This window comes from Mobula birostris, chromosome 5, assembly GCF_030028105.1.
Source record: "Mobula birostris isolate sMobBir1 chromosome 5, sMobBir1.hap1, whole genome shotgun sequence".
NCBI classification, from domain to species: domain Eukaryota; kingdom Metazoa; phylum Chordata; class Chondrichthyes; order Myliobatiformes; family Myliobatidae; genus Mobula; species Mobula birostris.
This window is the reverse complement of record NC_092374.1, coordinates 52,456,772-52,528,860: the sequence shown is the minus strand read 5'-3', so window position 1 is coordinate 52,528,860 and position 72,089 is coordinate 52,456,772.

Below are 72,089 nucleotides of genomic sequence, written 5' to 3'. Positions count from 1 at the left end.
CGGCTCAAGTCGACTGTATTCTTTTCCATAGATACAGAGTTCCTCCAGCATTTTGTGTGTGTTGCTTGGATTTCCAGCATTTGCATATTTTCTCTTGTATGAAGGTAGTTAAGTCTTATAGAGCAGGTGGACTACAACTGAGGATTCTAAAAGATTCTGAAGAGATTGTGGAGGCATTAACAGTGAGAAGGGAAGGAAGAAAAAGACAGGAAATTATAGGCCAGTTAGCCATGTTTGACAAGATATCCGCAAAGGTCAACTTGCAAGTTGACTTGGTATTGAGGAAAGCAATTGCAATATTGGTATTTGTTTCGAGAGGATTAGAATATAAAAGCAAGGATGTAATGCTGAGATTTCATAAGGCATTGCTTAGAACACATTTAAAGTATTGTGAACAGTGCTGGGCCCTTTACTGAAGGAAGGATGTGCCGATATTAAAGAGGATCATGTGAATGATCGCAGGAATGAAGTTGTTAATGCATGAGGAATGTATGATGGCTCTGGAGATCTGTGCTCACTGGAGTTCAGAGGAATGAGGAGGGATCTTATTGAAACCTTCTGAATATTGAAAGACCTAGACAGAGTATACATGGAGAGAATGTTTCCAATAGTGAGAGAGTCTAGGGCCAGAGGGCACAGGCTCAGGATAGAAGCACGTTCTCTTATCAAAGAGATGAGGGGGAATTTCTTTCACAGTGGGCCATGTACCTGAAGAATTTATTGTCACAGATGGCTGTGGAGGTCATCATTCAATTCTTGATTGGAAAGGACATTAAAGACTATGAGGAGAAGACAGAAGAATGGAGCAAAGATGAAGAATAAATCAGCCATGAACAAATGACAGAACAAAAATGGCTATGGTTTGCATGGCCTAATTCTGTTCCTTTGTCTTAAGGTTTTATGTTCTTGTGGTCTAATGGGAGTACAACATTTAGTGACACCATCTCCATTGAGAGAAGAAAGGCTATGGGACCGGTAGCGTGAGCAAAGGAGGATTAGGCATTGGGAAAGCATTACTGTTCCCTCTATGTCTTCCAATGTTTACAGCCTCATTGAATCTCCAGAAGATGAGGGTTACTGTACACAATCTTCTCCAGCTATTTTCACTCTCTGATGTTTTACATCACTTTCTCTTGTAAGAAAACTGTCACTGAATATCTGGCAATGTGTTTGAGTGACTTGGCTGCCAAATTTCAATGGCTGCCAATGTGTGCAAGCTGTGAGTTATAGATTGGAGGCTCACAACAGTGTTGCATGAGAGAAACCAAATAAACTGAATGGAACTGATCGATATGCATTGTTGTAGATGAATGACAAAAGAACAGAGAATTGATTGGAGAATGAGATTATTGAGGGTGAATTTACTTACTTTGACAACTCATTTCAGATTGTCTGATTGGGTGATAGAAATAGGTAATCTCACAACATTTCAGAAGTTTGAGCCAAACATTTGATCTGCCAAGGCATCAAAAACTACAAAACACGTGCTAGTAAATAGGATAGGTATAGATTGTGAATGGATAATTAATAAGGAAGTGCTGGGCCATATACTTGTTTCTGTGCTGTATAATTCTAAGTTCAAATTAATTCTTAATTTTTCTTGGAGCAACATTCTGTTTCCTGAAGACAAACCTGGAGGGTCTCATGTTTCTATGTACTGTCTGGGTGCCCCTTTGTTTTTCTTTCTGTCAGCTCCACAAAACTTCAAGTGTCTGAAAATAGTGGTGGTTGGTGGCTTGTTTATACAAAGACTCTTTAAGGTATCACAATTTGGACCGGCTTTGTAGATCTGCTACCATTTCCTGCAGTCACATTTTCCCTATCAAAAGGTATGGACAAAGGTTAGATACTTCTAGCCATCCACAAAGTCATGCAAGGCTTCTGTATGCTTAGCTTGCACACAGCAATCATTTAAAAGATAAGCCAGTACTAATCTAATTTGCACTGTGTGTTAATTGATCCCAAGCACTTTTTCAAGGTTTTAGTCAATTTTTCCACAGTGTCTGATTATTGCCTTCCTTTTGTAATCTACTTTCAGCCCTATTTGACTTTGTGTTGATAAAATTTTACTTTTATTGATGCATTGTCTCACACTTTACCATTCTGAATTATTTTTACCTCATTTCTGCTGACTAGATATTTTCCTACATATGCTATTTTATTTAATGTATTTTTTTAAACCTTAAAGAAAAAGGTACATTTTTTAATAAGAATAGTTCCAAGTGAGACCCGGGAAACCTGATGCCGAGAACACACCAGAATATTTTCCAAATTTGATTTTGTCATGTGTTTGATGAATTATACATCTTGCCTTTGTGAATCTGCAGTGTCATTGTTCTTCGTATTTCATAATCTATGCTTGCCTGTCCCATTCTGTTGAAGTGCTGATAAACAAGTATCACAATTGTCATCTGCGTCTGCCCTACAGTGATTGCTGAGTGGGTCATTGAGTTTGGATTGCATTTATTGTTTTGAATTCTTGTGGATGATGAAACAGTATACAAAAAAATCACATTGTTTGTACATCTAAAGTTTGCAGACTTTCCAAATACAGTCACAGCATGCGAAACATCCTTCCACGGAAAACAAGTGAAACACTGTCCTTCGATTGCAGTTCGTTATTATTTTCTAAACACAGACTAAAATATGAAAACTGTTGATGTGAAGGCAGCAATTGATTGTACAGATCTAAATATGTTCAAACTATGTTTGGAGTTTTCCTTTACTTCAGAATTTCAAGGTTTCCTCTGTGATTCCATTGAGAATATTATAAGTGTTATAGAAAGAATTCCTCAAGTCGCAGTAGGGAAAGCTTTAATCCTGCCTGCTATGCAGATAGTCATCTCAAATTCTTCACTGAATTCACCAATGACCATGTTTCACAACGAGAGGGGCGAACGCATTGGACCTTGTTTACACAAACATTCCCAACGCGTACCAGGCGGAGCCCCGCCCCCACCTCAGTTACTCAGACCACATCTCTGTTATGCTAATCCCAACATATAGACCGCTCGTCAGACGCTCAAGACCAGTTCTGAAGCAGGTGAAAACCTGGCCAGCAGGAGCCATCTCTACTCTTCAAGTCTGCTTTGAGCACACTGACTGGCACATGTTCAGGGAGGCTGCAACCAATGGCGACTCTACCAACTTAGAGGAGTACACGGCATCAGTGACTAGCTACATCAGCAAGTGCATCAATGATGTCACTGTGTTCCAGACCATCACTACACGCTCTAACCAGAAGCCATGAATGACCGCAGAGGTGCGTGCACTGCTGAGGACCCGTGACTCCGCCTTCAGAGCAGGCAACAAGGCAGCCCTAACAACAGCGAGAGCCAATCTGTCCTGGGCCATCAGAGAGGCAAAGCGTGCACATGTCCAGCGAATCCACAGCCACTTCCAGGACAGCGGCAACATGCGGTGCATGTGGAAGAGCATTCAGGACATCACCAACTACAGGACAACATCACCTGCCTGTGCGGGTGCTGCCTCCCTCCCAGGTGCGCTGAACAACTTCTACGCTCGTTTTGAGAGGGAAAATGATGTGGCAGCAAGGAAGACAACCCGTCTTCCAAATGTTGTGTCTTACCGTGGCTGATGTGAGGAGAACCCTGTGCAGGGTCAACCCACGGAAGGCTGCTGGACCAGACAATATTCCTAACAGAGTGCTTAGAGAACGTGCAAACCAGCTAGCAGATATTCTCACTGACATCTTCAACATCTCCCTGAGCAGCGCTGTCATTCCTACGTGCTTCAAGTCCGCCACCATCGTCCCGGTGCCAAAGAAGTCTTCAGTGTCCTGCCTCAACGACTACCATCCCGTTGCACTTACATCCATCAACATGAGGTTTTTCGACAGGCTAATCATGAGGCACATCAAGCCCCTGCTGCCCCCTTCAATGGCCCCCTGCAGTTCGCGTACCATCCCAACCATTCAACAGACGATGCCATCGCCATCACCCTCCCCCTGGCCCTAACCCACCTGGACAAAAAGACACATATGTTCAAATGCTGTTCATATACTTCAGTTCAGCATTCAACACAATCATTCCTCAGAAACTGATTGGAAAGCTGAGCCTACTGGGCCTGGACACCTCCCTCTGCAACAGGATCCTAGACCTCCTGACGGGGAGACCTCAGTCAGTCCGGATCAGAAGCAGCATCTCCAACACCATCATACTGAGCTGTGTGCTCAGTCCATGGCAGTTCACTCTGCTGACCTATGACTGTGCTGCAACACACAGCTCGAACCACATCATCAAGTTCGCTGATGACACAACCGTGGTGGGTCTCATCAGCAAGAACAACGAGTCAGCATACAGAGAGGAGGTGCAGTGGCTAACGGACTGGTGCAGAGCAAACAACCTGTCTCTGAACGTGAACAAAACAAAAGAGATGGTTGTTGACTTCAGGAGGACATGGAGCGACCACTCTCCGCTGAACATCGACGACTCCTCCGTTAAGATCGTTAAGAGCACCAAATTTCTTGGTGTTCACCTGGCAGAGAATCTCACCTAGTCCCTCAACACCAGCTCCATAGCAAAGAAAGCCCAGCCGCATCTCTACTTTCTGCGAAGGCTGAGAAAAGTCCATCTCCCACCCCCCCATCCTCACCACATTCTACAGAGGTTGTATTGAGAGCATCCCGAGCAGCTGCATCACTGCCTGGTTCGGAAATTGCACCATCTCGGATCGCAAGACCCTACAGCGGATAGTGAGGTCAGCTGAGAAGGTCTTCGGTGTCTCTCTTCCCGCCATTACAGACATTTACACCACACGCTACATCCACAAAGCAAACAACATTATGAAGGACCCCACGCACCCCTCATACAAACGTTTCTCCCTCCTGCCATCTGGCAAAAGGCACCAAAGTATTCAGGCTGTCACGACCAGACTATGTAGCAGTTTCTTCCCCCAAGCCATCCTACTCCTCAATACCCAGGGCCTGGATTGACACCAACCTACTGCCCTCTACTGTGCCTATTGTCTTGTTTATTACGTCTGCACTGTTTTGTACACTTTATGCAGTCCTGAGTAGATCTGTAGTCTAGTGTAGTTTTTGTGTTGTTTTACGTAGCTCAGTGTAGTTTTTGTATTGTTTCATGTAGCACCATGGTCCTGAAAAACGTTGTCTCATTTTTACTGTGTACTGTACCAGCAGTTATGGTCAAAATGACAATAAAAAGTGACCTGACACTGTCAGGGAAGTTTTCCTGAGGCTAGAAGGGTCATTCTCCATATATACATATTAAAGCTCGATACAACTTTGGTCCATACACAGCAAAGTTTTAGAAGGCTATGAGTGAAATGTGAGTAAGTGGGATTGGCTTGGATGGGCATCTTGGTCAGCAGGGGCCAGTTGAGCTGAAGGACTAGCTTCCATGCTATGTGACTCTAAGACTTCATGTCTAATGATATCAACTATTTGCCAGAGGAAACTGAAGAGATTTTTTTAAAAAGTCTATGGTCCTCAAACAGTTGGTGGTCATCATTAGAAAAGCTAAACGTAACACTGAGTATAAATGTACTATACCCACTCTGATCCAATAAGATTGTTCCTGATTCATCAAGCTTTATTTCCATTGGGGCTAAGGTCAGTCTTGGAGCTGTCGCAATATAGGATTTACTAAAGGTATATGGACAATGAATCAATGCAGCGCTTGCTTCAATTTATAACAAATGAGGTGAGCACCAACCCTCATACAGGGAAATAACATGAAAGCTATTTTGACTTTTTTTATATTCCTGATATCAAGTACAGCTTTATTTCAGGTAACATCTTTTGCTCACAAGTGTAGTTATTTTCCTGCTGGATCCTTTCAATGAAACTAAAATATTTGCAGAACTCTTTTTGCCTAAATACATCTAGGCTAAGTGCTGACCTCTTCTTCACTTATGATGGTGAATAACACATCAGAAATGAAAGCAGCTTGTCAAAGCACACAAGCAAGGTCATTCTGCAGTTCAGACAGACTACAAAATGGAAGGAAGAACAATATCTATGGTGGATATAATCCAAAAAGATACATCATTAGATTTCATCTTAATTAAATTGTTTCTTTTGGTATTTATGTTGCAAGATTGCTTTAGTCTAATGCATATGTTTGCTCCCCATAATTTAGTACATTTTGCTACTTATTACTGATACTACAAATGATACCTCCAAATATTGCAAACAACAGGAATTCTGCAGATGCTGGAAATTCAAGCAACACACATCAAAGTTGCTGGTGAACGCGGCAGCAACTTTGATGCGTGTTCCTCCAAATATTGACTGGCTCCAAAATATCTCATTTTCTTCATCCCTTACTTATCAATGACACATACCTACTTACCTCAGGCAGGTGGAACTCGCCCGCCTTGGATGGCAGATTGCTTAGGAGAAGGAAAACTCTGATTTTAAACCTCCAGAGTCTTTGAGGCAATATCCACCCATGGGAAAGGCTTTGGGAGTAAACCCCAAGGAAGAAATCTGGAGCCGGGGTCCCTAAGGCAGTTTGATGCTGTTTACAACTTCACTCTAGCAACTTCTGTGATGATACTGGTGCCAGTCTGTATTGGTGCTTGCCCTTCCCTTGGACGACATCAGTGACATGGAGAGAGGGATCCTGCTGCATGGGCAACAGCTGGTTCTTCAAATCTTTCTGCCCAGGCTTGCGCCTGAGAGAGGGCACAGTCCACCAGAGATGCAAACCCATGATCCCCTGGGATTGACAGCTGGTTGCTACCTACAATACAAGACTGTCAAAGTTATTGGCTTGTCGAAGTATGTTGGCAGCTTGGTTTAACATATCCAGCTTAATCATTAAGCTTCTTTAGCTCTTTGCCACAGAAACCGTGGAATTTGCTCAAGGCAGGGGTTTACAAAAGGTATCACCTTTAACCCATGTGCTCCAGTTGTAATCTTACCCAACCTCAGTGGAAAAAGCTGCTTTCATTTACCCTATCTATACCCCTCATAATTTTATATAGCTCTGTCAAAACTCCCCTCAATCTTTCTACCTTCCAAGGAATAAAGTCATGACCTATTCAATCTTCCCTTACAACTCAGGTCCTCCAGTCCTGGTAACCTCCTTGCAAATTTTCTCTGTACTCTTTCAACCTGTTTACATCTTTCCTGTACTTAAGTGAACAAAACTGCACACAATACTCCAAGTAAGGCCTTAACAACATCTTCTGAAACTTCAACATAACATTCTATCTCCTGTACTCAATACTTTGATTTATGAAAGCTAATGTGCTAAAGGCTTTCTTTATGACCCTATCTAACTGTGACATCACTTTCAATGAATGATGGGACTGTATTCCTAGATTCCTTTGTTCTACAGCACTCTTCAGTGCCCTACAGTTCACTGTGTAATACTTACCCTACCAATGTGCACCAACTCGCACTTGTCTGCATTAAATTCCATCTGCTATTTTTCCAGCCCATTTTTTTCAGCTGCTCAAACTTTGTTGGTCTTCCTCGCTGTCAACTGACTCCCAAATCTTGGTGTCATCCACAAATCTGCTGATCCAGTTAGCCTCAATTTCAACTAGATCATTGATATAGATGAGAAACAACAATAGACCCACTGCCGAGTCATATAGCATTCCACTGGTCTCAGACCTCCAGTCAGAGAGGCAACCATCTACTACCAATCTCTGGCTTCTCCCATAAAGCCATTGTTTAATCCAATTTACAACCCTATCTTGAATGCCAAGTGACTGAACAATCTTGACCAACCTCCCATGTGGGACCTTTTCAAATGCCTTGCTGAAATCCATGTGCAAAACATCCACTTTTCTGGTGACCTCCTTGAAAAACACTATAAGATTAGTTAGGCACAACCTACCACACCCAAAGCCATGTTGACTCTCCATAATCAGTCCATTTCTATCTAAATGCTCATATATCTGGTCCCTCAGAAAACCTTCCAATAATATTCCCACTATTGATGTCAGGCTCATTGGCCTATAATTTCCTAGTTTATTTTTAGAGCCTTTCTTCACAGTGGACAACGTTAGCTATCCTCCAATCCTCTGGTACCTCAGCTATCACTAAGGGTGATTTAAATACCTCTGCTAGGGCTCCTGCAATTTCTGCACTTGCACCCCATAGGGTCTGAGGAGATTTGTCAGGACCTGGGGGGTTTACCCACCCACATTTGCCTCAAGACAGCAAACACTTCCTCCTCTGTGATCTGTATAGGGTCCATAAAGTTGATGCTCCTTTGCCTCACCTCTGTTTTATGTCTATCTCCTGAGTAAATACAGATGCAAAAAAATCCATTTAATATCTTCCCCATCTTCCCCATCTCTTTTAACAATGTTGTGCTGAACCAGCTGAAAAAGCAAATCAAAAACACCTAACAGTGATCCTTCCTACCTAAACCATGTCCATATCCCCCCATCTTCCTAACATCCACGTGCCTATCCAAATGTCTCTTGAAAGCCTCTAATGTATTTGCCTCTACCATCACACGAGACAGTACATTCTAGGCACCTACAACACTCTGAGTAAAAAACTTACTCCTCACAACCCCCTTGAATCTACCTACTCTCGTCTTCAATGCATGCCCTCTGGTATTAGACATTTTAACCCTAGGAAACAGATACACTCTGTCCACTCTATCTGTGCCTCTCATGATCTTGTAAACCTCTATCAGATCTCCCCTCAGCCTCTGACACTTCAGAGAAAGCAACCCATGTTTATCCAGTTTTCCATGATAGCACATGCCCTCTAAACCAGGCAGCATCCTGATAAACATGCTCTGCACCCTCTCCAAAGCTTCTACATCATAATGATAGTGGTGTGACCAGAACTGCACGTAATACTCTAGATGAGGCACAACCAGAGTTTTATAAAATTGCAAGATAACTTACTGACTTTTGAACTCAGTGCCTCAACTGATAAAAGGAAGCATTCCATAAGTCTTCTTAACCACCTTATTTACTTGTGTAGCCACTCTCAAGAAGATGTGAATATGGTTTGAAAGATCTCTCTGCTCAACAACAATGTTAAAGACTTTGTCCTCAACAGTGTATTGTCTCCTTGCATTTGCCCTACCAAGGTGCAACACCTCACATTTATCTGGGTTAAGCTCCATCTGCCAACTCTTCTCCCATATCTGCAATAGATCTATAGCACACTGCATTCTTTGCCAGTTTTCTACACTATCCACAACTTCACCAATCTTGGTATCATCAGCAAACTTACTAATCCACCCAACTATATTTTCACCTAGGACATTTATATACGTCACAAACAGCAGAGGTCCCAGCACAGATCCCCGCAGAACACCATTAATTACAAACCTGTAGCTTGAATAAGTCACTTCAACTATTACCATCTGTCTTCTATGCACAAGCCAGTTCTGGATCCAAACAGCTAATTCACCATGGATTCCATGCATCTTAATCTTCTGGATTAACCACCCATAAAAGACTTTGTCAAATGTATTACTAAAATCCATGTAAACAACATCCACTTCCCAACCCTCATCAAGCTCTCTTGTCACCTTGTCAAAAATCTCAACTAAGTTGATAATGCATGACCTGTCATGCACAAAACCATGTTGGCTCTCCCTAATTAGACCATGAGTTTCCAAGTGCTCTTACCTCTAAGAATTTTCTCCAGCAATTTTCCTACGACTGACGTGAGACTCACCAGCCTATTTTAAGCATCTGTTAGTCTCATGATTTGCGCCTTGGAAGGTTTCCAGAGTGCAGGCCTGGGCAAGGCTGTATGGAAAACCAGCAGTTGCCCATGCTGCAAGTCTCCCCTCTCCGTGCCACCGATGTTGTCCAAGGGAAGGGCACAAGAGTCGATACAGCTTGCCACTGGTACCATCGCAGAGCGATGTGTGGTTAAGTACCTTGCTCAAGGACACACAGCCAAGGCTCGAACTTGCGACCTTCAAATCACTAGACGTACGCCTTAACCTTTTGGCCATGCACCAACACCAGCCTATAGTTCCAGGATTTTCCATTGTTCCCTTCTTAAGTAGAGGTACGACATTAGCCACTTGCTAGTCCTCTGGGACCTCACCTGTGATTAGAGAGGATACAAAGATACTGGTCAAGAGCCTGGAAATCTTGTCCCTTGTCTCCTTCAGTAACCTGGAGTAAATTCCATCAGGCCCTGGGGACTTATCTACCTTAATACTCTTCAGAAACCTAACACCTCCTCTTCCTTTAGTTCTAAATACCTTAATATATTTATACATTCAGCACTGGTCCTCCACATCCTTTTCTTTGGTAAATACTGAAGAAAAGTACTCAGAAAATACCTCACGCATATTCTCTACATCTAAGCAAATGCTTCCCCCCCTTTAACCTTGAGTAGTTCCACCCTCTCATGAATTATCCTTTTACTCTTGATGTATGTATAGAATGCCTTGGGATTCACCTTAATCCTATTTGCCAAGGACTTTTCATGGCTCCTTTTGGCTTTCCTAATTCCCTACTTTAGATCTTTTCTGACTTCTTTATACTTCTCATGGGCTTCATTTGACCCTGACTTCCAAAGCAAAGCTTTCTCCAATTAACACTTCTTAGTTCCTCATCTATAGCTATCCTGAAAGTAAAGGAATTGTGGTCACTGTTCCCTAACTGCTCACCCACTGAAAAGTCAGTCACCTGGCCAGGCTCATTACCCAACACCAGCTCCAGTATGACCCCTCCCATCATTGGATTGGCCACATATTGATTTAAGAAACCTTTCTGGATGCACTGAACAAATTCATTCCCATCTAAGCCCCTTTCACTGAGAAGGTCCATTTTTATATTCAGGAAGTTTAATTTCCCGTTGAAAACAACACAATTATATTTGCACATTTCCTTAATAGCCTGGTGGCTGTTAGAGGTCTGTAGTACAATCTCAATAGTGTAATTGCACCCTTCCTGTTCTTGAGTTCCACCCAAATGGACTCAGTGTCTGACCCCTCCTTTAGCAGCTGTGACAGTATCCCTGATTGGTAGTGCAACTCCACCCTGTCTTTTATCTCCCGCTCTATCTTTTCTAAAACTTCGAAAATTGGTATTTTAATCAACCATTCTTGCCCCTCTCTCAACCAAGTATCAGTATTGGCTACAACATCATAGTTCATTACTGATTCATGTTGAAGTTCATCAACCTTACCCATAATATCCAAACATGAAAATATAAACACTTCACACTATCCAATCCAATGCACCTGTTATTTCAATTCTGTCTTTCAGTACTTGCTCTGATATCGACCTTCTGGTCCGATCCTTCCCTTACTGACCTGGGGCTCTGGTCCCCAGCCCCCTGCAAAACTAGTTTAAACTCTCCAGAGTAGCATCAGCAAACGTCCCAACTAGAATATTCAGGTGTAACCCATCCCTCTTGCACAGGTCAGCCCTTCACCAGACAAAGTTTCAGTGATCCAAGAACTTGAAACCCTGTCCCCAACACCATCTCCTCAGCCAGTCATTCATCCATGCTATCACCTCATTCCTACTTGCACTAGCCCGTGGCACAGGGAGTAGTCCTGAGATTACAACCTTGAAGGTCCTTCTCTTCATCTTCTTTCCTCACTCTATATACTCACTGCATAGGAACTCTTCACCCCCTTTTGCCTATGTTTGGTGTCAATACGCACCACAACCTCCGGCTGTTTCCCCTCCCCCTTGAGAATATTCTGCAGCTGCTTTGATACATCATGGACCCTAGCACCCAGGAAGCAACACATAATCCTTGTGTCTCTTTTGCAGCCACAGAATCTCCTTTCTGTCCCCCTAACTATCGAGTCCCCTCTAACTACCACACTGCTTGACCTTACCCTTCCCTGTCGAGCCTCAGACCTGGTCACAGTGCCACCAGCCTGGCGGCTGCAGCTGTGATCTGATGGGTCATTCCCCCCAGCAGTATCCAAAGGGGTATATTTGTTGCTGAGGGGAATGGTCACAGTGGAAACCTGCACTGACTTCTTAATCCCTTTACCTCTCCTGGTGGTCACCCATCTACTCTCCTAAGCCTGTACTCTGGGTGTGACCGTCCCTTCAATGTCTTGTCTATGTTATCTTTACCTTCCCAAATGATCGTGAGTACTTCTAACTCCAGTTCCAACTCCTTAACTTGGTCAGTCAGATGCTGATGTTGGGTGCACTTCCCGTAGGTGTAGTCATCAGGGAAACCATCAGCTATCCTGATTTCCTACATCTGACAGGAGGAACATCCCATCCTGATTATTCTATACCAAAAAAGAAAAAAGGCTTCCCTCTCTTTGACTCTGCTTTCACCTGTTCATGCCTAAGACTATTAAGCCAAATGCTTCACACTCTAACACTGGTTCATGCAAACAATGGCCACTACAACAGTGGCCATTCTGCTTGAGCCTACCCTTTTTTTTCTGCATCTGAGGTCAGGCATCAAACACTTCCCATGCCTGCACAGCCCAAAAAGGCTGGTTTCGCTGAATCTGCTCCTTTTATCCTCCCTCTCCCAACTTCTGTTGGGGTCTGACACCAACATACATGCCTCTTGCCTGATCCATCGATAAAAGACCAGCCTTACCCAAGTCTACTCTTTTTATACTCACACTCCTAACTTCCATAGGCCTCTGACACCAACAAGTTTCATGCCTGCACAGCCCACCAAGACTGGCCTTGTCCAAATCTACTCCTTTTATTCTCTCTCTCCCAACTTCGGTAGGGCACTGACACCAGCTCACACTCGTCTCGCCAGAGCTACCATAAAGCTAATGTCTCCAAATCCCCACTCTAACATTGTCCACTCCAGTGAAGGACACACCGCTTTCCTGCCTTATTTTAATTTGTCCTTGTCAATCCCAAACACTGATTGGCCGCTGCTCAGAACACTAAACTGCTGCAAGTCAATGCCCTATGTACTCAATTGGCAAACCTGAGTGATGTACGTCTTCTCACGTTTCAGATCTCCGATTGGCCACTGCTGATATAGACAAGATCAGGATGCAAGCAAGAGATTCTCGAGTGACACTTACTATTTGTCAGTTACTTTACTAATTATGAAGTATTATCGACCTTTACTGTGAAGATTCTGTTGGCTATTAATACTTGTATTACTGTAGCATGATCATACAACTAAGGAAATTGAACATAAAGCATATAAGGCTACCAGTTGGTCTGTATTTGTATTTAACATCAATTCTGTATAAAAATGGCATGTCTTTGTTCAAATTTCAGAACAGTATGCTAAAAGGGGCCATGCTGTTCTCCTTGTGCACAAGTAAATAACGTGTGATTGAGAAACAAGAGTGATTTTTTCAGATCTAGTTAATCAGTAATAACAATACCAATATGACCAGCTCAAGAATTCCCCAATATGAAATACGTTTTGGGAAAAATAGACAAGGAAGAATGGCAGGAGGGAAATAAAAAAAGGGAGAATGCATTAACACAGTCAAAAACATGTGATTAACACTTCCACATTCTCAAAGTTGTAAACCAAATATAATTACATATGTTCTTATTTTTCTTCTGGGTCTGGTCACATCAAATCTGATCATGTTGCCATCCACATCAGTATTAGTTGAAATGTCCTTATTTATCTTGGGGCATAGCAGTCTGCTTGATAGAAACTCCATCCACAACCATTCACTTTCTCTATGAACAATGCACAGTAGTAGTAGTTAATGCCATCTACAGGATGCATTGTAACAACTCACTGAGACTCAATAGGCACATCTTCCAAATCCTGCATCTCTTCCAGCTAGAAAAAAAAGTACAACAAAAGCTTAGGAACTCCACTACCTGGAAGTTGCCCTCCAAGCCACACATCAATCTTACTTGAAAAAATATCATCATTCCTTTACCATCTCTGTCAGAACCTGCAGAGAGTGGTATGAATTGCCTATCCCATCACAAGGATGTCACTTCCTTCCATCCAATCCACCTTTATGATGAGTTGCCTCAGGAAGACTATTGGTATCATCAGGGATATTTGCAAACTTGGCTATTCCTTTTTTTCTCTTCTACCTTCTGAGGGAAGTTACAGGAGATTGAAAGGCTAGATTTCCAGACTTCAGAACATTTTCTTCCCCACTGCTACAACTCTGAACAAATCACCTCTTTCTCACACCCCTGCCCCCAATGATGCTGTCATTTCTCTGAGCTCCTCCTCTGTTGGTTATTCTGTTATTGTCATTTTAGTATTCTTTGTTGCATTTCTTCAAGTCGCATTACAATCTTTGTACTACTCTGCTGTTTTCACACTGATCTATGGACTGATTGTCATATTTATTATTACCATGCACACAGATTAAACAATGAGCTTCATATCATTAAGGAATTTTATTACACTCCAGTGATTATGACAATTATCTACTCTAATCCAGTCTAATCTAACAATGCACATGAGATGTGATCTTACCCATTCCCTCAATAGTGGAAGCAGGACCTCCTTTTTTATTTAATTCCCTTGCAATAAGTAACATAACTTTATTTGTTTTCCTAATTACTTGCTGTACCTACCGCCTGACACTTCTGTAAATCATGCATTCAGACATCCTGAAACCTCTGCATTTCAGAGCTCTGCGACCTTTCACCATTTAGAAAATATGCAATGCTTTTATTTTCCCTGGACAACGTTGTTATTTCACGTACTCTCATATGTACTCCATCTGTCATTTCTTCCCCCACTTTGCGCCATTGTAAACTCCTTAAGACTTTCCTACCTGTATTTGTGTCATCAGCTGATTTAACAATAAGTATTTTTAATGTTTTCACCTCTTTACATAAATTAATTATGCTAGTTAATACAATTTTAAAAACTCATCTGTAAGGTTTCTGGACCATAGACTAGTTAGCACCTAGTTAACAACCCCAAACCCTCCAGGCACCATAACGTCAATATCATCCTAACCAACACCTCCCTTATTCATCCTGCTCTGCCTTAATCTGTGTACAAAAAGGTTCTTCATGAGATAGAGAAGCATCCATTTCAAATAGCTGACATTCCTTCCCATCTTACTAGCCCTGTGAAAGAATAATCTGAAGAGAATTCCTATGTTAATAATGTGAAACATACAGATTTCAAACCTGCTAGGTGTTTCTGTCATGATTATTGCAAGAGTCTGAAAATGGAAATCCAAGCTAATCCTCTAAGTGATTGCAATGAATAATAGCATTCCTAATTATCAACAATGGCTGGGGAAAATTTAGTGCAGAAATTCTCTGAAGGTTTTCTAAGTCAGTAAAAGCCCTACTATTCTTTGTCATGTGAATTTGAAGCATACAATCTTACCAGAATATATGTATGTCACACTTCTCATTTCACTATCCCGATTTCCTTATTCAAACAATCAAACCCCAAAGATAGGAAATCAAGCAAATTGAGCGGTCAAAATACTGCTGGCATAAAATGAGACTTGTGAGAATAATTATTTCAGGAGATATAAAAGTCAGGTAGTCAGGTGGTAGATTAGCCTAGAACATACTGAATGGTTTGAGGAGCCAAATGGCCAAGTGCTTCTCCTATTTTCTCATGTTATTATATTCTAAAATGAACATACATTGCAAGATAATAATTGCATTTTTATATGAATTGTTTTCTCTATCATGTATTGTTTTCACTACATATTAGAAACCCACAGTCTTCTCCAACAACTTGGAGCACACCTTCCATCTGAAATTTACTTAAGGATGGATGTGCAGCCAGATGTATGGGCAGGTAGCTTGCAGGTAATCACTTTGCATTTTGATACACAGCAGCATTTAGGTTAGGTTAGCTTAACTGATACAATGCTGCTTCTCAAATTCTAACAATGTTGTTCTGTCAGTTTTCAAATCTACTTGAAGTGATGCTCACAAACAAAGTTAAAAGCTTTATTTAGCGTTTTAAATGGAGTAGTTACTTGTGCAAGAGAGGGGAAAAAAACATCCATTTCAACATGACAGATGCTGTTGATTACAAACCTGCTTTTATACAAGTTTAAATTATAAACATTTTACAAACTTCAAGAATTTATCAAGTTGAGAGACAGAATGAAAGGGAAGGGGTGACTATTTCTCCCAATCCTGATTTCTTTCCAGATAACAAAAAAAGAAACACATTTTCTGATCACCTCAGGCAGATGAAAAGGATTTAACCATCACTTCTGCTTTGTTGATAGTTAAAAAATGTAATTGATGACAGCTGTGAAATAGAGCGACAGGAAGACAAAGAGAAAGAGGAGAGACACAGGTAGCCAGGCAAATTTCCAAGAAAATTTTAGAACTTGCACAAAGAAAAAGCACATACAATAAGCATACAAAACCAAAATTCAATACCTGTAGAAATCACTAAAAAACTTACACAATCATTAATAACAGACATGAAATTCCTTTATACTACCATATAAATGTTGTCACCACACTACTGACAGGTGTCAGGTACACATCAGATGCAGGGAATAGGGGAGCAGTCATCATTTAAAACTGAGATACCTATGAGCTTTTTTTCATGGTGGTTTTGGATGTTAAATTATTGGATGTAGATCATTTTAAGAAGATGAGGAAATTGAGAGTGTTGGTGAACTGGCAGAGAAGAGGAGCTGAGATATAGGGCAGAACAGCCATGATAGTATTAAATGGCAGTCAGATTTGAGGGACCAAATGGCTGCATGCTCTCCTATGTACTTATGTTTTAATGCCAAATAGGGTATTTTCTCGTTTAGCACCAACATCACCAGACATGGGCTCACATAATAAAAATAAAATGCCTCTTTATTTTGTTTGGATGGATCTTCCACTGAAAGGCCTGAGCTCATTGGTCACCTGAGCCTAGAGTGCACTCTTTTTTGCAACGTATGCTTCAACAGAGAGATTGAATCTGCTTAGCACAACAGAAAGAACCTGAATATAATCTAAGTGCCAGGTTTTACATCCAGAATGACTTTGAAGGCAAATGAGGCCTTCAACCCTGTCTCACTGGCTGTCAAAGCCAATAAACAAAAGGAGTATGGCAAAACCAAACATTCAAAGATAGAAAAGTATGAAAATCTGTGGAGGTATTAAGATTATTTTTAAATGTGTAACTTAAAACACCAAAGATTATGTAACTTAAAATGATTAACCCAATTTAAGTTAACTAAAATAAGCCAGATAAAACCTTCTACCTACCTTCCTGTGGAAAGCCACATTTCCCATGATTTCAATGTTCAGTTGATGTGGTCTCACAGGGCCATTTTTCACAATGAGGTACCATGTAATCTCGGGCACATTACCTGAAGAGCAAACTGTGGCAAAACAGGCTTATCCATCAGAATTAGCACTTGGCTGAGAGGAAAGTTGGACTTCAGCCTGTGCTTGAGAAACTCAAGTTATCATTAATTTAATTGGGGAAAGGCCGGCAGATTGGTACCACTTCCAAAGGATGTGGTAGTCACTGTCAAGACAAACTTTTATTTCTCATGACAAATTATTTTCAAGTGGCTGTTGATATGCTGTCTTTTCAAATCACTGTGAGCCCTGAAGTATCTCCAACTGTTTTGTTAGTTGGGAAGTTACTGGACATTGATCCAAGAACAGAGCAGATTACAGAGCAGTTTCTAAGTCCAGATATAGTTTATGACATAGTGGAATAGGAGATTTGAGCATTTTCCTATGCATTGGCTGCCCTTACTCAAATAGGGTGAGAGATCATAGGTTTGAGTGCTAGTGAATTGCTGCCATGAGCCCAGGGGAGGTTTTTTAACACAACAGTTGAGTCACCTGTTATTTGTATTTTTATAGCTAACTATACATTTCATGTATAGAATATCCCTGCAGACACTGAACAATATTGAGTTGGAATGGGTCTTTTGGCTCATAGTGTTTGCTGCTCTCATCTTGCTTTTCTTCCACAATGCCTCCTTCATCAGAAAATATTTGAGAAAGTTATGCTAGATTATTGCCCCTAGTTCCCTCTGCCGGCATGAAGCATCCCACTATCATTATTCCAAATCAGTCAATCTCTACACCACAGCAATTATTAGGGAGTCCTGGACACTCCAATGCAAAGTCTCGATTCAACACATCAACCATTTCTCTGCTGCCTGACCTGATGAGTTTTTCTAGCAGTTTGTTTTTTAACACAAGATTCTACCATTTTCAGTCTATCGTCTTCATGCTCCAACATGGTTTAGATCAAAGATCATTCGATAGTATCAATCACTTCTTCAGGTAAAGCTTACAATATCTGCTATTCCAAAGCAGTCCCCCATCTAAGGACTAACCAGACCTGAACCTTCTTTTCTCAAGGACTCCTGACAGTTATGTGTCTTTTATTGAAGTAATCATGCTCATATGCACTTAATAGATTCTACACAGACTATGAGCAAAAAAAATCACTTTTCTCCTCTTCAGACTTCTCCCTGTATGTAGTGGTTTGGAAAACTTATCTGCCATTGTAAAATTACATTGCCATAGCTCCCATGTGATCAGACAAACACCAACTTGAATCTCTGTTGTTTCCCATTATGGAGCAATGAACCATATATGGAACAAAGTCCTTGTTGATATATTCTCTTTGTACTGACAATCAAAAGAAACTATTTTGAGTGGATACTTGCCTTAGGTTTTATTGTTGCTGTTGATTTTGATGCTCTAACAAATCATCTGTACATAACATGCCTAAATAGCCTTGATATATAAAAATGGTTACCTTTGTACTAAGGAACCTGGTTGGCATGTTGAGCCAAAAGGCTTGTTTCCATACTCTTTAACTCTGTGACTCTAAATCTACATTTAAACAATAGCAGCTTGCAAATAGGTTTGGAGTACTGTATACTGCAAGAGTTCTACATTGAGGGCATAGCACCAATTCGTTTGGCATAGTAATGAGAAAATCATTACTTGCCCAAGAAGAACATGGTAACATGCGTCAATAGTTATCAGCCAGTAGCACTTACATCCACTGTGATGAAGTGTTTTGATAGGTCGGTGATGAAACATAGCAACTGCTGTCAGAGGAGTGACTTGGATCCACTCCAGTTTACCTACTGTCAAAACAAGTCAACAACAGATGCCATTTCAATGGCTCCTCACTCAACCCTGAAACATCTGGACAGTGAAGATGCATACGTCAGGATGTTCTTTATTGAGTACAGCTCTGAATTCAACACTATCATCCCCTCAAGACTAATCATTAAGCTGCAATATTTAGATCTCAATAACTACTGTGCAACTGGATTCTTGATTTCCAGTCAGTTCTGTTTGGCAACTGCATGTCCTCAACAATCACCATCAGAACATGTGTACCACAAGGCTGTGTACTTAGCCCCCCACTCACTCTAATCACATTACACTTAAGGCTCTGAGGCTACATGCAGCTCCAACACCATATTTAACTTTGCTGACAGCAGCACTTTTGTTGGTCAAATCCTTTGATTGGTGACAATTCAGCAAACAGGAAGGCGACTGAAAATCTGGCTAAATGGTGCCACAACGACAACCTCTCACTCATCACCAGCAAAACCAAAGAGCTGATTATAATAATTATTGACTACAGGAGGAGGAAATCAGAGTTCTATGGGCCTTTCCACATCAGTGGATCAGAGGTAGAGAGGATAAGTAACTTTAAATGCCTATGTGTTAGCATTTCGAAGGATCTATTCTGGGTCCTGAAACAGAGTGGATAACTGCACTTATCCCAACACTCAAGGACTCCACAACTCATATTCTCAATATTATTTATTGCTTATTTATCTGTTATTATTATTTTATATTTCATTTGTATTTGCACAACTTATTTTGTTTTGCATGTTGCTCAATGATCCAACTTTGTGTATCAATTTTCATAGATTCTGTTGTGTTTCTGTGTCTTTTACTGTGAATTCCCACAAGAGAATGAATTACAGGATTGTATGTATGTGATAACATTTTTTTTAGGCATCCGTTAGTCTCATGAGACCATGGATTTGTGCTTTGGAAGGTTTCCATGGCAGAGGCTTGGGCAAGGTTGTATGGAAGACCAGCAGTTGCCTATGCTGCAAGTCTCCCCTCTCTATGCCACCGATGTTGTCCAAGGGAAGAGCATTAGGACCCATATAGCTTGGCACCAGTGTCGTCACAGAACAATGTGTGGTTAAGTGCCTTGCCCAAAGACACAACACATTGCCTCAGCCAAGGCTCGAACTAGCAACCTACAAATCACTAGACGAACACCTTAACCACTTGGCCACGCGCCGACACATATGATAACATACACGTACTTTGAAAATGAATGGTGAGCATGCATATTTGTGACAGCAGCCGCACTAGTATTTTTGTTCGTAAATGGGTTTATATCAGTACCTTCAACAATTAATTTATGGGAAGACAGATGAAGGGGAACTGTCCCATGATTTAAGTATTGATCACTCCATTGCCACCTACAACAAAGGCCTTAAAATTAGCCCTACCTATCAAGGCCAAAACTGTCTCCACCTGAATTTCAAACATGTTTTTCCTCCAATTTTTTTTCCACTGAAATATCCATATTCTATTGCAAGAGAAAGAAAAGCAGGTCAGTAAGCATCATATAATATGTTTGGACAATCTGTGCGTCATTCTTGAACAGAGACACAAGAGACTGAAATAACAGAATGAACAATCTACTAGATGAACTCAATGGGTTGAGCAGTATCTGTGGAGGTAAAGGAATTGACAAGATTTCCTGTTGAAAACCAGCATCATAACTAACGCTACTCTAACTATTGTGTTCCCCTAGCCATGTTTGAATGGCTGTTGGTCTATAAAGGTCTTGATTTCTATGTGTGCACTTTCCAAAAATTCTACTTTTATGAGGGTTATGGAAAGTATATGAATGTTGGAGCTGTATTCTGGTTGATCCAGATTGTGGGTCAATTAGTAATGAGGATGTAGAGAGTAGAGCAGTTATTGAGGCTTGTGACATTTAAAAACTGAGCTAATTTGTCTTGGCAGCTTTCACCATTTTGTTATCTTCTTTGAGCATGTCCATTTTTTTTAAACTGTGATCTTAACATTTTCTTCCATTTTTATTTCTTCCCATCTCCTCGGGAGCATATATCAGGAGGGCTTCCAGCAATGCACATATCTCTCTGCTACCTCACTGCAGACATAGGATATCTTATGTCTCTTCTCCTCTTACAACAAGAATGCCAAAGATCAGAAAGTAGTGTATGTACTCTTACTTGTTCAAATATTATGGTTGAAGCATCAGAGTTTTTCAGCTTCATTGACCCTCCCTTGGAAAATATTTTATGTTACAGTAGTCACTAGATATATTGAGCTCCTTGCTGATGTGTAAAGCCAGTGAGAAGCATGAACAATGTAAAGTAGCAGAGTGTAAATTTAATACTTTGTAATTGCATGCTCTACACTCCATGATGATTTCTAGGGTTTATATAATTTAAAAGTAATTTGGTTATATTCCAGAGGATATGTCATGAAAATTGTTTAATGCAAGTATAATTTCACATACAATATAGAAATAAACTTACATAAGGTCAGTCACTTATATCTTAGGTTTGGTTTCCATGACTCATTTTAGTTAAAATTGCATATATTCTTATTGTATTTTTTTATTTCATGGTATTCTTGTTCATGGGAACAATGGAGAAAGCACAAGAGTGTTTCACATTAAAATTGGCTTCCAACAACATTGTCTGAATATGAATTGAGTAAAAATCATGCAGAACTGTCTATTACGCTTGATAAAGAGAAGCAAATTAGAGATTATCACTAAAAATGTTTTCCATATTTTATTCAGAGGCTACAATGTCAACATTCTGATTGTTATATCAGATGCAAATAATATCAGATGCAAAGGTTTCAACATAAAGGTACATTCAGAGAGATGTATACAATATACATCCTGAAATCTTTTTCTTTGCAATCAGCCACAAAAACAGAGGAGTGCCCCCAAAGAATGAATGACAGTTGAATGTTAGGACACCAAAGACTCCCCAGCTACCCTCCCACCCTTGCATGAGCAGCAGCAAAGCGACAATCTTCCCTCCCCCACCAGCAAAAAAAGCAACAGCGCCCCCCCCTCCACCGAGCACTCAAGTGTGCAGCAAAGACACAGACCTGCAGTTCCCCAAAGACTACTCGTTCACCTGGTATTTGACACTCCACAGGCTCTCTCGCTCTCCCTAATAAGGGAGAAAGAAATGTTTCCATTTCACAGCAAGAGGGAAGACATAAAAAAATCTCATTGATTTACGATGTTAAGAGTCTGTTGCGTTCCTTTTTCCGAGCTCTGTGCCCAAAGGTCTCAGGTTTTTGACATTTAAGACTTTGATGAAACTAATTTCATCTACAGGTTTAAAAGAAGTCTTAACCCTCTCAAAAATCAAGGGCAAATAAACTCTGGTCTCTAAAACAAAGTAATCTGTATCAGTATTTACAGCTACAGGCTTGGTAGGATGTTAACACTCTGGGACAAACAAAATATAAAACTTGTAAATCTTGCCAAACTTTCATCAGTGAATGTGGCTAAGCTGTAGGAAAGAAACAAAGATCTAGTCCTATATTTTATCAAGTGGAATAACATCCCATCAGCTACAAATTTCTGGAGGAACTCAATTGGTCAGGTAGCATCTGTTGAGTGATATAGTGTGATGGATATTCACTCTTCAGTTACTTACTAATCTCGACTTACTAAACTAAGCATCTGCTACTTGTAAGATCAAAAACAGACAAAAATAAATTTCTAACAGTTTGTTTAGTTTCAGGTTGCAAAAGGAATTCAATCACATTTTTTCTTAAAATGTAAACAGCAAACAGCAATCAGTTTGATGTTAAAAAAGTGCTGTCAATAGAACAGCTTTGCAAACAATTTCTATTTATAGTGCAGGTGCTCTGACTGTATAAAGTCACTACACTTGCTTATTAGGTTATTTCAAACAGACAAGCTGACTCCTAAGTTGTTTAGTTCAAGAAAGCTTGAAGAATAGATGGCAAATATTAATTAGCATATCAAATAACTGATGTGTTTATGGTCGTAAAGAAAATGTACTCAAGGAAGTTAGCTTCATTGCATTTACAGCTTGAGATGAGGTCCATGTCTCCAAAATACTTTTAGACCATAACTGCCTCAAAAAGATATCGGAGTAAATATCAAATGAGTGTGAAATCACCTAAGTGGAGAAAAAACATTACATATGTAGAAAGCACATCAGTCTCATATGAAATGTGGTAAGGAACATGACGAAGAGAAATGGAAGAAACACAGGTAGTGCTAGAATCCATTCCTCCATCTTCCATTGCTACAATGGGAGACATCTATTTACATCGTGGTGTATCTTTTTAAGTTTACAGAAATTGCACCTGTGTTTTGAAAATCCTTTATGTTTAAGAAATGTTTTGTATCTTAGAAATTATTTGTAAATTAGAAATAGAGTCATAGAAAAGTACCCCTGAGAAAAAGGACCTTGTCCAATCTAGTCTATGCCAAAAACCCCTTAAAGTGCCTACTCCCATCAACCTGGACCAGGACCATAGACTTCCATACCCCTACCATCTATGTACCTGTCCAAACTTCCCTTAATTACTGAAATTGAGCTTGCATGCACCACTTGTGCCAGCAGCTCATTCCACACTCTCATGACCCTCTATCTGAAGAAGTTTCCCCTCACGCTTCCCTTGAAATTTTCACCTATCATCCTTAACACATGACCTCTGGTTGAGGTCCAACCCAATATCATCGAGGATTGTCACCTTGTCGTGGTGGAGAAGCTTGTGTGGTCCTGTGATCCTGAGAGCAATGCTGTCTGGAGCTATGCTCCTGGTCGGGTCACCCATGGCGGTAAGGTTGAGGGTGAGGTCCCTGACAAAGAACAATCCAACCAAGACTTCAACGGTGGAACAGGCGGACGAAGTTACTTCGAACATCAACGGCTGTGAAGGCGGATGAAGGCTTCAACAAATCCATCATCTCCGATCGTCATGTCATTGGAATCATTTGGTTGATTTGTGAAGTAAAATATGCTTCTTGGAGTGCAACATCAAGTATACGTTAAACAAATACACGCACAGGCGTCTTCGCTCTGTGGGCCACTTCTTCAGAATGAAGACCATCATCCTCGACTTCAAGGGATAGCCACAACGATGACCCAATATCAGTGGAAAAAGCCTTCTTGTAATTATCCTATCTACACACCTCATAATTTTGTATACATCTCTCAAATCTCCTCTCAGTCTTCTAAATTCCAGGGAATATGGTCCTAACCTATTCAATCTTTCCCAATAACTCAGACTTCTAGAACAAGCAATGTACTTGTAAATTTTCTCTGCACTCTTTCAACCTTGCTTACATCTTTCATGTAGGTAGGGGACCAAAACTGTACACACAATACTCCAAATTAGACCTCACCAATGTTTTGTACAAATACAACATAACACCTTATTTTCTGTACTCAATACATTGATTTATGAAGGCCAATATGCCAAAAGCTTTCTTTCGATCCTGTCCACCTGTGATGCCATAGAACTGAAGTCTCGGACCCCTTTATTCTAGCACACTCCTCACTGCCCTACTGTTCATTGTATGAAATCTACCCTGGCTGGTCCTACCAAAGTGTAACACCTCACACTTGTCTGCGTTAAATTCTATCTGTCATTTCCCAGCCCATTTCCCCAGCTGATGCAGTTCCCTCTGATAACCCTGATAGTCTTCCTTGCTGTTCACTACACCAACAATCTTGGTGTCATCCTCAAATTTGCTGATCCTGTTGACCACAATATCATCTAGATCATTGATACTGATGACAAACAATAAAGGACCCAGCACTGATCCCTACAGCACACCATTAGTCACAGTCCTCTAGTTAGAGAGGCAACCATCTACTACCGTTCTCTGGCTTCTCTCACATAGCCATTGTCTAATCCAGTTTAGGTTCAGCTAGCGACTTAATCTAGGGGAAGACAGCCTCCGGCCTGGCCAAAATTAAGAATTCTTGTTTGGGTGGATGCTATGTGATGTGTCCCCTGTTACAACTCAGTATCACAAAATAACAAACAGTACACAATATGCAATTAAACGATTGAGCTTTATAATTCTTAATTTGACTGTAGGGTTAGTAAAGAAACAAAAAAAAGGAAAAGGGCCCATTCTCATGAAACAGACAGATGCACAAAGTTGGAGCTCATGATTCTGTCCATTCGTTCACCGTCGACCTCCTCTGAGTGTTGCCAACCTCGAATCCTTGCTCCAGTCCACTCCATGCAGCAGTCTACCAACTCTCTCCATTGGCGTCTTCTCTCTTCATTTCCCTTCAACAGAAGCCCACGAATCCCTTCTCTCAGACCCACAAAAAAGAACAACATGCCTCTCATTGGATGGCGCACATTCCAAAGCCCCCAATATCTCCAGTCATAACCCAAATATTGCTACTACAGCGAAACCATTACATTAGCAGTGAACAATTACAGAGAGGCCATTACATTAGCAGTGAAATCTTACAACGCGTTACGCTCTCCCCCTACCGAATTTAGTCATGTCCTCATCACATTGAAATAATTCGCCAACCCTTCCTGCAAAACACAAAGTCCAACCCAGGTGTAAAAGGCAGTGACGTAGCTCCCCAGAGCAGTAGGGATCATACCCTGTTCCCCCAGTGCTACATAGGCCAGCCTATCTGGTGGCCTCCTAATTCCCTGAGACCTCTGTTCCCCCTCACCTAACTCTTCGGGTTCTGACACTACTGGGGATATTTCTGGTCTATTGACCAGGCCTCCCCGGCCTCTCACTCATGCCCACTGGCAACTCGGACCCCTCTGTTCCATGGCCACCCCCCACTTCATCCCTTGCAGGGTCCTACTCTCCTTGCTGATCTCCAAGGTCCCAAGCATGTCTAGCAAGGATTGATAAAATCTCTCAGGCTGGGGATCACCCTACAGATGATAAGGCATGGTCCTCGAATTCACGACTCCAAGCATGCCCAGTAACTCATGGATGAGTCTGCTGCCGAAATCCTGTCCCTGATCACTATGTATCCCCTGGGAAGCCATAATAAATGAAATGCTTCTCCCATAACAGTTTGGCCACCGTGGATGCCCTCTGTCCTCTGGTCCTTGGTAGGAAAAGCTTGCGTATATCTGGTGTAGTGATCCGTGATGACTAAGATATTCACTGTGTTGCTGGCATCAGGTTCTATTGACAGGAAATCCACACACACTAGGTCCTGGGGCCCTGCACTCTGCAAGTGGGACAAGGGAGCTGCCCGCGTAGGCAGTGTCTTCCACTGTAGGCATCAAATGCACAACTTGCAGTATTCTTCGATCTCCAACTTCATGTGAGGCCAGTAAAACCGGTCTCTGAGCATTCCATAGGTCCTTTCAACCCCCAAATTTCCAGAATCATCATGAAGTGACTTCAGCGCAAACCTCCGATACTTCTCCAGCAGAACAAGCTGATAATGCTGATGTTGGTCCGGGAGTGACATGACTCAGTATAGAATCTGGTTCTGCAACTCCAACCGAGGCCGTTCTCTCAGTAATGGAGGCACTACCGCGTGTTTCATCTTTTCTGCCTGAACCATGTCTCCCTTTTCAACCGCTGACCAGATGGTACTGATGCCTAGGTCATCTCATTGAGCAGCTGGCATTTCCCAAGAACTCAATTTTGGCAGCTGATTTATCCTTAAAGCAGTCAGGTTACAGTAAACTTAGGGAATGGTGTCTTCAGAAGCTCCCAATTGATCCACCACTCAATCCTGCCCCTCCTTCCCTGTGCCTTCACAGTGATGGCAAAGTGACACATGGCCTTCACCCCTGAGGCAGGAACACTCTCCCACTCCTCGTCCCTGTCCAGCCCCTCATGCACCCGTCAGGACAAAGCATCAGCATCAATATTCCTGCTTCCTGCCCAGTACTTCAGGCTGAAATCACAGGCAGACAACACCGCCAAGCACCGATGGCCTGTGGCACCCAGTTTTGCCGAGGTCAGAATTTAAGTTATGACCATATAACAATTGCAGCATGGAAACAGGCCATCTCGGCCCTTCTAGACCATGCCGAACGCTTACTCTCACCTAGTCCCACCGACCTGCACTCAGCCCATAATCCTCCATTCCTTTTCTGTCCATATAGCTATCCAATTTTACTTTAAGTGACAATATCGAACTTGCCTCTACCACTTCTTCTGGAAGCTCGTTCCACACAGCTACCACTCCGAGTACAGAAGTTCCCCCTCGTGTTACCCCTAAACTTTTGCCCCCTAACTCTCAACTCATGTCCTCCTGTTTGAATCTCCCCTACTCTCAATGGAAAAAGCCTATCCACGTCAACTCTATCTATTCCCCTCATAATTTTAAATACCTCTATTAAGTCCCCCGCAAACTTCTACGCTCCAAAGTATAAAGACCCAACTTGTTCAACCTTTCTCTGTAACTTAGGTGCTGAAACCCAGGTAACATTCTAGTAAATCTTCTCTGTACTCTATACTTTGTTGACATCTTTCCTATAATTCGGTGACGAGAACTGAACACAATTCTCCAAATCTGGCCTTACCGATGCCTTATACAATTTTAACATTACATCCCAACTCCTATACTTAATGCTCTGATTTATAAAGGCCAGCATACCAAAAGCTTTCTTCACCACCCTGTCCACATGAGATTCTACCTTCAGGGAACTATGCACCATTATTCCTAGATCCCTCTGTTCTGCTGCATTCTTCAATGCCCTACCATTTACCAAGTATGTCCTATTTTGATTAGTCCTACTAAAATGTAACACCTCACATTTATCAGCATTAAACTCCATCTGCCATCTTTCAGCCCACTCTTCTAACTGGCCTAAATCTCTCTGCAGGCTTTGATAACCTACTTCATTATTCACAACGCCATCTATCTTCGTATCATCAGCTTACTTACTAATCCAGTTTACAACCCCATCATCCAGATCATTAATGTATATGACAAACAACACTGGACCCAGTACAGATCCCTGAGGCACACCACTAGTCACCGGCCTCCAACCTGACAAACAGTTATCCACCACTACTTTCTGGCGTCTCCCATCCAGCCACTGCGGAATCCATTTTACTACTTCAATATTAATACCTAACGATTGAACCTACCTAACTAACGTTCCGTGTGGAACCTTGTCAAAGGCCTTACTGAAGTCCATATAGACAACATCCACCGCTTTACCCCCGTCAATTTTCCTAGTAACCTCTTCAAAAAATTCAATAAGATTTGTCAAACATGACCTTCCACGCACAAATCCATGTTTACTGTTCCTAATCAGACCCTGTCTATCCAGATGATTATATATACTATCTCTAAGAATACTTTCCATCAATTTACCCACCACTGACGTCAAACTCACAGGCCGATAATTACCTGGTTTACTCTTAGAACCCTTTTTGAACAATGGAACAACATGAGCAATACGCCAATTCTCTGGCACCATCCCTGTTTCTAAGTTAGAGGGTTGTTTTCTGTCCTCACCTCAAACTTGGCCCCATAGAAGTAGTCACTCAGCTTATCCAACACTGCCTATTTCAATGCCAGAAGTTTCAACTTGTGCGTAGATTAGTTTTTCTCGGAGGGCGACAGACTGCAGTTGACAAACACAATGGGTCTCATCCTGGTTCCCTGATCCTGATACAGGATGCCTCCGAAGCCCTCTCAGCTGGCATCCGTGTGCAGTACATATGGCAATCGGGGTCCATAAAAGCCAGCACTGGTGCCTGTGTCAGCAGCTCCTTCAGCGACTGAAAGGCCTCCTCACATTTTTCATCGCACCTCAGTCCAAAGAGCTTTGACAGGCTAAGATATTCTCCACCCTCCTGTCCTTTTCTTCCCCTCCCTTTCTTCCCCAAGGGAAGGTAGCCATACAGAAGCTGATTCAACAGGTGACTCACTTTCACGTAGCCTTTCACAAGTCTCCAATAGTAACCACAGAACTTGAGGAATGAGTGCAGAGCGCTCACAGTCTGAGGTCTTAGCCAAGTGGTCACTGCCTCTATCTTAGCCAGATCGTAGCTACTCCATCCCGTGAGACTATGTGCCTAAAATAGCTAACAGACATTTTGCAAAATTGTCCAGGGAAAGTTTTAACCCCTCAGCTTTCAGGTGGCCCAACATCTTTAGCAGCCTTGCTGCATGTTCTTCCAAGGTGGACCCAAACACTATGAGATCATCCAGATACACCAATACCTCAAGAAAGTTCATATCCCCACCGTCTTCTCCATGACCTGCTGGAAGGGGGTCCCTTCCAGACTCCCCATATGCCCTGGGGCATCCTTTTGAACTGAAAGAATCCCAGGGGACATATAAATGTGGTCTTACTCATGGAGATCTGGTAATATCTACTCCTCAAGTCCAGCACACTGAACCACTTCGCACCACTCAGACAGGCCAGCGTGCCTTTATCCTCAGGACCATATACTGGTCAGGGACAGTGTGCCTGTTCAGAGTCCTATAGTCCACACACATCTGTACCTTCCTGTTATTCTTTCGGGCCACTACTACTGGGGATGCATAGGAGCTTTGGCACTTGGTAATGATCCCAGCTTCCTTCAACTTAAACAAATGCTGCCGAACATCTTCCACCTCTGCAGGGGCCACTCTCTGTGACCTCCCTTAAAACAGGGTGTCCTCGGTCACCCAGATTGTGTGACAAGTGCTCTTGGAACAACCTTGATGTGTGTGTCGTCAGTGGAAAAGACACCTTCCAGCTTCAACATCTTCTCTACCAGCCTCTACTTCCAATCCACAGGAACCGGAGAGTCCCCGAAGTTAAATGACTCAGCAGTCAACTTTCCCCCTTTTTCCAATAGTTTCTCCCCGCTTGTCTCAGAGGGACACTAGGCATTATCATCACCCGGAACAGATGCACCAGGGGCATCCCCCGCTTGAAGGTGACCTCTCTCTTTGCCTCAGTTTTATAGACTCTGCATCCATCTCCAGAGTAAATACAGATGCAAACAAACTTTTTAAGTTCTCCCCCCTCTGATTTGGCTCCCCGCATGGATTACTATTCTAGACATTCAGGGGACCAATTTTGTCCCTTGCAATCATATTTCTCTTAACATATCTGTAGAATTCTTTGGGTTCTCCTTCAACATGTCTGCCAGAGCAACTTAATGCCTTCTTTTTGTCCTCCTGATTTCTTAAGTGTTTTCTTGCAGTTCATACATTCAATAAGCACCTCATTTGTACATAGCTGCTACGCACCACCTTTTTTCTCTGAACCTGACCTCAATATCCCTTGAAATTCAATGTTCCCTTCACTTGTTATCTTTACCTTCTATTCCAACTGGCACATACAAGCTTTGTACTCTCAAAAATTTCACTTTTGAAGGCCTTCCACTTTCCTAGTACACCTTTGCCAGAAAACAGCCTGTTCCAATCCACACTTGCCAGAACATTTCTGATACCATCAAAATTAGCCTTACTCTAATTTTGAACCTCAACACACAGACCAGATATCTTTTTGCATATTTACCTTGAAACTAATGGCATTGTGGTCACTAGATGAAAAATGTTCCCCAAACACAAATGTCTGTTACATGCCCTGTCTCCTGTCCTGTTTCATTCCCTAATAGCAGATTCAGTTTCACACACTCTCTAGTTAGAACTTCTAAGTATTGATGAAGGAAACTCTCCCAAACACATTTGACAAACTTTATCCACTCTAGTTCTTTTAATTTTAGATTCCCAGTCAATTTGTGGAAAGCTAAAATCACATATTATAACATCCTTTTGTTTCTTGCAACAGTCTCTTTACAAATTTGTTCCTCTAAATCTCTAGAACTGTTAGGTGGTCTGTACTATAGTTCCATTAATGTATCATACATTCCTTATTTCTCAGTTCCATACATTATGCCTCACTCAATGAGTTCTCCTGTCTGTCCTGACGGACACTGCCATAACAATTTTCCTGATTCGTAACACCACCCCTCCTCCTTTAATCTCTCCCACTCTGTCATGTCTGAAAAAACAAAACCCTGGAATATTAAGCTGCCAGTTCTGCCCCTCCTGCAGCCAAGTCTCGCTAATGGCTGCAATATCATCATTCCAGGTGTTAATCCATGCCCTGAGCTCATCCACCTTTCCTATCACACTTCTTGCATTGGAATATACACAGTTCAGGACACTTATCACTCTGCTTGATTCCTGACTTTGTCTGAGGTCTTACCAACATTTGCCTCCACAACCTCTCCAACTAACTCACTAACTGTTCTGGCACTCTGGTTCCCATCCCCCTACAACACTAGTTTAAGCCACACCATGCAGCATTAACAAACTTTCCCACTAGGATATTAGTCATTTTCCAGTTAGTGTGTAAACCGTCCCTTCTATTCAGGTCACACCTTTCCTGGAAGAGGGCCCAATGATCCAAAAATTTTATGCCGCTCCTCCTACACCAACTCCTTATTCATGAGTTAAACTGTACAATTTTCTTTGCTCTGGCCTCACCAGTATGTGGCAGGGGCAGCAATCCTGGGATCCCAACCCTGGAAGTCCTGCTCTTTAACTTAGCGCCCAACTCCCAGAGCTCTCTATGCAGAACCTTGTCACTCAACCTACCCACATCATTGGTACCTACATGGACCAGGACCTCTGGTTGTTCACCATCCCACTTGAGAATGTTGAAGACTTGATCTGTGATATCCCAGACCCTGGCATCCAGCAGGCAATATAACATCCGGGAATCTCGTTCTCATCCACTGAATCCTCTACCACCATAATTTGCCTTTTCTCCCCACTTTCCTTCTGAATCAGAGAGGCAGACTTAGTGCTAGAAACATGACTGTTGTGACTTCCCCCTGCTAGGTCATTTCCCCCCCCCGCGCCCCCCAGCAGTGTCCAAAGTTGTTGTTGTGGGGGATAGACACAAGGATACTCTGAACTAGCTGCTTAACCCCTTTCTCTTCCCCGATTGTCACTCAGTTTTCTGTGTGCTGCACCTTGGATGTAACTATCTCTCTATATGTCCTACTGATCACCCCCTTCCGCCTCCCGAATGATTCAGAGTTCATCCAGTTCCAGCTCCAACCCCTTAACACAGATTTTTAGAAGTTGCAACCCGATGCACTTCTTGCAGATAGAGTTGTTAGAGACATTGGAGGTCTCCCTGCCTTCCCACATTCCAAAAGAGGAGCATTTCACAATCTTGCCTGGCATCTCTTCTGTCCTGACTGAGCAAATGTATATCTACCAGAACCTTGTTGTTTTTGCTTTCTCTGACTGAGTCTTCTCTTCACTGAAACCTCAAAGAGCTAAAGCCTCACAAATCTCCACTCCAAATCTGACCACCCCTGACAATGGTGGTTGTGCTTGCCCCTGCCTTCCTTTATGTTCTCCCTGCTGATCAATCCCAAACACCAGTTAGTCACTGGTCAGGGCTCCAAAAAACTGCCATGAATTGTTGACTTTTTCACTCCGTTAGTGAGCTCGAGTGAAATTCCCTCGTCTCAAGCTTCTGATCACCCAATCAATCGCTGGTCAAAGCTCCCAAAAAATGTTTGAGATAGAAATCCCCTGTAAGTTTTAAATGTGTTTTAAGAGTGTTGTTTGGATTTAAATGTATATTAAATGTATGAAAAAAAATGGTCTGGGTTTTAAACCAATTTTTTCTCTGGAATTATCTTCTTCGAGGTAGGGAGTGGGCACCCACCACTCAAACAGTGGGTATTGACAGCTATACTGACCAGGGTGAATTTGTGCCCAATGTTGTCACATTATGCAAAGAGTATTATTTTAGAAAGAATTATTATTTAGCAGTAGTCCAATTCAGAGAGCTTTCGCAAGTGCTACCTCACTCTGCCTAATGCTATAAATTGGTTAATTACTTGGTTTCCAACAGTTGTGCAGACAAATGCTGGTTGATATTATGAATGTGTTAATAATATAGCAAAACTATGGGATAATACCCTGACTAATACTCAACATGATGGATATTTTATTCTTCAAGTCAGAGGCTGGAATGAGAAAGGGGTAAAACATAGAGCAGGCTGCAGATTAGACAGACCAAACCTCGTTGTACAGCCTGCTGGACTCAGACCATCACAATTTGTACCAGATCCCAACAATATAGCAATAATTTGTGACTGGAGACAACAAATTGGCCTCTTTATGGATAGAAACCAAGCACCCAGGTGGGGATCACATGCTTCCTGTATGTGATGGAACCTGGTGATCCAAATCATAATCTTGATGCCTGGGGATATCGCGCATTCCTTCCAGGTCATACATGAGATAATGCCCACATCAGTAAACCCCGAGAGGTACTAATGAAGCCTGGGGAATGGCTGCTTGGGAAAATGCACTAGAAATACTAAAGAGATTGACTATAGCTAATAAAAGAAGAATACAGATACTGTTTCCTGAACAAGGAGCTGCTGCAGGTTCCCCGGAACAAATTTCCCATAAGAGTTTTGGAACTTTTACTATTCAAAGTGTGCGGGCGGTCAGTGCCACACCTCCAGCTGATGCTGAAGAATTTTGAAATGGCTGCTTCTGAATGTCAGGAGGATAAGGCTTTCTGGGCCAGTCATATACCCCAACATATTCAGCAATTCTTATTAATGTTATTTCCTATCATCTTGCAACCACCTTCACACAAGTGTGGAAATCTGTAATGTCTTTAATATTTGAGTAATATTGTAAATGTGTTGTTTGATTAACTGTTCTTTGTTTGTTTACATAATTCATTATGGGTTATGTGTAAGAAGTACGTAAATGGCAATCGTCATTACGCCACCACGTCATATGTGAGCGCCTCACTGAAGAAAAACTATGTATTCAAGTACACCCGGCTCCTGTGTTTTTCCTTTGATAGTTTCTGGAGTTACAAAATGTAACAAAATCTATGTTAAATATGTACATGTATTTATAAACATAGAACTGGTATCCGCAAAGGACTTTGTACTATATTGATTAGAATTGTTAAAAGTCAGGGCTTAATAACAGTTTATAAAATAAGAGAACAAATGGCAAAGGCAGACTGGGACCAAGCTCGTTCGACAAAGTTTTGCCTTTATTCCAGTAAAAACCCTCACACCGTATGCAGAATAGTCTTACTCAACACCTGACATGAACGATTTTGGGTTTTGAAGAGATCCTACACATCCACGCATGGTAACAAGAATACTGTTTGTTTCCTCACAAGGACAACAAAGTTCCACCACAGTTTCCTCCCTTTTCCTTCTGACTCATGTAAAGTTAATAACAAAATCATCAAACCAACCTTATTCCTTGGGTCGAACAGACTCACAACATTCTCCTACACAAGCCAGTTAGCAGGCAAGACATAGTCAACAAACCAAACAAGTTCCCTGGAGACCACCTATCTTAGGAAGAGAAATTCACCCATTCCGTAGATGGCTAAACACTCGGTATAGGCCACGACCAGTAGCTCCACCCCATTTCTTTGCTCAAGAAAGCCTTCGACCAAGATACTCCTTCCAGCAGAGGTAAGATTCAGAGGCACCATTGATATTATGGAAAAGAGTTTGAAACTGAACACATGCCACAAGGCCTGCCTCATCCTTCACTCTCTAAAAATACAAAGGGCCAGGGCCCATCCCAAACATCCACTTCCTTCCCTGCAGCTCAGGAGAGACAATACATAGAAAAGGGGAAGGCTAACGTTATTTTAATCAAAACTGCACAGGAGAATTTCAACAACAGCTCTAATCTGACAAATAGACGCACTCATTTCTAAATGCCAAAGCATGTATTTTAAATTCAACCCTGTCATTTTGATATAGCAACAGACATCACAATAAATGCTGCAAGGATTGACTCATTAAAAAGTATAAATATTGCTGGTGGCTTCTGGTCACAACCACTCCTTGAAAGTGACAGGCAGATACTATGTAATTAACATTTAAAAAATTTCAGCTCTGTCATACAGAAGTAAATTTCCTAAGAATGAAAATTACCAAGCAGGCAAGTGGCTTAACCCTCCCCTGAATTTGGACAAAAGTCACTCAGATAGGATATCCAAAGATCCTAGAAGTCTTACAATCAACCCTAGACCTATTGAATTATGCTAGACTTTCAGACTGACTGTGCTCAATTGTTAAAACCATTATATGACATGTACTAAATCAGAAAAATGAAAAAAATGTCTTTTGTTTTCACTCTGGAAGATTATGAGGCTCTAGAGAAATTGATGAATGCAGTTTTACAAGAAATAGGCCTCTGGATAAGAGACATAACAAAATCTCTTATGCTGCAAATTTGAGCTTCTCCAAAATCCACTGTATAATGAAGGAGAAGAAACACTATCCGGCAAACACTATGCCTCATATAATTTTACCCCAACAAAAATGGAAATTTACTACCTTGCACAATGTGGTATTCCATACATTTATGCAGTAAGACCACTGAAAGTGGACAGGACAATGATTATACAAACAGAATTGGTGGTTTTAAAAACAAGAGAACATCTGTAAATTCTGGAAATCCAGGTAATACACACACAAAATGCTGTGGAGCTCAGCAGGCCAGATAGCATCTATGGAAAAGAGTACAGTAGACATCTTGGGCCAAGACCCTTCAGCAGCTTTAAAATTGATAATAATTGATTCTTTTACAAGATGGCACATTAAGGTGGGAATATGTTCCTGAGAGCTATGACTTACAATCCTTACCTGTCATGGAAGATGCAGAACCATCTTCTTTATGGCCTGATATAGTACAATATCCTTTGGAGCACTATTCTCAACTATGATACTGTGATGGATCTGTGTGAAATCCAGAAAAAAATGGATCCACTTATTTATAGACTCTGCTCCTGATTATAAAATGAAAACTTTTATCAAAAACTGGATTTCCACCACGTGAGTTGGAAGCACATACTTTAGAGAATCATGCAGTTTAATTTGCAGAGGTAAAGCCCTAGAATTCTGTCAAAAACAGGAAAGTACGACAGAAACAGTGTTGATAAGTACTGACTCTAATTATGTCAGAAATTCAGTAGAAAATAATTTTCCTATCTGGTCAACTACAGGATGGAGAACAGACAAAAGTAAACTTCTTTCAAATTTCTCCATGTGGAAGAATATTTATGAATTATTATTGAGTAGAACAGTGAGTTCCAACCTGGGGTTCATGGACCCCTCAGTTAATGGGAAGGGTCCATGGCGTAAAAAGATTGGGAACCCCTGGACTAGACTAGCAATAAGCAAATAAAACAACTGTTGGAATAGACCTTAGTATGGAAAGGTAGACCAGTGAATTGACAGTATCTAAGTAACACATAAAAAAACAACCAGGATGATGCTTTAAGCATTCTCCTGGATACTACTAAAGTCAATCCCAAAGAATTTCCAATAAGGTACAAATATGAAGCTGATGCTGAAGGTAAGGTCAAGGTGTCCTGCCCTGAAAAAGATAAGAAGCAGATACTTCACACCCACAGGCAGGAAGCACTGATTTAAGAAGTTGGTGGTGATTTAATGGTGGTGGACAAGCCTCTCATGAAAATAGCCATGTTACTCTTGTGGTCTTATACATTGAGTGATTGTAAGCAATTTGCTGCAACTAGTAAAAATATACCTGCCCTGTAATCAAGGAGCAGGCATAAGATCAAATTCCATAAGAAAAATACAGCCAGCTGCACAAATGCCTGTGTGGAACTTGAGTATATAGGCCCATGTCTGGCATTCCAAGGCAACTCAATTTATCAGAAACTTAGTAAGTATGTTCTTGTGATAACTGATCTTTGTACAGGGTAAACGTGGTTAGTCTCCACAATTTGTACTGAGACTGTAACCACCATAGCACTCCAATGCATACATGACGCCTGAGGGCCTTTCTTCAATGATAAAGGCTTCTTATCCATGTGTGAACAAACAGGCATACAAGCAGAGTATAACCCTTCACTCCCGCTGTAATCAAGTAATATGGTGGAGGGATGGAATCAGGTAATTAAACGAAGCCTGGCAAAAGAGGTCTACTCTCAAGATCAAGAGGAGGCTTCACTAGTCCCTGAAGTGCAACTGTCTGTGAACAAAGTGTAAATTGCTAAAATAGAAGTTCACAAGAATGTTACACCTTATTTCTTCATGTACAAGTTCAAACTAAACACACCCCTGATCGCTACCTCAGGCTACCATGGCCTGCACTTGATACAACTCAAGGAATTGAGACAGTTTATGGAAATTAAAGAAAAGCAAAGGAACCTGAAAAGACAATTTGGAACCACAAAAAGGGGACTGGCCCAAGAATATAAATTCCGTAAAATAATTAAGACCCTAGTTTTTGTCCTAGATGTTCTTTTTTTTTTGTCCTTGTTCTCTCGTTAGCCATGTTATCAACAATAGGACTGTGGTAATCAAGACTGGGAGGGGAACAAAGTCTAAGTGAAGCTGTCTCTACAGATAATGTCAAACCTGCTCTGGTAGGATTTATTCACCCAGAGCAATTGGAACCCTTATATTAGGCTGGTATATGGGTCCATCATGGAATCCTTACTCCTCAAAGGTAAGGGTGCTGAGATGTATTGAGAAGAAAAAACACAAGTTTAAATGCAAAAACAAAGAGAAAAAATCTTGTTCCGTTGAGAAGAATCTCATACATACATTGCCCAGGGTTAATACAGCATTCGCAGCAGGCCAGGCAGCATCTCTAGGAAGAGGTACAGTCTGCCATCAGTACCATGCCATCTCCTCTGCCTATGTTCTTATCCCTCTGATACAGGTTGAACTTTGGACATTTAGCTCCCAACTACAACCATCCTTCAGCCATGATTCAGTGATGGCTACAACATCATATATGGCAACCTGTAATAGTGCAACAAGATCATCCATCTTATTTCTTATACTCCATGCATTGAGATATAACACTTCGAGTACTTGTTGATTCTGCATTCCTAATGCACTGATACTTACCCCGCTGGCTACAATTTTGTTCTTCATCTGATGCCTGCCTTTCCTGACAGTCCGACTGCACCATATCTTTGCTTTTTTACAATCCAGCCCACCCTGAGTCCCTTCACTCTGGTTCCCACCCTACTACCAAATGGGTTTAACCCTCCCCAACAGCTCTAACAAATCTGCCCACAAGAATATTGATTCTGTGCAACCCATCACTTTGGAACAGGTCATACCTCCCCAGAAGAATGATCCAAGAACTTGAAACCCTGCCCCCTGTACCAGCTTCTCAGCCATGCATTAATCTGCCAAATCATCCTGTTTCTACCCTCACTGGTGCATGGCACAGGCAGCAATCCAGAAATTACTTCACTGGAGGTCCTGCTTCTCAGCTTTCTACCTAGCTCTCTAAATTCTCTTTTCAGGACCTCTTTGCTTTTCCTTCCTAGGTCATTGATACTAATATGTACCAAGACATCTGGCTGCTCTCTGACCCTCTCCAAAATGTTGTGGACACGATCCGAGACGTCCCTGACCCTGGCACCTGGGAGGCAACATGCTATCTGGATGTTCTGTTCATGTCCACAGAACCTCCTGTCTGTTCCCCTGACTACTGAGTACCCTGTCAATACCATTCCCTTCTTCTCCCTCTTTTCCTTTTGCAGCACAGACCAATGGTCAGTGCTAGTAACCCAGTCTACTTGGCATTCCCTTGGGAGGTCATCTCCCCACAACAATATCCAAAATGGCCACAGGGTGCTCTGCACTAGCTGCCTATTCACATTTCCATTCCCCTGACAGTCACCCAGCTACTCACCTCCTGCAACTTCGGGGTCTTCTCCAAGTCATTAAGCTTTAATGGGGTGTCCACGCGAGATGAGACAATCTCTGAAGTAAATTCGACTTCATCTGTGAACAAGCAACTAGCAAGGAAGGCAGCACTGAACAATACTATAAGCATAAATGTTAGAATAAAATACATAAAAAGCGACATTTATTCTTAGAGCAACACACATCAAAGTTGCTGGTGAACGCAGCAGGCCAGGCAGCATCTGTAGGAAGAGATGCAGTCGACGTTTCAGGCCGAGACCCTTCATCAGGACCCAAAAGCCATTCTTAGAGTTTATTCTTAGAGAATAAGAATTTATTCTTAGAGTTTGAGTCTGTCTTACCCTGAAAACAACAATGCTGTATTAAAAATACAAACACGAGGAATTCTGCAGATGCTGGAAATTCAAGCAACACACATCAAAGTTGCTGGTGAACGCAGCATCTCTAGGAAGAGGTACAGTCGACGTTTCAGGCCGAGACCCTTCGTCAGGACTAACTGAAGGAAGAGTGAGTAAGGGATTTGAAAGTTGGAGGGGGAGGGGGAGATCCAAAATGATAGGAGAAGACAGGAGGGGGAGGGATGGAGCCAAGAGCTGGACAGGTGATAGGCAAAAGGGATACAAGAGGATCATGGGACAGGAGGTCCGGGAAGAAAGACGGGGGGGGGGGGGGGGGAGGACCCAGAGGATGGGCAAGAGGTATATTCAGAGGGACAGAGGGAGAAAAGGGAGAGTGAAAGAATGTGTGTATAAAAATAATAATCATAATAATAAGTAACAGATGGGGTGATGTACTGCGTCCGCTGCTCCCGATGTGGCCTTTTATATATTGGCAAGACCCAATGCAGACTGGGAGACCGCTTTGCTGAACATCTACGCTCTGTCCGCCAGAGAAAGCAGAATCTCCCAGTGGCTACACATTTTAATTCCACATCCCATTCCCATTCTGATATGTCTATCCACGGCCTCCTCTACTGTAAAGATGAAGCCACACTCAGGTTGGAGGAACAACACCTTATATTCCGTCTGGGTAGCCTCCAACCTGATGGCATGAGCATCGACTTCTCTAACTTCCGCTAATGCCCCACCTCCTCCTCGTACCCCATCTGTTATTTATTTTTACACACACATTCTTTCTGCTGGCAGATAATGGTATCAAATCAGTAGAAAGATGTGACAGAGGATTGGAAGATGTTGAACCCTTGTTAAGAAACTGCGAGGGTAAAAGGATCCTGATGGCAGTTATATACAGGCCTCCAAACAGTAGTTGGGATGTGGATCACAGATTACAACAGGAAATAGAAAAGCATGTCAAAAGAACAATTGTATGATAGCCATGGGAGATTTTAAGATGCAGGTTGATTGGGAAAATTAGGTTGGAAATGGATCTCAGGAGAGTGAGTGTTGAATGCCTACAAGCTGGGTATTTTGAGCAGTTTGTCATTGAGCCTTTGAAGGGATCAGCTATACTGGATTGGGTGTTATGCAATGAACCAGAGGTGATTAGGGAGTTTAAGGTAAAAGAACCCTTAGGAGACAGTTGATCACAATATTATTAAATTCAACTTGAAATTTGATAGGGAGAAAGTAAAGTCTGACACAGCAGTATTTCAGTGGAGTAAAGGATATTACAGTGGTATGAGAGAACAGTTGGCCAAAGTAACTTGGAAGGACTTTCTGGCAGGGCAGCAATGGCTTGAGTTTCTGGGTAAAATGAGGAAGGTGCAGGATAAATGTATTCCAAAAATGAAGACATACTCAAATGGTAAAATAATACAACCGTGGCTGACAAGGGAAGTCAAAGTTAATGTAAAAGCAAAAGAGAGGACATACAACAATGCAAAAATTAGTGAGAGGGCAGAGGATTGGGAAGCTTTTAAAAACCTGTAGAGAGCAACAAGAAGATTCATTAGGAGGCAAAAGATTAAATATGAAATCAAGCTAACAAACGATATCAAAGTGGATAGTAAAAGCTTTCTCAAGTATGTAAAAAATAAAAAAGAGAGGGATAAAGGACCACTATAAAAGCTGGCCAGAGGAATAATAATGGAGGACAAAGAGCTAGCAGATAAACTAAATGAGTATTTTGCATCAGTCTTCACTGTGCGGAAGACACTAGCAGTGTGCCAGGTGTTGAAGGGTGCAAGGGAAGAGAAGTGAGTGCAGTTACGATTACAAGGGTGAAGGTGCTCAAAAAGCTAAAAGACCTAAGGGTACACAAGTCACCCAGACCAGATGAACTGCACCCTAGGGCTCTGAAGGAGGTAGTGGTAAAGATTGTAGAGCTATTATTAATGATCTTTCAAAAATTATTGGACTCTGTCATGGTGCCAGAGGACTGGAAAATTGCAAGTGCCACTCCACTCTTTAAGAAAGAAAATTATAGAGCATTTAGCCTGACCTTAGTGGTTGGGAAGATGTTGGAGTCAATTGTTAAGGATGTGGTTATGGAGTATTTGGTGACACAGAATAAGAAAAGACAAAGTCAGCATGGTTTCCTTAAAACATTCAATGATGAGTCTATTCGAATTCTTTGAGGACATTACAAGTTGGAAAGATAGAGGGGATGTAGTAGGTGTTGTATATTTGGACTTTTAGAAGGCCTTTGACAAGGTGCCACAGATGAGGCTGCTTACCAAGTTAGGAACCCATGGTATTACAGGAATGTTACTAACATGGATGCGAGACATGGACACTCACCAAGACGATGCGAAAGTCTCTAGATGTTTGCTATGCACGAATGCTCCGGATGGCTCTGGACGTGCATTGGCAACAGCACATGATGAACGTCAAGCTCTATAACAACCTACCAATGCTCACCACTAAAATTGAGGCGAGAAGACCGCAACTAGCAGGGCACTGTCTACGCCAACCTGAGCTACCTACCATTCTAGTCATCATATGGGAGCCCAAGCACGGGAAGATGAACCCTGGGCACCTCCCAAGACGATGGTCAACATGTTCCTAGAAGACAGCGGCACGGCTAATGCAGATGAACTGAACACACTGATGAGGGAGAGGGAGAAGTGGAGAGTCCGTCATCGTGCCCAACGCCTGCCCCCTAAGCCTGAGTCAACGTAGTAGTAGTACTAACATGGTTAGAGCATTGGCTGATTGGCAGGAGGCAGCCAGTGGGAATAAAAGGATCCTTGTCTGGTTGGCTGCCAGTGACTAGTGGTGTTCCACAGGGCTCAGTGTTGGGACCACTTCTTTTAGTGCAGTATATAAATGATTTAGATGATGAAATAACTGGCTTTGTTGCCAAGTTTGCAGATGACACAAAGATTGGTGGAGGGGCAGGTAGTGTTGAGGAAACAGATAGGATGCAGAAGGACTTAGACAGATTAGGAGAAAGGGCAAGTAAGAATGAAATGTAATGTTTGAATATGCATGGTCATGCACTTTGGTAGAAGAAATAAATGTGCAAATTATTTTCTAAACAGGAAAAAAATCCAAAAATCTGAGATGCAAAGGGACTTGGGAGTGTTTGTGCAGAACACCCTAAAGGTCAACTTGCAGGCAGAGTCGGTGGTGAGGAAGGCAATGCAATGGTGGGATTCATTTCAAGTGGTCTAGAATACAAGAGTAGGGAGGAGAGGCTGAGGCTTTGTAAGGCACTGATGAGGCCTCACATTGAGTACTGTGAATAGTTTTGGGCTCCTCATCTGAGAGAAGATGTGCTGGCATTGGAAAGCATTCAGAGGAGGTTTACAAGGATGATTCCTGGGATGAAAGGGTTATCATACAATGTACATTTGATAGCATTGGGTCTGTACTCGCTGGAATTTAGAAGGATGAAGGAGATATCATTGAATCCTTTTGAATGTTGACAGAGTAGATGTGGAAAGGATGTTTCCCATGGTGGGGGAGTCTAGGAGAAGAGGGCACAGCCTCAGTGGTGTCCATTTAAATCAGAGATGTGGAGAAATTTCTTTAGACAGAGGATAGTGAATTTGTGGAATTTATTATCAAAGGCAGCTGTGGAGGCCTGGTCATTGGGTGTATTTAATGCAGAGCTTGATAGGTTCTTAATTGGACATGGCATCAAAGATTATGGGGAGAAGATTGAGGAGTAAGTCTGAGGAGGGGAAAAGGGATTAATCATGATTGGCTGGCAGAGCAGACTCAATGGGCCAAATGGCCTAATCCTGCCCCAATGTCCTATGGTCTTATGGTCTAAAATTATTTAAGTCTATCTGTGAGTGATGTTGATGGTAGTTTAAGTAATCGTAATTTAAATATCACTAAATGGTCTTTACTTTTTGGTCATATATACACTGTATCCCCTAATCTTTGTGATCGTTCCTGTCCACTTACGCATTCACTCTGACTACATTGCAAATGAAACAAACATAGGTACAAAGAATCACTTGCAAAAATGATTATAATAGCCGCAGAAAACTGAAGGATTCCAGCCTAGATATTGAAAGTAAGCTAATAGAGGAATCCCATGACATGGAACCGCTACATATGAAGAAAAGATAAGACACTTAAGTCATCCCTCTTTTGAGAACAAGACATTGAAATCGTCAGACAAGTGCATTTTTTTTTTAATTGAGTGTCGACTTCTACATTGGACAAATATTTTATTGCACTTTCCATGTATGGTCAACAATTCTGTGAACATACTGTACTTACTACAAAGATGTTAGACATTTTCATTTCTCTGATTACAAACACTAGTCCACTCCATTGTTAAATGCCCAGGTAACCGGATGGTTTTCTGCATTTCTGTGTTATGTTTAAACAGTTCAGTGAAGCCCTTGATCCAGGTTTTTGCATGGATCAAAATGAGATGGAAAGATTCACTGAAACAGAAAGTAAGATGCAATGAAAATGTTATCTTCCCTGAACTGAAACTGATAAGTCCAATAAGCTTTTTAGAGAAGTTAGTTCCATAGACAATAGTATCTACCCAGATTTCCGATTTGCCCTTAATCAGTTGATTTTATTTTGTGCTGTGGTGTGAATAATACCTTATGACAGAATTATTTCAGGATTATTGATTCAGGATTATCAATTGAATTATATTTCAGGCTGGACTTTTACTACAAGTTGAAAAATGGGGAAAAAAAGCCTATGACAAACTTTACTGTTGGAGATAATGCTGAATTTTAGGGTTATACAGATAACATGCTTCCTAATAAGACAATGTCACATACACAGACAAGCCTTGAATCTTTGGTGTCTATTTAGTTGTATCATGTTATATTCAGCAGGAAGAGAGAAAATAAAACAATCAGCACAAAACAATTTCCGTGATTTAAAAATATACTGCCTGTACCACCATGGCGTGACAGTGCTCACTCTCATAATATCACTGATGTGACCATTTGGTTCAATCAGCAGACAGACATTTTTAATGAAAAAGGTTGTTCAGACATACAGCAATCAGAAGATCAGCCACTTTTTAAGCTTTGTAAAGGGAATGACTCATGGAGCAATTTGACTATTTAATCTCTGTTGCACGTCTAATGATGGAAATGCAAGTCTAGTTTTAAAGAACAATTTATGATAGACTCAACAAAGAATGTTCCAGAAGCACATGATATTCGTTAACAGTGGCTAGAAAAAATGCAGTCAAAGTAAAAGAATATTTCTCTATACATTACAAGAGTAATTGAACTGACACAATCAGACAAGCAAAACACTTCCATTCCCTTGCAGACTCATACTAAGCCCCTGACTGCCTTAACACTCTAAATGAAACAATAGTTAAGACCTTTCCAGCTGTTATACATTTAGCTTCTGCAGCAGTGAATAGTGTTTCCAGGTGGATTAGCACTATAAATTGGGTTTCAGATTTATTTTTGCAGTTTTACAATGGACAAATCTGCTAGCCACTGGAATTATTGTTTCTGTATTGGTGGCTTCAGCTTTGTGTATAATGGCTCCATTCCTGAGACTTAACTCCCATACTTGATCTGCACTATCATGGGTTATCTCTTGTACGCCTATATTTCAATCCCTTGCCTCATACTCACCTCTTTACCTACACCTCTAGTTCATCCTTAACCCTGGAGGAGTAAAAAGCAGGGACTGCTCTGAGCATGTTAACTTTATCCTCTCCTTTTCTTAGTACTGATCACTACTACATTCACATATGCATGTTTCTCATCTTATCTTCAGAGAGGTTGGGATGTCTGTAGTGAGTAATTCCACGGAACTTTTTTGTGGAAGCAAAATTACAAGCATTATTTTTTACTCATGTAATTTGTTTCATAATTACTTTCTAACATGGGTAACTTTTTACAAATATGGTTTCTTAAGATTTTATATAATGTACTTTGTAAGTGTGTTTTTCATTACTAATGCAGGGACTATACTATCACAGTTTAAGCTTTTGACTTTTAAACAATGTTCTTACTTTATATTGTGTATTATGTTAAAATATTTACCAGGAGGAGAAAGATAATTATCCCTGAGGAATGATATACTCCTGATAACATTTTTACCTATATTGTTGTGATTTCTTTGGAAATAGAGACATAATCCTAGTGCCTCTGAGGTCTGCAAATTGACAAAGGTTTTGTGTACTATTTGGGTATAATCATATACTGTGTTCCTACAAGGCAACAAGTAGGACCATTAAGCATATTAATAGTGCTATTTATTGTGTATTTAATGTTATTAGAATAGTGTGTTTAGATGGTTAATAAAATCCCATGTTTTGGCAGAACAGACTAAGTAGCCTTGCTCAGTTAAAGTTTTCTCTGAAAAAACTGAAGTTGTGAAGTTGTGTCAAATCATCTCAGTTAGGCCCAATCCTTAAAGTAAAGGCAAAGACCTGAACAATTATACCCAGAGTCCACAGAAGAAACTTAGGCAAATGGCATTAAAATGTTAAGTTACAGTATACCAGTAGGTGTTTACTCCCATTGTAGGGATATAACCAACCCTTATGTCCTGACATCTTTTTCCTGGGATCTTATACTTAAAGATATAGACAGAATCCTCAACAGTAGAACTGTACTCTTTCTTACTTAGACCATAAAAACAATAAGACATATGAATAGAATTAGGTTATTCAGCCTATTGAGTCTGCTTCACCATTCCATCATGGCTGATTTAAAGATCCTCCCAATCCCATTCTCCTGCTCCTTCCCAAAACACTTTACACCCAAACTAGTCATTTTCATGAACTCTCCCACCACTGGAAACATCCTCTCCATATCCACTCTATCACAGCCTTTCACCATTTGATAGGTTTCAATCAGGTCACCCCTCATTTTTCTGAGTTCTAGTGAATACAGGCCCAGAGCCATCAAATGCTCTTCATATGGCAAGCCATTCAGTAGCAGTCTGTGGCAAGAAATATAAGCTAGTTATACTAGGTGATTTTAACTTTCCACGTATTGTCTGGGAATCCCGAACTGTAAAAGGATTAGAAGGGGTAGAGTTCGTCAAGTGTGTTCAGGAAAGTTTCTTTCATCAGTACATAGAAGTCTGAATGAGAGAGCCTGCAATAATGGACCTGCTATTAGGGAATGAGATAGGGTGAGTGGCAGATTTTGTATAGGGGAATACTTTGCATCTAGTGACCATAATGCTATTAGTTTCAAAGTAAATATGCAAAAAGATAGGCCTGGTCCATGGGCTAAGATTCTTAATTAGAGTAAGGCTAATTTTGATGATACTGGAAAGGATCTGGTAAGTGTGGATTAGGACAAGATGCTTTCTGGCATACGTGTACTTGGTAAGTGGAAGGCCTTCAAAAGTGAAATTCTGAGAGTACGTAGGTAACCTTGTTCTTCAAGAGATATTGAGGCACTGGTTAAGAGAAAAAAGGAGGTGCATAGCAGGTATAGGTGGGTAGGAACAAATGACGTGTTTATAGAATATAAGAAATGCAAGAGAACACTTAAGAAAGCAATCTAGAGGGCTAAAGGAAGGAATGAAGTTGCTCTGGCAAACAAGGTGATGGAGAATTCTAAGGGATTCTACAGATATATTAAGTGCAAAAAGATTGCAAAGGAAAACATTGGTTCTCTGGAAGATCAGAATAGAAATCCATCTGTGGAGCTAAAACAGATGAGGGAGATTTTAATTGAATTTAGTCTATAGAAGTGAGGCAAAGTGGCATTAACTTCATGGACTTGTACAGATTACAGAGGAGGAGGAGTTCACTATCCTGAGGCAAATCAGGGTGGATAAATCCACAGGGCCTGACAAGGTGTTCCCTTAGACCCTACGGAAGGCAAGTGCAGAAATTGGGACCCTAGCAGAGGTATTTAAATTATGCTTAGTGACAGGAGAGATACCAGAGGATTGTTGTTCTAGTGTTTACAAAAAGGCTCTAAGCATAAACCAGGAAATTATAAGTTGATGAGTCTGACTTCAGTTGTGGGAAGGGACGCGATATAAGTATTTGGATAGACATGGACTGATTAAGGATAGCCAGCGTGGCTTCGTGCTCAGATGTTTAACCAATCTTATAGAGTTTTAAGAGGAAGTTACCAGAAAGTAGATGAAGGCAAGACAATAGATATTATCTACTTGGACTTCAGCATTTGACAAGGTCCTGCATGGTTCAGTTGCTTGGCATTCAATACAAGGTAGCAAATTGATTTCGACATTGGCTTTGTGGGAGAAGCCAAAGAGCGGAGTCAATGGTTTCCTCGCTGAATGGAGGCCTGTTTGTCATCTATATCAATGATTTGGATTGTAATGTGGTTAACTGGATCAACAAGTTTGCAGATAACACCAAGATTTGGGTTGCAGTGGACAGCAAGGAGGGCTATTGTGGCTTTGCAGAGGGGAAAATGGGTGGAAATTTTTCAGATGGGATTTAATATAGACAAGTGTGAGATTTTTTCCACTTTGGCAGGACCAACCAGGGTAGGTCTCACACAATGGAAAGATTGTATAGATTAGGACTGGATTCCTTAGAACTTAGAACCCTGTTGGGGAATAGAATATAGTAACTGGCCATCCATGGTGAAAATGAGGCAGTCAGGGTCACGGAATTGAAAGTTGGTGAGGAAACCGAGAGCACGAGAAATGTTGCAGTTGTGATGGGAAGGGACTGAACCAAGGAGTCATGGTGTGAGGACATGAGATCAGTGGGCCAGGAGAAGACAGGGGCAATGACAGTCAGGTTTGTGGATCTTGGGGAAGAGATAGAAGCGAGGTAATTGATCAATGAGTTTGATGGCAGTGGATGGGTTTTCTCCAGAGTTATGAGGTCAGTGATGGTATCAGACACAGATTTCTGAGGAAAACGGATCTAGTGCTTTCGCAGCATATATGATGAATAAACTTTTCTCAGCCTTCCAGCAGGGTACAGATATCAATTTTAACCGACATTTTGATGTCGAACTCAGCCACCTTCATCAGGGATGATGCCTAGGCATGTCTAGCTCAATGGTGTATATATACCCTGTTGTCCAACCCTCCTGATTGGTTTGACCTCATCCATTCCGGTTTCCATTGTCCCACCTTGCTTATAATCAAATTCCAGTGATTACTTAGAGCAAGACCTCCAACTTTGTTAAAATTATTTTTGTCCTGTTTTTTCTCAATGGCATCCTTCAACATGTGGTCCCAAAAGTCATTGGTGCGGCACAGTAGTTTTGTGCCATCAAAGTCAATCCTGTGGCCATTGCAAATGCAATGTTCTGCTACTGCTGATTTACCCTCTGCACCTCTGGTTTTTGAGCCTTCTCCCATTTAGATAATAGTCCGCACTATTGTTCCTTTTACCAAAGTGCATTTTCATACATTTCCCAACACAGTATTCCACCTGCCACTTCTTCACCCATTCTTCTAATTTGTCTAAGTACTGCTGCAATCCCATTGCTTCCTCAGCACTACCTACCTGCCCGCCTATCTTCATATCATTCGCAATCTTTCCCACAAAGCTATAAATTCCATTATCTAAATCATTGACAAACAATGTAAAATTTAGTGGTCCCAATACTGACCCCTGAGGAACACCACTAGTTACTGGCAGCCAACCAGAAAGGCCCCCTTTATTCTAACTCACTGCCTCCTACCTGTCAATCATTCTACTGTCCATGCCAGTACCTTTCCTATAACACTATAGGAGTTTAACTTGCTAAGCACCTCGTGTGGCAACTTAACAATGTCTTCAAGTAAATGATCCAAGTAAATGACACCCACTGCCTCTCCTTTGTCCACCCTGCTTGTTACTCTAACAGATTTGTCAAGCAAGATTTCCATTTACAGAAACCATGCTGTCTTAGACTTATTTTATCTTTCGTCTCCAAATACACCAAAACCTTATCCTTAGTAATAGACTCCAACACTTTCCCAACCACAGAGTTAGGCTAACTGGACTAAAATTTCCTTTCTTTTGCCTTCCTCCCTTCTTAAAGAGTGGAGCGGCATTTACAATCTCCCAGTCCTCCGGGACCATGCCAAGAGATTCTTGAAACATCATGACGAATGCATCCATTATCTCTTCAGCAACCTCTCTCAGGACTCTGGGATGCAGTCCTTCTGGTCCAGATGACTTATCCACCTTAAGATCTTTGAGCTTGCCTAGCACTTTTTCTTTTTTATAGCAATGGCACTCACTCCTTTTCCCTGACACTCACGGATTTCTGGCATACTGCTAGTGTCTTCCACAGTGAAGAATGATGCAAAGTAATTATCAGGTTCATCTCCTATTTCTTTGTCACCCATTACTACCTCATCAGCTTAATTTTCCAGTGGTCCAGTATCAACTCTCACCTCCCTTTTACTCTTTATATAACTGAAAAAAAAACTTTTGATATCCTGCTTTATATTTTATCTTTTCCCTTCTTATAGCTTTTTTAGTTGCCTTTTGTTGGATTCTGAAAGCTTCCCAATCATCCAACTTCTCATTCGCTTTTGCAACCTTATATGCCCTTTACTTGGCTTTCATGCAGTCCTGAACTTCCCTTGTCAGCCACAGTTGCCTACCCCTGCCATTTGAGAACTTCTTCCTCTGTAGAACGCATCTATCCTATGCCTTGTGAATTATTCCCAGAAACTTCATCTACCTCTGTTCTGCCATCATCCCTGCCAGTAGCCTTGTTCAATCCACATGCTCAAGCTCCTTTCCATTGTTCTGTAATTCCCTTTATTCCACTGTGATACTAATACATGTGACTTCTGCTTCTCCGTCTCAAATTGCAGTATGAATTCAATCATATTATGATCACTGCCTTGTAAAGATACCTATACATTAAGTTTCCTAATAAGATCTGGGTCATTGCACAACACCCAATCTAAGATAGCCTCTCCCCTAGTAGGTTTAAGCACAAGCCGCTCTAAAAAGCCAACTCATAGGCAGTCAATAATTTCCCTCTCTTGCGATCCAACACCAGCCTGATTTTCCCAATACACTTGGATATTGAAGTCTCCCATTACAATCATGACATTACCCTTACTACATGCCAAGGCTTTATAAGGCACTGGTGAGGCCTCATCTTGAGTATTGTGAACAATTTTGGGCTCCTCATCTAAGTGAACAGTTTTGGGCTCCTTATCAAAGTAAAGGCCAGCTGGTAGCACAATGGTATCAGCGCCAGACTCCGGAGCAAAGACTCCCGAGTTTAAATCCATGTTGGGTCATCCCCTGAGCACTCTTTCCATCTGTGCTGGGTTGAGCGCCGAGCTAGCCTCTCGGCCTCATAAAAAAAAAAAAGGGGTCGAGTCAGGAACATTCATATTGTGACCCGGTTAATCTGAAAGGAGACCAATCCTGACACCACACGTCGGACAGGAATGGTTGACTGTCTGGTGTGACATGCAAAAAAAATCTAAATAAAGATGTGGCATTGGAGAGGGTTCAGAGGAGGTTCACAAGGATGATTCCAGGAATAAAAGGATGATCATACGAAGAGCGTTTGATAGCTTTGTGTCTGTACTTGCTGGAATTTAGAAGGATGACGGTGAATCTCATTGAAATCTTTTGAATGTTGAACAACCTAGACAGAGTAGAAATGGAAAGGGTGTCTCCCATGATGGGGCAGTCTAAGACAAGAGGGCACAGCCTCAGGATAGAGGGGTGTCCACTTAAAACAGAGATGTGGAAAGAATTCTTTAGCCAGAGGGTAGTGAATTTGTGGAATATGTTACCATAGGCAGTTGTGGAGGCCAGGTCATTGCATATATTTAAGGCAGAGATTGATAGGTTCTTGATTGGACACGGCATCAAAGGTTGCGGGGAGAAGGCAGAGGAGTGAGGCTGAGGAGGGGGAAAAAAGGATCAGCCATGATAGAATACCTGAGCAGACTGAATGGGCCAAATGATCTAATTCGGCCCCTATGTCTTACTGTCTTATGAACCTCTAATCACAGCTCCAACCACCCAGCTACTTACATGGGGCTGTCTGTTGGAGCTTGAACATTCAGCCTGTAACTGTATGGGTCTCCCTGGCTATTCCATCTTTATTCCACATCAGAAAGACGTACTGGTATGTTAAGTGGACACAGTAAATTATAGCGTAATGTTATGGAATAAGAGCCATACAGCACAGAAAGAGGCTTGTTGGCCCAAATTGCCTATGCCAACCTAATTTCCCATCTTAGTTCATCCAATTTGCTCAGGTTTGGCCCAAAATCCTCTATCTGTTTCTATTCATTCACCTATTCAAATGCATTTTAAAATTTGTTATTGTATGTGCCCCAACCACTTCCTCAAGTAGCTCTTTCTGTACCCATTTTCTGAGTGAAAGAAAGTGGCAAAAAAAAACAAACAGGATTTCAAAAAGCAATTAAGTTGCAGTGATACAGAAAATAAGGAAGGTGGAGAGGCGGTGGGCAAAGGGACTAATGGGATTGCTGTACTGGGAGCTAGTACAAAACTGTTCGTCCAAATGACATTTTTCTGTGTTGTAAGAAATTGTATGTTACAATTTCTTTGTTAAATTAATGGAATACATCAGAGCTAAGACTATACTGTCCTCACACAATATTCACAAAATTCTTGCCCTGGCTAGTTGGTGGGACTGAAAGTGTTTGTGGCGAGAGTGGGAATTCAGGACAGTGGCTTAGACCAGGCTATTCTCTTCAGTAGCCTCAGCAAAACGAAGAAATGAAGCAGCAGTGCCATGCACTCATCCCAGTGGGATCAGTTACCAAACCCTTCCAGTTATTTACAAAAGAGATTGTGCTTACTAAATCAAATAAATCCCAGAGCTTCAAAACCATAAATTCAATTTTTCTCTCTATGTAGTACTCTAACCTTTTTAAGAATAATAATCAAGATATCAGAACCACTGAGATCCAAACAATGCAAAATTCAACTATTATTATGTAGATAGTATCTGAGTTATTTAAGACACTACATAGTGCAATCTACAATTAAATAACAGGGAAGTTTAACCTCAGAAAGGCAAAGTTAACTTTCAAATGTTGACCCTGCTTCACAACATCACATTTTTTTTGTGGAACGACTTACCTCCTGAAGTCTGGCATGAGATGGTCAACGTTTGTTCCATTGTTAGTCTAAACACTTACAGAATTCATGTTCAGTTCAATAGTAGCACAGCAGTGTAGTGGTTCATGTGGTACTTTACCGCAGCAGCAGCCCGGGTTCAATTCTCGCACTGTCTGTAAGGTGTTTGTACCATCCTTCCTGTGTGCTCCAGTTTCTTTCCACATTCCAAATACATATGGGAGAGAGATAGTAAGCTGTGGGTACGCTATAATTGATGCCAGAAAAATGGTAACACCTGCGGTCTGTCCCCAGCACAACCTCAGACTGTGCTAGCTGTTGATGCAAACAACGTGTTTCACTATATGTTACGATGTTTTGATGCACCATAAGACAATAAGAGATAGGAGCAGGATTTGGCCATTCAACCCATCAAGTCTGCTCTGCCATTCAATCATGGCTGATTTATTATCTCCCTCAACTCCATTCTCCTGCCTCCTCCCCATCACCTTTGATGTCCTGATTAATCAAGAACCTATCAAACTCCGCTTTAAAAAATACCCTATAACTTGGCCTTCAGAGCTGTATGTGGCAATGAATTACACAGATTCACTATCCTCTCCGTAAATAAATTCCTCCTCATTGCTGTGCTAAACAGACATCCCTTTATTCTGAAGCTGTGTCCCAAGGTCTAACACTCCCCCGCTTTCAGAAACATCCTCTCCACATCCACTATGTTTAGGCCTTTCAATATTCGATAGGTTACAATGTAAACTCCCCAACCCACACCCCCATTTTTCTAATCTTCAGTGAGTACAGGCCTAGAACCATCAAGCAATCAAGCACTTTTCATATGTTAACCCTTTCATTTCTGGATTCATACTCATGAACCTCCTCCGGACACTCTCCAATGCCAGCTCATCTTTTCACTTTGCCCAAAATTAGTTACAATACTCCAAATGCAGTCTGAACAATTCCTTTTAAAGACTCAGCATTGCACCCTTGCTTTTACATTCTAGTGCTCTTGAAATCAATGCTAACATTGTATTTGCCTTCCTTAATACTGCCTCAACCTGCAAGTTAATACTAAAATAATCCTACACAAGGACTCCAATTTCCTTTGCACCTCTGATTTCTGAATTTTCTTTCCATTTGCAAATAGCCTTTATTCTTTTCTGCCAAAATTCATGACCATAAACTTTTCCACACTATATCCCATCTGCCACTTCTTTGCCCATTCTCCTAGTCTGTCTTTAATGCCCTGGTCAAGATTTCCACTGTAATGCTGTGAGGTAGTTTATATTTGCAGTTTTCTGTAAAAGTACTGTGCTATGCTGGAAAGTGCGTTTTGGTTTCAGCTCAGATAAGGACCTATGTTGTCCACTTTAGGAATGAGAATCAACCAATCAGACTTATGGGATGTGAGAGATGGATCTAGAACACTTTGGGGAAGAGCTTTATGAAGGACAGCAGTCTGGTTTATGGTCTTTTGGTGGGAGATGCAGTACAGAGGAGGTTGGTATAGACACCAGAAGGATTCAATCCGATGGGAAGACGTGAATGCAAGGAATGCTTTGCAAGATGAAGGAGTCCAAGATGGGAAGCTCTATCAGTGATTGGTTATGAGAAATCAGTGCCATGAATAATGGTTATACCCACCTTTTGGAAGAGACTAGCTCCAATGGTCATGTGCACATTTAGACTGGTTTAACTGTAATGGGTCCTTTTATGCATTTTTTTTCTATCCATTCTCTTAATAACTGTTTGAAAAAGCTGAAATTAGTAAATATACTTTTTATAATGATTTGCAGTGTACGATCTGTTATTTCTTGCCAACCGATAATTGTGTGTGGGCAGTATTAACAAAGCATTCATTCAAATCCAGGTCTCTTTAATCGGAACATCACAAAGCTCTTATCTTCTTGAACCCCAAATCACATTAACCCTTGACATATATGTTTACAAAAGATGGCCTTTTCACCGCTGAGTCACATAGCAGTTAGCACAGCTAGCTAATGAGCTGAATTTGTAAACAAGCTTGATGAGAGAGACACATTTTTGGGGACCACCGTCTGTGGAATTTGGATGCTGTATGACTGCCTTTATAGAGTTGTTTAAGTGGTTTGTTTATTTAAATTAGTTTTGGGGATAGTGATCAAGATTCTGGACTCCGCAGGGATAAAGGTTTGGTGTGATTCAAAAGGTTATCCTCAAACAATGCTTCCATTCTGAGTGGGGTTAATATCCAAAGCCCTGGTGAACTGTTAATTAGAGTGCTGAGTTCTGTGAAAGTATTGGAGAAAGTTATGCTAGTTGAAAGGCATTTGGACCAATCTGAGGGCAAGGATGTTGTCTTAGTCCAGACCAGCAGTGATGTGACTGAAGTTGCACTGCCTGGCAAGACCAGGGCACCCAGAGAGGCGGGACCATGAGCAATCCATATTTTTAGAGAAGGGGGCCATGTAGCTGAGGGTGAAGACATTAAAGATGAATTGTATGTAGCTGAGGGTAAAGGCTTTAAAGACAAGTTGCTCTCGTTTCTGTGAATTGAGGGGAAGGAGTTGTCTGATGTGACAGGTCTAATGGGTACTTCAGAAGTTGATGGAAATTCTGAGTTGGTTTCAGTTATTACATCACTGATATATCAGACCTATCAGTCGCTGGATGAATGGCAGTGCTCAGATAATATGAAAAGACTGCAACTGGTAGGAAGACTAAAAGTTCTGCTGCTTAGTTGGTGAGGTCTCTAAAGGCAGAAAGCCGATTGATCATGTCCGTGGACAACATGCTAGTGTTAGAAAATGTTTTTAACATGGCGGACAGCCCAGTGGAACTTACAATGAAGATTAGGCACACATTCCAGGAGAAAATGGAGAATCTTTCGACCTACTTTTTCAGGCTGCAGAGACAGCTGCATTACTTGCACCATAAAGGGGCCATTCAACTGGTGGAGATAAATCGATTAAGGATGGAACAAGTTGTGAGGGGTGCACTGTCATGTGAAGTAATTGCTTTAAGCATCCAAATGTCTAATAAGACGTGTCCACCTCCCTCATTTCTTGAGCTGATCAGAGCAGTAAGAGGAGGAAAATACAATGGAAGAATGGGAGGCCTCCATTTGCAAGGCAAAGCCCTCAGTAGCATCTTCTGTTGCCACTCAAGCGGGGATTTTGCAGTGAAAAAACTGTGACTCGAAGTATCTCGGTTGATGTTAGCTAGCGCTGTTAACAAGTGTGACATGTCTGACAGGAAACCAAACCTACTGGTAGGATGTATGAAGCAGAGGGCTGCTGCTGACCGGTGTCTCTGTCGGGTTCTGTCGGGTTTCGGTGGGACTCAAGCGCAGACCACTGAATACTTTTTCACCAGGATTTATTAGGGAGCACAAAGGCAACAGTCTTTTTGAAAAACGGAAGGCAGGCACGAATCCGAAATGGCAGGCAGAGGTCTTACAAGGAAAGGCAGTCAGGCGAGGACAGACAATCCAGAACGCACAGGCAAAATTCAGGTCCAAGAACGGGCAAAATCCAAAACACAGAATCAGGCAAAATTCCTGCAACCAAGGCCTTCTGGATATACTCGTCCATCGCTTCCCTTTCAGGTGGTGACAGGGAATACAGACGGCCCCTAGGTGGCGAGGTTGCCGAAAGGAGATCTATAGCGCAGTCATAGGGGCGATGTGAGGGTAAGGTGATGGCCCGAGTCTTGCGGAATACCAGTTTTAGGTCCAGATATTCAGGGGGTACAGAGGACAGATCGGGAAACTCTTCTGTAGGTAGAGGAACCGGACTTTGAGTAGCATGAGCAACACGCAGACAATAATTTACGCAGAAAGGACTCCAGCTTAACACCTTGTTATTAGACCAATCAATGTGTGGACCGTGCTGAGCTAGCCATGGGTGACCTAACACAACTTCAGCTTTGGGGGAATCTATTACATGGAAGGCAATGCTCTCCTGGTGATTGCCAGAAATGAAGAGACTCACCGGAGCTGTAGAGTGGGTAACCATGGCAAGTTTCACTCCGGTTAAGCCGCTGGCCTCCAGGGGTTGCTTCAGACGGGAGAGTGGCATCCCGAGATTGGCCGCAAAACTGGAACTGATAAAGTTTCCCTCAGCCCCAGAATCGATAAAAACTGAAACAGTGCATCTCCTCCCTTCAGCCAGTATAAAAGCAGGTAGCAGGATTTGAGTGACGGGGAATCGGAGGAAGGAAGTACTGCTCGCCCATAGTCCCCTCTTTACGAGCAAGCGTTGGCTTTTACAGGACAGGTAGGTACATAGTGACCAGCCTGACCACAATACAGACAGGAGTTGGTACTGACTCTCCTCCTTCTTTCTGAAGGAGACAGACGGGTACGATCAATCTGCATGAGCTCTGTTGGGCTGGATGGGATGACTGAGGACTCGGGGAAGGAGATCTGGATGCTGGCTGGGAAGAGGTCAGACGCCCCCTGCTGGTTCTTTATGACACCCAGACGTCACGCTCCTGCTGACACTGTTTTATGCGGCTGTCAATCTTAATGGCCAAATCGACCAGCTCTTCGAAGCTAGCAGGCAGGTCGTGGGTAGCTAGTTCATCCTTAACCTCTTCGCTAAGCCCATGGAGGAACACGTCAGACTGGGCCACCGAATTCCAGTTCGTAGTGGTGGCTAGGGTGTGGAACTGAATGGCGTAGTCCAAAACAGAACCGTTACCCTGACGAACTCGCAATATCTCCCTTGCTGCCTCTCGCCCCTGCTGGGAACAGTCAAAGACTCTTCTCATCTCCTCACAAAAATCCCTAAACGTGTGGCAAAAAGGGGGCTGTGCTGTCCCACACAGCTGTACCCCACTCTCTTGCTCTTCCTGGCAGCAGCGTGATAACATAAGCAATACATGATCGATCAGTGGGAAAGGTAGTGGGCTGCTGCTCAAAACTCAGCAAACATTGAGACAGGAAGGATCTGCAGGAGCCTGGTTCACCATTGTAAGGTTCAGGTGGAGGTAAACGGGGCTCTCGGGCTGATTGGGTTGGAGTCTGTGCAGCTGATGGTGCAGTAAGAGAAGGCGGGTTAGAGCTCAGCACCAGCTGAATCTGCTGTAGCTGGGAGGCTATGCTGGTCAGAGTGGCAGAGAAGGCTTCCATCGATTGGTTGATAGAGGCAAACTGCATTTCATGTCTCCCTAACAACACGCCCTGTTGAGAGAGGGCCTCACGCACCTAGTTGGGGTTTGCTGAGTCCATCTTGGCCAGTTCATTCTGTTGGGTTCTGTCAGGTTTCGGTGGGACTCAAGCACAGACAAATGAATACTTTTTCACCAGGATTTATTAGGGAGCACAAAGGCAACAGTCTTTCAAAAACGGAAGGCAGGCACGAATCAAAAACGGCAGGCAGAGGTCTTACCAGGAAAGGCAGTCAGGAGAGGGCAGACAATCCAGAGCGCACAGACAAAATTCAAGTCCAAGAACGGGCAAAATCAGTTGGCAGAAGTTGCAATGACAGGCTAGAACAACACAGGTCAGAACTGGGACAAACTGGCAGAGAATGCTCATCAAGGCAGGGTTTAAGGTAATGAGTGATAGGGTAATGAGTGAAAATTAGAAGCAGGTGGCTGCAAATGAGGAGACAAGCAGATAATTGGAGGAAGTTCAAAAAGGAAAGGGGCTGTGCCAGTACCCACATGGCCAGGTGAAAGAAAACAGAAATTAAAGACTGTCATGATCCAGAGCTACCAGCAGAGGCCCTTCGACCCAGTGTTCAGGCCGGATCCTTAACAGTCTCTTGATAAGGGAAGTGACAAGTAGCTTCTGGTACACCTGTGGAGAGGATTGTGAAGGACAGCAAAACTTTCAGAAAGTAACCCAACAGTTGCTTAAACAGAAAAGGAAGTCAGAAAACTTTGGAGAGACACAGTAAGGGAATGACCTTGCATCTCAGAGAGAACAAATTCCCATCAATGTATCAAGGGAAACAGTAAAGTGAGAGATCCTATTTCTAAAGGCTTAATGGGACCAAGCTTGGGTACATCCACACAGGTTGAGGTATTTATGCTAGAGCCATGCTTGGCACAGACGCTCAGGCTGCTCTACTCTACATACCCTTCTACAGCCGGTGTTCACTGCATTTACCATTGATGCCACTCAGTGCTCTAGAAATGTGGGACCTTAGTACTAATGTGATTTATATGACGGTTACTTGTCATTGAAGCTGGTGTTTTTGGAAGCAGATGTTGAAGTAGCTGAGACCCTTGATACATTAGTGTCGGTCTGTCTGGATCCAGCTGAAACAGGTGAAGCACTCTTTATTATAGGAACAATAATTGCCTATTGTGAAAAGGCTCATGGGAGCATGCAAGGAGAGAAATGGTAAAAACTTTTTGAAAACCTTGTCTATTCACCAGCAAAGAAGCTAAAGTCAGAGATATCAATATTACACTGGAGTAAAAACAATCATGGCTGACAAGGTAAGTCAAAGACAGCATATAATTAAAAGAATATAGAAAAATCAATAAGGTTAGAGGATTGGAAACTTTTTAAAAACCAATGGAAGGCAAATAATAAAGCCATATGTAGAGAAAAAAATAAAATATCAAGGTTAGGACTTTATTCCTTGGCGCATAGAAGAATGAGGGGAGATTTGATAGAGGCTTACAAAATTATGAGGGGTATAGACAGAGTAAATGCGAATAGGTTCTTTCCACAGATTAGGAGAGATAAATACGAGAGAACATGGCTTTAGGGTGAAAGGGGAAAGGTTTAGGTGGAACATTAGGCGGAACTTCTTCACTCAGAGTGGTGGGATTGTGGAACGGGCTGCCATCTGACGTGGTAAATGCAGGCTCACTCTTAACTTTTAAGAATAAATTGGATAGATTCATGGATGGGATGGGTCTGTAGGGTTATGGACTGGGTGCAGGTCAACAGGACTAGCGGAATAAAGTTTCGGCACAGACTAGAAGGGCCAAGTGGCCTGTTTTCTGTGCTGTAGTGTTCTATGGTTCTATGATTCTATGGTAAGCTAGCCAATAATATAAAAAAAAGCCAAATTTTTGTACATGCATTCAAATATAATATGTTCAGTCCTTATTCACCACATTCTTTGATTTTTCAACTTTGTTACGCTTCAGTTCATCCTACTGACTGCAATTTTGCTCTATCAGCTGCCTGTCATCTCACTTCATACTTCATCTAATTGTATACCAACTGCCCCATTCTCAGTCCTATCACTTTGGTTCCCAAACCCCTGCCAATTAGTTTAAACCTGCCCTAATGCCAATTCCTCAGCCACATACTCATCTGCCAAATCATTCCTCACCGGCATGTGGCACAGGCTGTAATCAAGAGGTTACTACACTGGAAATCCTACTTTTCAGCTTTCTACCTAACTACCCATATCCTGTCTTCAGGACCTCACATTTCATACCTACTGTATGTCATTGGTACCAATATGTAGAGTGATGAATATTTGCTTCTTGGGCCAGGCCCCTCACATTTTGCCAAGCTCACTTTCTAAACATGGCAGCTGCCATTTGTCAAGATCAAACAACTGTAAGTAAACTTCCTACCAGTACAGGTTTTTCTAGATTAGGATGATGAATCACGATGGATGCCAAACAGATAAAAGAATGCTGACCAGGCTGAGGATCTGTTGGTCTGGTCATTGAGCAAAGTGCACATCTTGAAAGCATTCTGTCGTTGCCCTTTAGGACACACTTCAAGCATATCTTGGAACAGGATTTCAGTGGCTAGTCTGCTGATACAAACTTCTGGGCATAGAGAGTTCACAGACAGCAAAACCTCTTCCTCTTCCTCCCCACCACGCTCTGAAGTGCAATCTCAAACCCTGGGTGATCACTGAGCTGGACCAGGATGTGGGGCTGTACCATGGCCATTGTTGCTGCATTCATCATACCTTCATGTAGCCTTGCCGTTATGTGTAAGATGTGATGATGAAGAACAGCATCTGAAGCAAGTCACTTCTTCTCAGGTAAGCTATTCATTGCTCAGTGGGTTTGAACTGAACACCACACCACTTTTGCAACAGGTGAGGTTTATTATGAATGGAGCAATGTTTTGTTGGATCATCTTTAAGTAAAGATTCATTCTGAGCTGTAGGTTGGGAGATGCTGGTTTTATGTGCTGACACTAGAGTCCTAATGTTCACATGCTTCACAGGAGGCTTCTCGCTCCAAGATGGGAGTGTATAGCTGGGAGTAGTAAAGCTGGGGCCATTTCTTAATTTAACATGATGGCAGACAAAATCAGTGAAGAAGAAATCTTGAAATAGAATCAGTGTGACTCTATTCTCTTCTTTATACTTTGAACCTATTTCTCTTGCAAAGAAGGTGGCAGCTATTCAACAATAGGACTAATGCCACAGCAGTCAAGCCTGTCCCAGCTCAGTCTTAAAGATGCAGCTTGGTTGATTACATGAACTGCTCTAAGGTGTTTAACACAGAGCTGAAGGAGGTGAGAAAGAACCCAAGGGTAACAGCAAAAGACCGGAAGGAATCCTTAGTACTTGCTAAAGTCTCTGTTCATGTGTCCACTGTGAGAAAAACACTGAACAAAAATGGTGTTCATGGAAGGACACCACAGTGGAAATCACTGCTCTTCAAAAAAAAAACATTGCTGCACATCTCAAGTCCTCAAAAGACAACACGGAATGTTCTATATGCCTCTGGGACAATGTTCTGTGGACAGATTAGACAAAATTGAACTTTTTGGCAGAAGTGCACGTTACTATGTTTGGAGGAAAAAGTACACTGCACACCAACACCAAAACCTCATCCCAGCTGTGAAGCATCGTGGAAGGAGCATCATGGTCTGCAGCTGATTTGCTGCCTCAGGGCCCGGACAGCTTGCAATCATTGAGAGAACAATGAATTCCAAATTTTATCATGACATTTTACAGTAGAATGTTAGGGTTACAACCTGTCACCTGAAACTTAATAGAAGTTGGATAATGCAACAAGACAATGATCCAAAAGAGATGAGTAAATCAACAACAGAATGGTTTAAAAAGAAGAAAATTTGTGTTTTGGAAAGGCCGGGTCTAAGTTCTGACCTTAATCCTACAGAAATGTTGTGGAAGGACCTGAAGCAAGCAGTTTATGCAAGGAAGACTACTAACATCCCAGCGTTAAAACAGTTTTGTAAGGAAGAATGGCCTAAAATTCCTCCAAGCCGATGTATAGGACTTACAAACAGTTACTGAAAATCTTTGGTTGAAGTTGTTGCTGTATAAGGGCTTCACACCAGTTACTGAAAGCAAAGGTTCACATACTTTTTCCAATAAATACATGTAATATGGGATTATTTTTCTCAATAAATAAATGAACAAGTATAATGTTTTTCGTATATTTATTTAATTGTGTTCTCTTTATCTAGTTTTGGGACTTATGTGAAAATCTGATCACATTTTAGGTCATATTTATGTAGAAACAGAGAAAATTCTACAAGATTCACAAATTTTTTAGCACCACTGTATATCCGATAGGGCTTAAGGTCATAGTTTGCAGTCAACAAACCTAATACCATCACAGATGGCACCTGGTATGGTCATGTTATAACAAAAGTTTTATTTTAGAAGAAGTATTATATAGCAGTAGTCCAATTCAGAGACCATCAACAAGTGCACCGCCACCCCACGGAGTACTATAAAATGGTCAACGTCCTGGTTTCCAACAGTTGCACATGCAAATGCTGGTCGATATTATGAATGTGTTAATAATATATTAGACTATAATAATATAACCCGACTGCTCCTCAAATTGAACATGGTGAATCTTTTATTCTTCAAAGAGGCTGGAATGATGAAGGGATAGAATAAGGATGCAGATTAGACAGATCAAACCCCACTGTTTGACCTGCTGGAATCAGACCATCATAATTTGTACTAGATCCCAACAATTCATGCCTGGAAACAACTAAATTGCCTCTTTTTTAGATGGAAACCAAGCACCTGGGTGGGGACCACATGCATACGTGATTGAACCTGGTGACCATATCTTACCCCAATGCATGAAGATATTGTGTATCCCGGCACACATGAGGCAGCACCCACACCAGTAAACTCCAAATATACCATTGAAGCCTAGAGAACAGATGCCTGTAAACATGCACTATAATAATTAAAAAGATTGACTATAGCCTTTAAAAGAAGAATATAGGAATAGATTCCTGTTGCAGCTTCCCCAGCACAATCTTTCCATCCAGTTTTTGGATCTTTGAGTATTCAGAATTTGCAGCAAGTATGCACTAAATTTCCAGCGGATGTGGAAGGAATTCTGAAGCGGCTACTTCAGAATATCAGGAGGATACAGGATTTCTGAGCCAGTCATAATCCCCAACATATTCAGCATTTCTTATTAGTGTTATTTCCCATGGCCTTGTTACTACTACCACACACGTGTGGAAATCCATATAAAATATGTGCGGAGACTTATAAACAAATAAATGGGGATGATCTAGATGCAGGACTTGATACTGTATTAAGTAAAATAGTCAAAACACAGGGCTTACTGCAGACTGGGACTTAGTTCATACTACGAAGTTACCCCTTTATCCTAGGGAAAACCTCCACACCATGTGCAGACTAGCCCTTAAGCAACACCCGGTAGATGGATGATTTCATGTTGTTGAAGAAATGCTCTGTACCCACGTGGTGGTTTCAATATTACAACACAAGGGCAATGAAGTGCTGGCACAGGATCCTCCCCTTTTCCCTCTCGAAAGGGAATGCATAGTCAGTAACAAAGTTAACAAACCAATCTCATTCCTTGGCCCATCACGTTCACAGCATTCTCCTTCAACAGCAAAGACTTATTCAACAAACCAAACAAGTTTCCTTGAGACCACCTCGCTTAGAAAGAGATAGCTAGAGTCTAGGTATAGGCCATGACTTTTATCTCAACCCCCTTTCTTTGCAGAAAAAAATCTTAGACCAAGATACTCCTTCCAGGTCATTCAGTGGCCACACTAATATTATGGAGAAGTGTATGAAAGAGCGCACACCACGAGACCCACTTCATCCTTCACCCTGTATACAAAGAGACAAAGCCCATCCCAAATGTCTACACCCTCCCCTGCAGCTCAGGGGAGACAACATGCAAAGAAGGGGAAGGCCAAGTTTAATGTAATAAAAACTGCACAGGAGAATTTCAGCAACTATCCTTCTCAAGGTGCTCTACTTGATGAATAGGATATAGGCATACCTAGTCTCACCTTTCCATATGCCAAAACCTGTACTGTACTTTCAGCCAAGTTTGACCCTGCTCTTGTCACTCTCCCAGCCGTCCCACCCGTTTATTTCTCATGTTCTCCTAATTCTCTTTTCCCCGTGTTTCTCCTGCTTCCCTGTCTGTCTCGCTCTCTGTTTGTGTGTGTGTGTGTGTGTGTGTGTGTGTGTGTGTGCGCGCGCGCGGTGGGCATGGAGTTCCTTTTGTTCTCCTGGGCTTCCTGATTGCGGTGCACCTGAATTTCATCTAACCTGCAGCATAAATACCCCGGCGTTCCATCCATTAATCGCCAGTTCATTGCTTCAGCTAGTGTGGTAGTTCACGTTCTAGGCCACTTAGAATTGTGTATTCTAAGTTTTGTTTCCGCGCTGTTGTTTGCCTGTGTCAACTCTGCCTCTCCGTGTTAACAGGAGCATTGCATGCCTCCTGCCTTCCTGTTCATCCTCCAGCCACGCTCAACATCCTTGTCTGCATCCCTGCTCTGCCTCGTCCCGCCGCCCGCCTACACTCTCCACTGGCTCAGTGGTTAAATGCTGCACTCTCACTGCAGCAACCCGGGTTTGATCCCCGGTCAAGCCTCGCTCACTCCCCTGCCTTCCCTGCAACCATTAATACCTTCAGATTACTCTACCTCTGTGCCAGTGTCCTGCATTTGGGTTCACCTGTTCCTCGCAACTGCTGGTTTGATACAGCAACAGACATAACAACAAATGCTGCAAGGGTTGGCTCGTAAGAGTATAAAACTTGCATAAGTCTGGTCAATAGCTTCTGGTCTGGTCACACCCACTTCTGAAAGTGACAGGCAAAGGCTATGTCATTAATATTTTTAAAATTTCAAATCTGTCGTACAAAAGTATATTTGCTAAGTATGATAATACCTGTGAATTTGTACAAAATGTCACTCAAGTATGATATCCAAGGACCCTAAAAGCCTTACAATCAACCCCAGACTTATTGAATTATGCTGGAGCTTTCATGCTTGACTATGCTCAGTTGTCAAAACCATTATACGACAGGGGTACTAAATTGGAAAAATGATAAAAGCCTTTTGGTTTTACCCCAGAACATTATGAGGAACTAGAGAAATTGATGGATGCAGTTCTGCAAGCAATAGACCTCTGGATAAGAGATCTAACAAAATCTCATGTTTGGCAAATTTGTATCCTCTAAAAATTGATGTAGTCATCAGCAATAAGGAGGGAGAAAATGCACAAACCCCAATACACTATGCCTCATATTATTTCACCTCAATAGAACAGAAATTTATTTCCTTAGAACAAGGAAGCTATGACTTGCAATTCTTACCTGTCATGGAAGATACAGAACCATCTTTTCTACAACCTAATATGGTATAACATCCTTTGGAGTATTATTCTAAACTATGGTACTGTGATGGATCAGCAATGAAATCCAGAAAGATAAATCCACTCAGTTATAATCCCTGCTCTTGTTTGTAAAAGGAAAACTTTTATCGGAAATTGAATTTGAACCACTTGAGTTGCAAGCACCTCCATTAGGGAATCATGTAGCTCAATTTGCAGATGCTAAAGCCCTAGAATTATGTCTAAAACAAATATATACAACAGAAGCCGTCTTGATACACGGTAGAAAGAGATTTTCCCAACTGGTCAACTACCAGATGTAGAACACAGAGGTGGATTGCTTCCACTTCTGTCCACATGAAAGAATATTTATGAATTATGAATTATTATTGACTCAACCATTAGTACAGCTGTCATACACCCTGTGACACACTGCAGGTCTCTTACACAGTTATGGTAATAGATTGGCCAATGAAGAAGTAAAACAAGCTGTCGGGATAAACCTTACTATGGTAAGGGACCAGTCAGTAACTAAGTAACAGATAAAAAAAAAAGCAGAATGATGTTGTAAGAATTCTTCTGGACATGACTATACCCAATCCCAAGGATTTCTAACATGGTACAAATATGAAGGTAAGGTTTGAGTAAACATAAACAAAAACATAAAAACTGATTCAAGGAGCGCTCCAAAGGTTTCAATATAATCATGATGGTGGGCAATGCAAAATTAGCAATGTTATATTTGTGACTTTACATCTTGAGTGATTGTAAACAATTTGTTTTAAATTGTAAAGAATATCTGACCAATAATAAAGTAGCAGTCACAAGACCAATTTCTTTCAGACAAACAAATCCAGCTGCACCAGTGGAGGTGTGGAAATCTGATGTCCCAAGGCATCCCACCTTATTGGAAACCAAAGAGGTATATTCTTGTGATAATTGACCTTTGTTTGGTTTTAATGTGGTTAGTCTCCATGACTACTTGTAGTGAGACCGCAACCGTCGCAGCACTCCAAAACTCTATATTACCACATGCTGGCACACCTGCCTGCATACATGTCAACTGAGGGTTTTCCTTCAGTGGAAAAAACTTTCTAGCCATGTGTGAGCAAACAGGCATACAATTAGAGAACAGCACTTCATTCCATTCCATTCCACTCAATTCCAGCTGCAGTTGAGTCGCACAGTGGAGTGAAGGAATCTGGAGATTAAGTGAAGCCTGGCAAAACTGATCTACTCGAGAGGCCAAAAGTGGGTTACACTTGTCCCTGAAGTGTAGATGTTTGTAAATAATATGTCAATTGCAAAAATAGGAGTACACAAGAATGTTACACCTTATTTCTTAATGGACAATGTCCATCTAAATACACCATTGACCGTTAACTCATCGCCTATACCTTACGCAACGAAGAATGATGAGAATTCAAGAGAAAGCAAAGGAACCTGACAAAAGAAAAATTGGATACCACAAAAAGAGAACAAGGTCAAAAAAAGAAATTCCATTTTTTTTTACCTTAGTTTCCATTCTAAATGGAAACCTCTGTTTTGTTAGCCAGGTTATTAATGATAGGATTGTGGTAATCAAAACCGGGAGGGGAAATAAGACTATAAGTAAAACCATCTCCACAGGTAACATCAACTCTGCCCCAGAAGGATTTATTCCCCAAGAATGGGTAGACCGCTTATTAGATTGGTACCTGGGTCCTTTACAGAATCCCTACACCCCATCTGGAAAGATAAAACACATGTTTAGATCTGAAAAGCAATAAAAAAATTCCTGTTCACTTGAGAAGGATTTCACAGTACATTGCCAAGGGATAATACATCCAGAATGCATTGGTGTTTTCAGAGTAAGACAGACACAAACCCCAGAAAGAAACACTGCTTTAACTGTATTTTACTTCTAATATTTGTGCATATAACACTGTTCAGTGCTGCCTTACGTACCATTTGCTTTTTCACAGAGGACGTCACATTTACTACAGGAATTGTCTCATCTGGTTCGGATACCCCTAAAACTTAATAACTCAGAGAGCATTATTTAAGGTAATATACGAGCAATGTTGATTCTAATTTAAATAGCATTAAATGGCCCTTACCTCTTGGTCATAGGTGAACTAATACAATGGAACCCTTAAGTCATTGCCTCTGGCAAAGTGATCATTTAACCATAGAAACCATAGAAACTACAGCACAGAAACAGGCCTTATGGCCTTTCTTGGCTGTGCCAAACCATTTACTGCCTAGTCCCACTGACCTGCACACGGACCATATCCCTCCATACACCTCCCATCCATGTATCTGTCCAATTTATTCTTAAATGTTAAAAAAGAACCTGCATTTACCACCTCATCTGGCAGCTCATTCCATACTCCCACCACTCTCTGTGTGAAGAAGCCCCCGCTAATGTTCCCTTTAAACTTTCCCCCCTCACCCTTAACCCATGTCCTCTGGTTTTTTTCTCCCCTTGCCTCAGTGGAAAAAGTCTGCTTGCATTCACTCTATCTATACCCATCATAATTTTATATACCTCTACCAAATCTCCCCTCATTCTTCTATGCTCCAGGGAATAAAGTCCTAACTTTTCAGCCTTTCTCTGTAACTGAGTTTCTCAAGTCCTGGCAACATCCTTGTAAACCTTCTCTGCACTCTTTCAACCTTATTAATATCCTTCCTGTAATTTGGTGACCAAAACTGAACACAATACTCCAGATTCGGCCTCACCAATGCCTTATCCAACCTCATCATAACATTCCAGCTCTTATACTCAATACTTCGATTAATAAAGGCCAATGTACCAAAAGCTCTCTTTACGACCCTATCTACCTGTGACGCCACTTTTAGGGAATTTTGTATCTGTATTCCCAGATCCCTCTGTTCTACTGCACTCCTCAGTGCCTTAACATTAACCCTGTATGTTCTACCTTGGTTTGTCCTTCCAACGTGCAATACCTCACACTTGTCTGTATTAAACTCCATCTGCCATTTTTCAGTCCATTTTTCCAGCTGGTCCAAGTCTCTCTGCAGGCTCTGAAAATCTTCCTCACTGTCTACTACACCTCCAATCTTTGTATCATCAGCAAATTTGCTGATTCAATCTACCACATTATCATCCAGATCATTGATATAGATGACAAATAACAATGGACCCAGCACTGATCCCTGTGGCACTCTACTAGTCACAGGCCTCCACTCAGAGAAGCAATTCTATACCACCACTCTTTGGCTTCTACCATTGAGCCAATGTCTAATCCAATTTACCACCTCTCCATGTATACCTAGCGACTGAATTTTCCTAACTAACCTCCCATGCGGGACCTTGTCAAAGGACCCTGTCCTCTTAAATATTCATTCTGACTACATTGCAGATAAAATGATCATAGGTACACGGGAAGGCAAAGAGTCACTTGCAGAAATGATTAATGACATCCAAATAAAACTGAAAGATTCCAGGCCAGATATTGGAGGTGATATAGATCCCTCAACACTTGAAAAACGGTATCGACAATATTATGTCGTCGAATGATCCTACTTATGGGAGTATGACATTGAAGCTGTTAGACAAAAACATTATGAACAGACCATTTTTAAAAATCAAATTTCTACATTAGACAGATATTTTATTACACTTTCCTTTTACGGCCAACAGGTACAGTGGATTCAGTTTAATTGGGCCATCAGTTTATTGCGGCAGCTGTTTATTCAGGACAACCCCTTGGAATAAACACTAATCAAGAAAATAGCCGGGATTCTCTTCATTTATTTTGGACAGTATGTCACTTAATTGGGACAGGAGACTGTTGCCAAACAGTTTCTAGCTCGTGTCAGTGATGTGCACTTGTGTGGCCGTTAGACATTTTTTAATTGCTTTTCAGATCTAAACATGTGTTTTATCTTAGAATGAACAGTATTTAAAATATGTCAGTTGCACCTGTTTGTATTTAAAAAGCGGTGATTTTTGTCACTGATAGTTGGCGGGAATTAAGCTGTAAGACAATTCAGAACTGGCTTGCTCACTGTGGTTTCAAGCATTCAGACTTGGAGATGCCAGAAACCAATAGATTGAACTGTTTTTCAATAGCATCAGTTGCATCTGCTTGTTTCATGTTGTCCACTTGGGCTGACGGACACCAATTCATAAAACAGTGATTTTTCACAATTCTGTTTAATATTTTTTATTTATGCAGAAAGGCAATGAAGGCAGTTCATTATCTGCAATAGGTACCTATGCTGATTTTATAGTTAATCAAAAGAACATAGCAGCAGCATACACTAGATGAATTCCTCCATCGATAACTACTAATTTTATAATACTGCGTAGTTTTGGCAGTGTTCTAATTTGTTCAATATTTCATTTAAATACATAATTTATTACCCAGCTTGTCTTTTGTTTTGGACCTTTTTAACAACCTCCATGAAACTTCAGCTAATTGAGGCAGCCACTTAATTTGGCCAAAATGCAGTTGTCCTAATGTCTCCCAATTAATCAGAATCTACTGTATATGTGATAAATTAATATCAATTTGAATCTGAAATATCTGAATTATTGATTCATCCTCTTATGATGATTACTGTTTCATTAAGGACTAGTAGCTTCTCTCTTTTGGCAGATCCCCTTGTATCGAAAGAATTGCCAGTTTAAAGCAAAGTTACTTTTGCAAAATGTATTAATGTTGAATAATGAAACTGGTAAATTACATTATATATTTTTACAATAACTTAAATGTGGGGTGCAACATTTCTGGCAGAAATGGATTTGTGTACTCTGCCTCTTGATGAGTAGACAGAAGAAACTTGTCAATCAATTTAATCATTTAGTCATTTTGCATTATAGTCACTTGTTGTACAAGGTTAATGATCTAGTGTTATCGGGGTGCCTGAGAGGGGGGGAGGATGAGCACCCCAGTCGGATGGACACAACGACATCAGACCCAGGCAATGAACAAACGATGATGAGGAAGCAGTGTGCATGTGGCAAAATCTGCAGGAACGATCACAGCTTGAAGATCCACCAAGCGAGGATGAAGTGCTTGGTGGGAGCAGGAGCAGCACAACGCGCAGGTGTCCAACCTAGTGAGACGAAGGAGGGGCCAGGCCCGGAGTCAACCCATAGTGCCCGGAACCTCCAAGTGTTGCAAACTAATCCCTCTAACATGAAGTCTAACAGGAGGCGGATCAGATGGCCTGCAGCTAACATGACTTCACTGTGGAAGCAGTTTGATGAAGATGTTGACCAAAGTCTGGAGGCAACGGCGAAGGGAGGGGTTGATAGGAAGCTGCAAGCCATGACAACAATTATTGTCAGTATCGCAGCTGAACGGTTCAGAGAAGAGGAGAAGGAAGGCTCCAAAATATCTTACTCAAAGAACCAAAGAGCATTGAGGATCCACAACATCAGGCAGGAGATGAAAGCGCTGAAGTCCCAATACAAGGAGGCAGGAGAAGAGGAGCACATTGGCTTGGCCCAGCTGATGTGCATACTACGAAAGAAGATCAGGGTCCTCCGCCGGGCAGAGTGGCATCGGAGGCGGCGTCATGAAAGGGCCCGAAAACGTGTTGCCTATGTCGCCAACCTCTTCAAGTTCACCAAGGAGTTGCTGGGGGAGAAGTGCAGTGGGAAACTGGCCTGTTTGCAGGAAGACATAGACCAACATCTGAAGAAGATATATAATGATCCTGAAAGAGAGCAGGAGTTGGGAGAGTGCGACATCCTAATAGACCCACCTGAACCGGATGTGCAGTTCGACATGTCAGAGCTGCAACTGAACGAAGTCAGAGGGGTCGTCCGCAAAGCAAGGGCAAGCTCGGCTCCAGGACCAAGCAACACCTCGTACAAAGTGTACAAGAACTGCCCCAAGCTCCTGCTGCGTCTGTGGAAGATCCTGAGAACCTTCTGGAGAAGGGGGAAAATCCCAGAACAGTGGAGAGTGGCTGAAGGGGTGTGGATCCCGAAGGAGGAAAATGCCACCCAGATAGATTAGTTTCGTGTCATCTCCCTGCTGTGTGTCGAGGCGAAGATCTTCTTCAGTGCAGTTTCTAACCGGTTGTGCACCTACCTAGCAAAGAACACCTATATTGATACATCAGTCCAGAAGGGTGGCATTTCAGGGATGTCGGGCTGTCTGGAGCACATCGGTGTGGTGACACAGCTCATCAGGGAGGCCAGAGAGAACAAGGGCAACCTGTCAGTGTTGTGGCTCGACCTGGCAAATGCATATGGCTCCATTCCGCACAAGCTGGTGCAGCTCACACTGACCAAATATCACGTCCCCAGCAGAATCAGAGACCTTATCGCTGTTTGTTACAGCAACTTCAGGATGAGGGTCTCTTCAAGAGCAATTACATCAACCTGGCACAAGGTGGAGATCGGCATCATCACAGGGTGCACTATCTCAGTGACAGTGTTCTCCCTAGCCATGAACATGCTCACTAAGTCTGCTGATCCAGAGTGCAGAGGGCCCAGAATGAATTCCGCTCAACGGCAACCACCTATCAGGGCATTCATGGATGACCTCACAGTCACCACAAAATCAGTCCCAGGCTGACGGAGTATTCTGCAAGGGCTCGAAAAGCTGGTGGAGTTGGCCCAGGTGCGTTTCAACCCTGCCAAATCAAGATCGATGGTGCTGAGGAAAGGGAAGGTGGAGAACAAGTTCCGGTTCAGCATCGCAGGCACAGTCATCCCAACCATCACAGAAAAGCCAGTCAAGAGCTTAGGCAAAGTTTTTGACAGCTCTTTAAGGGACACAACATCCATTCAGGCAACCTGCACCGAGTTGGATGGCTGGCTGAAATCTGTGGACAAGTCTGGCCTGCCTGGGAAGTTTAAAGCCTGGGTGTATCAGCATGGCATTCTTCCCAGAATCCTGTGGCCCCTCCTCGTCTATGCAGTTCCGATCTCGACAGTCGAAACCTTAGAGAGAAGGGTTAGCAACCACCTCAGGAGATGGCTGGGGCTGCCGAAGAGCCTGAGCAGCATCGCATTCTATGGACGCCACAACAAACTGCAACTGCCCTTCAAATCCTTGGAGGAAGAATTCAAGGTAACAAGAGCCAGAGAAGTGCTACAGTATAGGGACTCAAGTGACCCGAAGGTGGCTAGAGCAGGGATCCAAGTAAGTACTGGCAGGAAGTGGAGGGCAGAGGAAGCAGTTCAGGAGGCTGGTGGGAGTGGTCACACGAGGCCGAGCTGGGCTAGGATCCTTTCCAACTCCCCAAATGGACATCAGAGGGAAGGAAAGGCGTAATCTAGTTCAGGAGGAGGTGAGAGCAGTAGTGGAGGAGATGAGAGCCTGCAAGGCAGTAGGAATGAAGCAACAGGGAGCTTGGACAAGATGGGAGAATGCGGTTGAGAGGAAAGTGACCTGGGCTGATCTTTGGAAGGCCAAACCACACCACACCCAATTTCTCATCCAGGCAGTGTATGATGTGCTTCCAAGCCCATCAAACCTGCAGACATGGGGCAAGGCAGAGTCATCTGCATGCCCACTGTGCTCCAAGCGAGGAACCCTGGAGCACATCCTCAGCGGCTGTGCAAGGGCACTTGGTGAGGGAAGGTACAGGTGGAGCATGATCAGGTCCTGAAGACCATCGCTGAA